Raw genomic sequence first — 62,638 nt, forward strand, 5'->3', positions numbered from 1 at the left:
GCTTTTGTTGTTTCCTTGTCTGATATACATAAGTGTGTAGCGGATTTACTTAATGTTCGAAACACAGTGAGTTGCAAAAGATATGCGACACATGGTACTTTTTGTGCAAATATTATAAAATTTATCTATTGCAAATGTATAAGTAAAATACGAAACATAAATTTATATCTAATTTGCTTGTTGGAAATAGATACCAGATATACATATGTACATATGTATGTATGTAGACTTCTCCCGCTCAGTGTAAAAGTGAGCGCTTGCCATCCCTCTGCTTGTGTCTCCCTGTCCACTTTGCTGTCTACTCTTATCTTTCTGTTCTCTTCTGCTCTGTTCAGCTTCTTCATTTCCTCCTCCATCCATCTGCCTTACATGTGTTTTATCCGCTATCTTTTTCGGCCCTTTTAGGGTTTAAGCTCCGTTTCAACTCCTCGGAGCGACATGTGCGTGAGTCGCTGATGCTGCTGGCCCTCGTCCATGGCACGGAGGAACTAAACTGTCACTCCCAAAAGTTCATTGTTGAGCAGCTAAAGCGACAGCGGCAGCGGATTGCGATAAGCAACAGCCTGCAGGGCCGCAGCTGAGAATCGACAACTAGGAAAACTTGGGAAAACTTTTCGTTTCGTTTATGGCGACAAAAAGGGAAGAGCGAAAAGCGCTGCAACTAATTGTTTGGCAAAGTAAGTTGGGGAACGTGACTAAAATGTCTGCCGGAGCGTATCAATTACAGGACCAATGAGCCGGCAAAAAGTCATCGAACCACCAACGAACAGTAACGAAATGTTGGTGGGAAGACTCCCTGACAATTGCTGACTACGTCACACATCATCAATAAAACATTTGGTTGGCGCATAAAAACGTAAACCCAAATTGTTGGCCAAAAGAGTTGAGCTCCTCCGCCCTGTGCACCCCGATCAACAGGCAGGCGGCCGGCAGGCAGGCATAAATCAATCACTTCCTGCAGTTTGAGCAATTGGCCAGGGCAACTGTGGACTGTGGAACCGTTCCTCCGCCCTGTGGGCCCTTCAATTTGGTTTTGCATGGACGATTGTCTGGCGAAATGTTATTTATGGGGCCACATCAGAAAACGCTCCCATTGTTCTGGCAACGAGTATGTTCGGATTCTCAAATTGTTATTTGTGCGTTTTTGATTTGTGACTCATAAGCGACGCGTGGCTGCCGACAATATTTTCTCTAATAAATATGATTTATGCGATATCGGAAGCGGAACCGGGAAGTGCAACAAATTCACTTTAATGAGACAGATTTTGCGCCCTCTCGTGCTCAATACCTGGGCTGGCTACCACAAAAATGCGGCCTTTGGGCTGGGTAAAAGTTGAAAATTTTTCGATTGACTTTGATCTGATTGATGCATTGCCTGCGGAAATTGATTGACATTGATTTATGGGCAACAACGGCTGGCATATTGCCCAGACATTGGTGACAATTGAACATGTTCTCTGTTTTGGGTATTTGTTTTGAAAAGTTACTGCGAGGCACCACATCAATCACTTTGCTTTGGTGTGAAACTTAAGGGGCGCACATTTGGTTGGAAATTATTTCGGGTATGACAATTTAAACAAAAAAAGGCCCATCGATTCATTTAGATAATTATAAATTAGTAGTTTGTCTACCCATGTATTGTAGAGTTGGAATATTTTGTGTGGATTCGGGTGTTTCGTTTCGATTATTTAAGACAAATGGCCCTAAAAGAAAATCATTTAGAGCACGTATATTTTGAAACCATTTGCTCCCTGACCTGACCCCACCACCTTACTACATTATGCACTCACGACACTCAGCAGCTCATTCCTTCTATTTACTCTGCACTTCAAAGCTGTGTGGGCATTTCCACTCCCAATCCATGCCACCTGTCCAAACAGCAGACACAGCTGAGCCGAGGTGAGCGAAAAGAATTTGCATAAAACACACGGCTGGCAAAAACTCGGCACTATTTTATTTCAGGGCCCAATGTTCTCCCCTCTCTTTCTGCACCACACAAGCTCTCTCTCCCTCTCTCTCTCTCGTTCCCCACCATATGTGTGTTCCGTGTGAGTGCGATTATTTGTTTCAACATCAGTTTTTCATTACGATTGTCACGCATCTGTGACGGTGTTGCGGGGAATGGAGCGATGAAACCACAGCAAAGAAGGTTTTAAATCGTGAAAATTCTCTCGGTTGCTTTAAAGTGTAAATTATCGCATAGCAAATATTATTAGCTCCGGTAGAAGTACTCCTCATTCATATAAACCTTAAAATCTCCTGCCTGATACCCTAAAAGTTGAAATCAATCAATGGTAGATACTTTCTGCACTTGATAGTGAACACAACATGTAAATGGAGTCCAGATTGGCCACCATGACGAGATATGGTTTGAGCGGAAATTTAATTGAATTTCCCGTTGCTTGTCCCTGCTATGGTGCCACTTTAGCTCCATCTCCCTCTTTGGTTCTGTGCTGCCTTCTCCAGCTCCCTGATGGCTGCACTGGGCAACTATTTTCCGATTTACCACAAAAGTGGCTCTGGCTCTGGCTCTGTCGGCTGCTTTTCGGCTATATTTCTAGTTCATTTCCGGCTAGAAATGAGCTGCTGCTCTGGGTATCCGTAGCGACGATTCACATGTGGCTCACATTGCCATTACCATGCGCCAGTCCCCAGTCCCCAGTCGCCAGTAGCAGTCTCTCCCTTATAAAGGAAATGGCAGGTTGCATTGGGCCTCTCCCTCGTTCTGGGTTTTCCGTACGCCTTTGTGCATAATTTTCCAATTACTATCAATAAATTGGCCGGTTTCGGTAGCTGGAAGTTGTATGGTTGGTTTTCGTTTCGGTTCCTTGCCTCTACAAATTAATTGAGAAATTATTACGCTGCCGTAAACTCGTTTAGTTGGAGCCTACTCCCCCTGCTCCCCCTTGCCGGCACTTTAATTACCGTTTAGCATTTGCATTTTGGCAAATTTTTCGGCAATTTGAGCTGCAGCTGCAGCTGCTTGAACACCGAAAATCGACCATTGAATCGAATCGGAGTCCAAATCTCAAAGCTGCCATTCGTGCTCGGCAAGCAAACATTGCATAAATTGTTTGGAAATGGCCAATAAAATCCCACATGGAACGGCAACACTAGTCCTTCTGCACCTCTCTCCCCTGAACAAGCTTCGCCTTAAGCCGGCGCCAAGAGTACGAACATATATGCCAATTTGTAGAGAGGAAAGTTGCCCGAAGTGAGGAGTCAGTTGATTTTCTGCAAGCTGCGAGAGTGTTCAGCGACACGAGTGCGAATATTGGAGATAGATATTATTGGCATGGAAGTAGCTGGAACTGAGTCCTAATCTGTAACGGAAGCTACTCAAGCAATAAGAAAATATGATTGGAGTGCTGGTGGGTGCTGCAATGGAGATCAAACGCAGTTCATGTGCCATGCAAATGTTTCAATTACATTAGGCACTTCTAAGTCTTAGATAGTCAATGAATACAGCTACGAGAAAGTGTAGCCTCTCATGTCACACAGCTGACTCACCTCAAATTAGTTCCCAGCTTTTGCAGTCAAAGGGAACTCCCCGGAGCATTTCAATCTGACTCTTTCTATGCATTTTTATGAGCACTGTGCCATGGCGTGCATGCATGCACATGTGTATTCTATGGTTATATGGAAAGCCAGTTGAATGTTGATGTCCCGCAATCATCAGGCAAATCACAATCAGTCCTGCTACTCGACCACTGACACACAAAGGTACAATATGCGTTCCCTTTACTCTGGTGCCTGAAATGAATGCACAATGAGTTGCACATTCGCATTGGCGGCAACACCACCTGTTGCCGTGCCGTGGCAGTCCACTAATTGCCCCCAAAAACTAGGCAGCACAAATTGTTGCAGCAGAGTGAAAAGTCAATAGAAAAACTCAGGGGGGGAAACTGCTGCACAACCAGAACTTGAAACTTAAATACAAGAAGCGTGAAAGCAATTTGAGAAACAAATTGCTGCCCACCTCTCAGTCTCTCTTTCTTTTTTTTTCTCCGAATATCTCTCTTTCTCGCAACTTTTCCCTTAAGTTGGACTATCGTGAGGAAAGTTTTCAGCTCGCCCATTCTGTAGTATTTTCTCTTCTGGTTTCTCTCCGTTGTTATGCTATTTTTTGCTGCTTGCTGCTTGTGCTTCTGTTTGAGGCATAACAATCGCATTTAGCAACTTCATTTATTGTTTTGTTAAGCTGCTAACTTTAGTTTATAGCCAGGCGACACCCACTGGAAAAGCCCGCTCTCTCTCTCTCTCTCTCTCTGTTGCGCTCTGCATATACTCGTAATTTGTCATATTTTTTAATGACTTTTCAAGTGAGTTTCCTGTGCGCTCGTCGCTGTAATCGCAAATGAAACAAAGTCAACAACAACGCAAACGACAAACAGAGAAACATTAAGAAAAACAGAACATACAGAACAAGCATGAATTGCCACTTTTGTTCGCTAATCCGTTGTCTATTTTCTCCTCTGTCTATTCCATTTCTGTCTCCTTGAGTCTGCTTCAGCTGCTACCTGTTTAGCTTTACGTGTCGTAGACGTAATTTGCGGTTACCTGATCCGTTTTCCACATAACCCTCTTGGCTTTTGTAATTTATTTCATGGTGCTTTGGACATTTAATATGCAAGCTACCGCTCGAGTGTGGCCAGCGGTTCTGGACCAAAAAAGCACAACAAGTAATGCAGCACTTAGTTAATTTCAATGAATTTCTGATCAACTTTTCAAAAGCCAACCAGAGTGACTGCTCAAAAAGTTATATCTAAACAATTTGTGTGCTGTTTGCCTTTTTTTGTTGCATTATAAATCAGATTCTTGATACAAGTTCCTCGTTTTCCACAGCATTAATGCATCAGGATGTAAACACAGACAGACAGACAGACGAGGAAGAGGCGCCTGCCCGACTCCTTGGCTAAAGGTTTGTTTGCTTTCTCATCGCTCGGAGCTGCGACTCCGGGCACGTCAGCTATGTCAACGCCAGCGATGGCCACAGAGACAACGGCAACCACTGCGATGGAGATGGAGATGGAGATGGCTATGGGGACTGCGACGCCGCCCTCCGACCGCAAAGCATTTCTCTGCGGCAGCCGCAAAGAATGCCACAACTGAGGAGTGGGAAAGAAATGGCAAACAGCAAACCCCGAAACCCAGACTGACATTTTGTTGTACCCTAGTAAAGTTATAATTTTAGTTGTTGCACCAAAGACAAACTTATTCGAACTCTTTAAGATAATATTTCCACTAAAGTCACGAAAGTTCAACAGAAAATGTATTAAAAATTAAATAAATCTGTTAAGTAAATATATTTAATCACTCAAATGTTAAAATATTTAAATTTTGGAACCCACGCAAAAATACTGTGATGAATAATCCATGAATAATCATGCATGCCACGTATTTGCCTAATTTGCATTATTTCCAGCCATAATTTTGATGAAATATCAGATCGATGTAAGGTTTTAGCCCTGCCACCAGACTCGTATCATTTCCTTTGCTGGAAAACTCATTAGGAAATTCAAGCGACCATAAAGCTGTCTACTCTTCCCTCATCGACATGAAAGCAAAGCACCCATTAGGTATACGTAATAATATGCCGAAATTGCGCTCAATTGGTTCGTTTAGAGGCCTGAGGTGTCAGACAGGACTCGTTTCGCTCCTCTTCTCTCCGCTACTCCTACTTCACTCCGTTTCATACGGATAGATATTGTCCTTGGAAGCTTTGAAAAACCTCCTAACAAGAAAATCGAACACCTATGGCAATTGCAGGCGTTCGTGTGAATGTGCGCTGTGTGTGTGTGTGTGAGTGTGAGTGAGTGAGGCCATCAACCCTTGACAACTTTGCCATTCCAGACAATTTTGAAAAGTTTTCATTCCTGCACTTCCACTCGTTCCCCTTCGCTGGAGTCCCCCACAATTTTGTCGTTCGAACTTATCGAAAGAGTTTGGCGAGCACGAAGGAAAACTTGCGTGTTGACACACACGAACACACGCAGGCATATACCATACTTTGGCAGGTTCGTAATGGCAGTTAGGATAACTATATTACAACGTATATTTACACCTCGGGGTACTTGAGTAAGATTTCATTGTACCATGGGAAACTGGTTACAAAATCGTACGATGAAATGAAGGTGAAGCTTATGGTTTCAAAAGAGAGAAGATTGATGTCTCATGGATAATAGTATAGTATCTCAAATTAACAACAAGCCCAAAATGTGTCTCCTATTTAGATGACGCGGAGTGTAAGAATGCGCTCGACATGTTTGTGTGCGTGTGTGGGTCCTCTCAGACATTTCTGCTTATCGAAATGCTCGCACATTGAGTGCCGACTTTTATTTATATTACTTTTTTTGTATACCCCATGATAATTACTAAACGTTTTTATTGCGGCGACAACTTGATAAAAAAGCGGGCGGACTACCCCGAACTCCATACCCCTTGCCAGAATTTATGCTAATGTTTTCTCCCTCTCCTTTGGTTGACCTTTTTTGGGGCATGGAATTTATTTCTTTCTTAGTTCTTTTTGCAAGGCCTTCAAATATGCACGATAATAATTTTATAGTGTTAAATGGGCCACACCAGCAGCGACCGAAAGCGAAAGCGAAAGCGAAAACCCTAAAACCCCTTTCAAAGCCGTTACAGAACATTAACTTTTTGCGAAAGGACGCAATTTAGCTCCGACAAAACGCTGAGCATATTTTCTTATCACACACTCCCACAGTCCGGAAGGAAACATATTTCATTAAAGCGAACTCGCATAAATCATAAAGCACACACCGAGCTACGGCCGAAAATGCTAATTAACCGCTCAGGTCTCTCGGGGAAAGCTTCCAGCTCCAATCAGATTCGGATTTCTTTTCACGCACTGCTCAAATGGGAATAAAATGCTGACTTACACTGTGAGAAAGGCTTTAAATCAAAGATGAGCTTTCATTTGTTCATAGAATTATTTGCAGATCAGGTTTCTCCACAGCGTAACTCTCCCTCCAAAGCCAATCCGTACCAAGAAAATGTTCAGCGTTCTGTAATTGTTTAGAAAATAATTTTCACATGCTAGAATTAGCATATTTTGTGGCATGGTGTCCTCTTCGACTTTTCGCTGTAATTTAACTTCACAACAGACAATTGGCAATTTGCATTTGAATGGCATCTGGCCAATTGCGAGGAGCAGAAAAAAGTTGAAAGTAAATCTGTAAAATCGTTTTTATGTACAAATAATGAAAATGCCATCGGGCATGGAGGCTTTCGGGGAGAGTGCAAAAATTACGCGATTCGTGCGTGACTGCAAAATATTATTGAATAAAGGAAAAAACGATACCAGAGCCCCAAATTACCGCACCGTGGTTTGGGGCTGATGAAAACTTGTTTAGAAAATGGTTTTATCGAGGTTGATTGATAGCTTAACAAATATTCAATGGAAAAGTGGATAATGTAAGAGCATAGTTGCATTTATGAATACTTGAATCTCATAAACAAAATCTTTCATTAATGTAGGAGCAAAGTTTATTTAAGTATTTATGCCACCCACTACAGATGGTGTAGTGCACTGTGCGAACAATCAACATTAGAAGCAGCTGCTCTGGTTGGCTCTTGCGCTGACCTTTTCAAATTTTGTGGCATCAGGCGGATCATTAAGAAGCCATTAGGCATCGCATTGCAAATCCCTACGGAGCAACAGTCGATGTTTTCAATCCTACTATCCCTCCGCCTCGAGGCATGCTAAAGGAGTGCATGGCTAGGAAGCCTGGCCCGGCTCCTGGGCCCCATTGAACGAGAGCCGAACTGAAGTGTGTTCATGCTGACGTTGGTCATGTGTTTTATGCAAATTCAATTGTTTCCTGTTGCATTGCAAATTGTTTGCCGCTGGCAATCGAGGCATCGATGCCGGCTCTACGTTTGGGCAGGGCTATGCCCCTCTTACTGTGAATATGCATTTCCCCTCTGATTGGGGGATATGCATTGCGCACTGTGGGCCGCAGTCGTCAGTTGGAATAAACCCGGTGCCTGAAGCTGCCACTCAAGGGATGAGCCTCTGCATTAATGAAGTCGCCATTGAATGGCAAGAGAGACAGACAGCGAAAAGTCCATGTACTCGTAGGATAGAATCACAGCCCTGACGGCGCCAGAAAGTTTTCAAATTTGAACCGCCCACCCGCTGAGGACACCCACTTTGCATGCAACCACAAAATCTGTGTGCCACCAACACAAACACGGCAAAAAACAAAAACCGAGCAAACAAATTAAGCGGCAATGACATGCAAGTTTAGACGCGCCCACAAGCCACACGAAAACACACACACAGACACACGCATAAAACCGGAATCCCCACCACCACACGTAAATATTCAACCACACAAACACATCCATACATAACTTTAATGCCACAATTTATAAATGCCAAGAGCTCTTACTCTCTCTCTCTCTCTCTCTCTGCCTCTCTTGGCGTGTGCTTGACAATTTGCATACAAATGTGTACACAAAATAATACCTGCCAATAAAAATAATTGACAACTGACAGTCAAAAATAAACAACCCCTCCGCACACACACGCACTCTTAAGCACAACACCCACACGGCCGTGCACGGGTGCGGCACCGATCCAAAGCAGAGCAAATATTAAATAAACAGCATGGAAAGGGGAGCTTTTCAGCTGTCGAAGCTTTAGATACCCTTGCAAATCCATGCTGCCGCTGAGCTAAGCCAGCTTGAAAATAATCAATAATCCAAAATAATAAAAAAAATAATTAAAATAAAGAATATTCGGGGTATGTGACTTACATATATTAAAATTGTAGGGTTTCAAAGCTTCAGTCTGAAAAGGCTAACAAAGTGTGACACAAAGTGTCCCGTTCATATTTTGTAGTGATTTGCATATATTTGTATATATTTGCATAGAATATAACGACAGACATAACCCCAGTGATTGATGCTCATTTATAACATATTCCTATGTGATCAGAAATGATTTTTCTCAGAGTTCGCAACGAAAATGTACCCACCGAAAGGGTATAAAAATGTGTAAGTACTTGCCTTGGATGCACTCAGGAAGAAAAGCTGGGAAAACTTTAAGCAGCTGTCAGACTGATTGAGGGAAAAGTGCAAGGTGTGCGGAAGTAGACTCTGGACTCAAACGGTGTGTGGCAATGACATTGGCAATGGGGGGGCTCATGTGGCTTATGCCTAATAATGTTGGCATCGTCACCTTGATTGGGGAATAGAAGACGTGATTTTCATTTTAAAACGATTAAATTTAAGCCTTCAGGGAAAATGTGCAAATCTCGAGAGAGAGAGAGAGAGAGAGAGAGAGAGAGAGAGTGGAAGGGGGAGAGGGATGGAGAGTGTGATGCCTAGCAATTTTATTTTATTCCGAAGAAAATTGTTTCTCTTCACATGCGTTTTCTTTGTTAATCCCTTTGACAACACAAAATTAAATTATAAGTTAAAGATGCAAGAAATGGCTCTTAAAGTTTAAACCCTAACCTAAAGTTGCCTTCTACCATAAATATTCCCATGAAGATAATCGCCCTGCGGCCTGTCTAATTGAATATCGCATGCCAGACAAATCTTCCCAAGTCCCAAACGCCTTTTTCCTTATACCTTGTGCCGTCCGCTCCGTCCTCTATTCCCACTCCTCGTCACACACCATCTAATCCACGCCCCGTCCCACAGTCTGGCCAGCAATTATGCCTCCATTGCCTTTTGCGGCCAGGCCAAGCGCACTTCATTTGCGGCACACAACACACAACACGATACACACACCCACAAATCCTATACAAAGATACGTACAACGTTGCCTTCTGCTTCTCCGCTTGTGTTGTCTTTCAGGAGCCAGGCCTTGGACCCTAGCAAGCTGCGAGCATTAAAGTTAACAAATAGGGCTTAAAAACTTGCTTCGTGTAGCACTCTCACGCCTCCTTCACATCCCCAGAAGAAAGTCCACAGATACACATGCAAAAAACAGTCGTTTAATTCATAAAACAAGAAGTTTTCGAATCAAGTCAGTTCAGATTAGTCTGATTTAATAACAATCAAAATCAAGACAGAAATAACAGTCGCAAACAATTACAAAATTTCGAATTTTAAAAGGTTCCTAGAACAAATAAGACAACAGTTTTGCTCAGTTTGTACACGTGAATGTAAATGGGTGGCTTATGGATTGCTTTAATTAGTTTACGCATCGTGTAATTAAAATATTATAAATCTGCTACATGAAGCATCACACACAGGAAATGGCAACAAAAAAGGACTCTTAATTAATTGTGTTAGCTTGGAATTCATTTTGGTCTCTATACAACGTGTTATTTATTCTAACCAAAACGAATGACATTCTGCGTTCGTAATTAATTAGAGTAGGAAAGAAGAATGTCGCTGCGACCAGAAAGTGACACAGTTGTCAGGCGCCGGCGTTAGTAATTGACAGGCCATTATTGTAATTAAAATAACTCATACACAGCATTGTCCCACTCGGCGATGCCTGTCGCTCTGTCATTTTCGCATAAATCAGGCCGCACTGGTGCGAGCGTCACTTGTAGCTTTGAATTTATGCATTTATCCGCTATTTGTGTGCTTCTCGTTTTGATTTTTGCGGCCAGCTCAATTGTCGCTTAGGCAATAAAATGTGATTTATTCTTTTGAAAACTCCCGCTCTCATTTTAATAGCACTTCCCCAAAAAGAAAATGGTATTTGGACAAATTGCCAAGCAGTTGAAATCCAAAATGGCCCAGAAAAGCTCCCAAGTGTCTCGTAATAAAAGTACAAGCCAACAACCCACGTAACAGGCCCAAAGTGTCAGGTGTGGCGAGTCCCGTATATTGTTGGGTGCCACATTTTTATGAAGTCTTAATTGCTATCAGAAGGTCCCTTCAGCTATGATTAATGGTGTGGTGCTGAATCCATGAAAATATTTATCTAATGCTCATCGTGTGTTAGCTGGGAATGGCTTTCAATTGATTGCAATCAGAATGTAGACATGCAATCATCTAAATGCTTACTCAAGTTTCGTTCTATTAAATTGATCACTTTGCAGATTTGAGTAGTAAAATATAATGCTCTAACCAATGGTAACTAGTTTTTCCAATTACTTCAGTAGGTATAATATTATAATGTTTAAAGCCATCCGTTGCTGGATATTCCATTTCAAATCCCACATTCTAATTATCTCCCAAGAGACCAGCTCCTCTTTAACAGACAAGTCTTATGGTTGAAATTTATCCAACTTGAGTTGGAGGTCGAACAGTTTCCAGCGTAAGTAATTTATTGCTCAATTGTGATAATTATGGTGGCCACAATGCAGTGGCCTGAACATCGTCAATATCAATAACTGTCCGGTGTGATAAATGCTCTAAGTGCGGGAAAAACATCAGCAGGAAACCAACACAGAATTCAATTAAAAAATACTTTCTGGCATTATTTAATGCGGCTACATTTGTTAGCCGCCGAAGCCGGGCAAAATCACAGCAATACCATCCGTACCTTCTGATCGGATGGTGGTGGTGGACACAGAAAAAATCGCATTAAAAGCCTGCGAAAACGAAAGCAAAAACAGAGCCTCTCCCTGTACTCTGTCCGCATTTCTGCATTACTCATTTTTATGTACTCTTGCAGCGGGTCATCGCAAATTTACAGATGCAGCTGACCGTCTGATTTATATATTAACTTTTCAGCACCACTAGAAACCAGTAAGTTCATCCCTGTATCTATTCATTGAAAGAGATTTAAGTGGAGGTTGAAGTCGTCTCCGAATTGCTAAGGAAAGTGCATTCAAAATTCGCACCTTTGAATATTCTGTAAATTTTTTGTGTTGTGTTAGCCAAAGCGCATTTTTCACTTAGCTTGCAGTTCTGCTTCCACGTCTTCCATTTCCCGTTGTTGGGCGCCTTTGTTTGTCTGTTTTCCGCGCTGGCCAATCACGCATTTGGCCCAGGCCCAGTGCCGCCCATCGAGGCGGCAGATAAGGCCAGCAGGAAAAAAGCAAAGCGGAGCGCAAAGCGCGAGAAAAACACAGCAGGGCAGAAACAACAACGAAATCGAATGCAATTTATTTTCTAGTTACTGTTAAGCTGATTGCAACAGCGATGCAGGCGATGGTGCCGCCGATGTTCTGTGTCTCTGTCCAACCTGACACACAGCTCGGGCACTCTCTCTCTCTCTCTCTCTCTCTCTCTCTTCATCGCCCCAACAAATCCTTTGAGCTGCAGGCTGTAAAGGGGGCCCTTGCCCCCATCGCTATGCCGCATCCTCTGTGATGCAGAGGCAGAAGCGAACGAAACAAAAACAAATCTTTTGTTGCCGCGAGTTTTGCTGGTTGGACGGTGGAAGCGTCACTTAAAAGCGAATCAGCGGGGCATAACTGCTCTTTGGCGTTGCAGTTTCGTGGGTTAATCCCTGAGCTAGCTCAAAAGCCAAGACTTGCAAGGGTCTCGTTAAGGGAGCGAACTATGAAGGAAATTTTGAGCCTTATATCTGATAGCGCTCCAAAAAGCAAAGTCATTGTTGAAACACCCACAAGTTCCTCCACTTTTAGATCAGTTTAGAACTAGTTCAGTTTCATGAGTAACCGACGTACATCTCTGTCAGTTCAAGCGACTTTTCCATTCCATTCACACAACAGAAAACAAAAATTCCAATTTAAGCGGCGTGTCAAAATTGCAAATCAAAGTTTAGGGCTGTGTCGGGCCACCAACTTTTGCTGGTGTTTGCATGAAAATTGCTTGATTGAATGCCTGATTGAGCGACTGACAACTGCCCGACAGCAGTAGGAAAGCACTCCGGGAGGCTGAAGGCAAGAACGGACCATTGCCAAATCGACACAATTGTCCCCACACTGCCAGCATTCGAAAGCACTTCGAAAAGGGTGCACAAAATGGTCGGTTAATTTGGGGCAATCACGAACCAAATTGAACCTACAGCAAACTACAGCTACTCCCACTCATTCAGGGCAGTGTTTGTGTTCGGGCTATCGACAGACACTGCTAAGTTCAGGATCAACCAATGGTGCATGCTGACCAGACAGTAGTAGGATTTCGCATGAGCAGTCCAAGTGAGGTTTGGAATGGTCACAGTTTATGTAAATGTATGCTGAGAAACAACAGGAAATGGAAGGGAAGACGAGAGCTAAAGAGATTGAGAATGCTTTAAGAAAAAGAAAATCTTGTCAAAGGTAAAGCTTAAGTAATCCATGACCTATCCATATCCTAAGCATTCAGCGACTTCCACGCATAAATATTCATACAGTTAAACTAGATCAGGAGTAAAGGTTTGCAAGAAAGCTTGTCAAAAGGGGCACCATAATTAGATGCATGCAATAAATGTGCTCTACGTGTGCTTCCGGTAGCCGCAATTCCGTGACATGACATCACGCAGCTGTGACTTGCGAGAGTCGAAGCGCAGTGTTGGCAGTGCATATGTGGTGTGCCCACACCTAATCCCTGCGGCTTTCATGTCTGGCTGTGAGAAAAACTTAATTTCCCCACAGATCTTGTCTTTCAATATCGAAACATATAGCCAAAAAAAAGTCCGGCAGAACAGCCAACACATATGGCTTCCTCGAAGCACTAAAACGAAGACGAGACAAGTCGGGCAAATGCCCCAGACGGGCATTCCCCTGCTCCTAGCCAATCCACACCCATTAGCACGTGCTGTACATGTCAATGGTAGCGTCCGACCTGGTAGCAGCCCAACTGCGAATAGATTGGGCAATGCGACGAAAGTCAAATGCTCTTCGAGGGGCCAGGGAAACTACCCGTAAGCGCGCGTGTAATTGTGTCGCATGGGAAAGCCAGGCCTAATCCAGGCCGGGGCCCGTAGCCCGTGGCCCGTGGCCACTTTTGTTGCTGCCACTTAAAAATCCACTTAATGCCGCCGTCTTATGAAAATAACAAAAAGGAGAAAAAGAGCAAGAGGGGGTGAGCTTATGGAACATGGGGCAGTGGAACAACTAAAAGTTTCACTCCCAGCCCCCCGCTCTGACGTATTCAAACTGCAAGTCGATTGTTATTTTTATGCCAGCGGCGGAAATAGACATCCTGCCCAGCCCTTCGTCGTGCTGTGAACGGAAAAACTTTCACACAACTTGTGTCGAAAGCGGGACGAAACATGGAGGGACATGAAAATGGGGAAGTCAATGTCGACTGAAGGAGTAAATTTTGTGAGGCAGTTGGCAAAAGTTTCGCAGTGCGCGGAGATGTTAGGACCTTGTCAGGCGGACAGGGCGGCGGAAATCCAGGGCGTAGATCCAGGTACGGCCATGGGCTGCAGAGTGGTGCCCCATTATTGAAAGTGCCCGTTGAGTAATTTAAAAGTTTGCCTCCAAGTCTTAACTTGTGGACACCCGTGGAAGGAGTGGAAGTATTGAGGTCAAATTGATTCTTTCTATAAGTAATAAGAAATCAGCATTGTTGCCTCACTACCATTCATGTATTTCATAATCCTGGACCTGGGGGAATTTGTTGTCTGGGAAATGCATGCAATGGATTGGCTCTCGAGTACAAAAAGCCTACACAATCCGGAAAAGCTTTCCCTCAACTTTGTTGTTGTAAGGGGCCTAGCTGCCAAAAATAGAATGCCTGCTCGGCCCACTCCCAATTTGATTGCCCAAAACAAGATTAGTGTTTTAGGCCAACGGAATCCGCTTTTATTACCGAACGCATTAAATATTCTCGCGTCATTGCGTTATTTCCCCAAAGAGGAAAAGGAATTTGTGCCGCAGGAAGGTCTGACTATGTGGCAGTGCCATTTGGGATTTGTTTTACAATTTAGTCACGCGCCAGGATCATTTCTTTTACATTACGCAGCATGACGCCTGCCGGGCTACCTTTTTAATTAATTTCTCCGCTTTAAAGGATGCTCCCACAGAGCTGCTAATGTCAATGCAAATCAAAATGGTAACACGCTGACTTCCTTTTTTGTCGCTCGCTCTTGTATACTTTAGTCTAAAACTTGTCCGGCTGCTCCCTTCTTCCTGCACATTTGTCGCATGCGTTAATTTATGTATTCTTAGTTTCAGTTTTCAACTTTAGTACTTTAGTACTTAATTAGCATAATGAGAAGTTGCTGCTGTCGTTGGCACTGTTGTTTTCCTTCTACACCACTCGAAACTACTACAACAGGAGTGCACGATTATTTAGTTAGTTTGTTGACTTTTCGAGTGCCCGCCAGCTTTTGCACACTTGCAGCCCAACTTTGATCAAACATTGAAAATTTCAACGTTTAAATAATAAAACTTTAACCGCAATTGCAGCCATTAAAGCCAGCTGCGTGTAGAACCTTATTTATGAAACATTTATTATTCAAACTAAATCCGTTTTCAATGGAAGGCTGACGAGAGAGCACTTACAGTCGTTTACACAAACATACAGTACTCTCTTCTGTCTCATTCCTAAGCCTGAAAACTCTAAGCTGGTGACATCAGTTCCATGCACGCTGTTTAAGGCAGCAGCGCTGTTAGCAGAGAGAGAGCAGCGAACTGTTGCAAAAAGCCGACGTGATCGTTCACGCTTTCATGACCGCTCTCTCTCTCGGGCTCTTTGTTCGCGCGCTGCGCTGCCGCGATCCAGAAGCTCTGGCGCACTGGCATGATTCTGGTTTCCACCCCCGAATTGTAACAGCAGCGACTTGCAGTGCTCTTCGAATTCAATACACATTAAACACATATGTATGTATGTACATACATATGTACATATGTATATATACTTAAACACAAGCTCGCGCTTTTTTCACTCTACTGGAAAGCACGGACTTGAAGCTTCATCTGCTCTTTGGAGCAACTGCCAGGAATCGGCCCTCCTACAAACACAGAGAAAAGTAGACTCGGCTTACTTGTTTATACTTGTGTGTATCTTAACTATTTTCCACATATTCCAAATCAAAACATATGATTGAATAGCACATTCATAGATTTTGAAATCACATTCAATACAGTTGCCCGCGTCAGTCGGAGCCAACCTCAATGCCAGATACTCGTAGACATGCACTGACGCACTGATTTAGTTTGGTCCGCAGCTTGTGTAGAGATTCTGTGATAACTTAAGCCTCTTGCAGTCGCATGATGAGGCGCATTCAAAACTTCATATCGCTCATTGAAAGTTTAGAGGAGAACTGAGCAGAGCCGAATGCACACATATTCAATTAGAGTTACAACTTGAGAAGTTCAACAGCAATTTGTGTGTGCGGGTACTGCTAGAGTCTCCTTTTTGGGGCTTTGGCAAAAGATTTCATTAATATTAAAAGAGAGTGGGAATTCCTTTGATGGCCACAAAAACTAAATGAAACGCTTGTCAGTGCTTCTAGAATATAGAAATACAAATAGGAGAGTAGGAGTCTTTACAGAGGGAAAAGGAAAAGTTGGCAAAAGTTTGTAGGTCCGCCACCAATCCTAGGCAGAACGCAGCCAGCTGTGCAATTTGCTGGCAAAACTCAACAATTTGTGTGTCTCAAAAGCATAAGGAGACCACCAAAGTTAAAGGAGCTCCTGCTGGGAAACGAGTGAAGGGTTCCTGGACCGGAAACCGGAAACTTTTGGCCAAGTGCGATGTTATTGTTGATTGACTACTAACTGTTCCTCTTTATTCGAAGCGACAATTATAACTGACAGTCTCACGTATTTCACCGTCCTCCAGGCCGCTTTCATCATCAGGATGTCCCATGCGCCGCCTTTTCGAAAATCGATTGTTTAGTGATAGAAAGAATTGCGACTGATTCCTTTTTGTCATGGGCATAGGCAACATAATTGGTTTTGGAAAAGGTTTTGGAGTTGCCTCGGATTTCACTACTGGCTGCGCCTCTTTTAACTCCTCCTCCACCCAGTCGTACGCGCCATTGCGCTTAGGCATCCAGAAAGAAACGCGTTCATTGCTGGTGACAAACATCGTGGCCGTGGGATGGACGCGCAGGCAGCGCACCGGACCCACACTTCTGTCCTTCAACTGCGCAGCCAACTTTCCGCTCGACGCGCGCCACACGTACACCTGGCCGTGATCGTCTCCGGACAGTACGAACTGCGAGTCTGGCGTAAAGGCGGCCTTCAGCGGCAGATGCTGCTCATTGCAAAGCCCGGCGTAGGCCTGATGGAAGGACCCGCTCAGGGGGCTAACACTAAAGAATCGTGAACAATTCGTGCTTAACAAAAGTGACTTTCCATCGGGCGAAAACTGCAGCTGGCTCCAATCCGCCGCATCGTTATTGTTGTACTCGAACTTTGTGCTGGGCTTTTCTCCAAGCATCCGCACATCGTGGATGTCGATGCGCATAGATTTGGAGGTTGTGGCAAAGGTCTTGCCGGTCGGATCGTAGCCACACAGCGGCTGGAGAAGCTTCTTCAAATGATATGTGTGCTCGGAGACACGGAAGTCCCACATGTACACCTCATCATCCCGGCCAGCACTGATGAAGACATTGCTGTTGCCCGGCTGAGTACTCAAGATGTGGGCACTCTTGAAATGGCCGCAAAACTTTCGCACGACACTGCGAGTGTTCAAATCCTGACAGAAGATCGAAAAGTTCGTCTGAGGGGAAACAGGGAAATAGCTTTTAGAAATATCTGCTACTATTTTCTCTCCCTCCACTTACCTTGGAAGAGCTATGCAGAACGCGGTTTGCCGGCTGCGCAAAGCAGGCCACCTCGGGATTGTAGTTATGCATGTGCACCTGGCAGAGCACGGACTGACGGCTGCTGCTGATGACAGTCAGCGCCGAGGGGTCACAGACAAGCAGGCAACGTCCATCGGCAGAGAAGTCCAGCGAGCTCTTGCGCACGTTGGTTCCCTCTTGTATTTTGGCCACCGTGAATTGGCGCATGGCCTCGTCGTTTAGCCTCATAGACATGCTTCGAATTAGAATAGATTTCTTCTCACTTTCTCAATCGAATGTGACACTAAAGGCGCAGCCAACTGACTTTAATCCTGAGTCAAATAGTCAACCAAATCAAATACTTGCTTTAAAACTGAAGTGAAAGATCTGAGCTTAATTAAATCAAATGCTCAGCCAACGGACACGCCCCGGAAAAACGCCCAGAGATGGGCACAGCTGTGAAATGCGGCTGCCAGCGGGGCTTGCATTTTAATTTCAATTTCAGCGCAACCAAGTCCCAGGACCCGTTCTTCCTCTCCATTGCGTCTCATTAGCAGACAGCTGCTGTGGAGTGGAGGGCAGGGGTGGGGCATTGATAGGGAAGGCCGGAGAATTAAACCGACTGCCGAGTTGGCAACGCAATCCCCCCACTTGTTGACCAAATGCCAGCAACTTGTTATTTACGCCGATTTGCGTCATTAGTGCAGTGACCCCCTCGACAACCCAGTCCATCCGTTCCAAATTGTGAACAAATGTTTCTTCTTCTGCCGGGGCTAAGGACCAAACTTAAACTGAGTCAGTCCGGCAACAGCTGGCTCGAGTGAGCCAACAGTTTTGATAGTAATAATTGAGCGAAATACCAGTGAACTTTCTCTCGAAGTGGGAGAGACAAGTTTGGATATTATTTTGCAGGCAAGATTTGCTGTGAAAAATTCCGGCACTTCATTATCGTATTTTCAGAAAGTTTGTACATACCGAAAATATAGAAAATGTATTTAAAATTTACTTATGTCACTGCCTGGCAATACTTTTCTGCCTGGGGGCTTACAAGTCTCCCATCGAAATGCAAGTTAAAGCGCCAGTCGAGGCTTCAACACCTGTGTTAGCATTAGCCGAGGGATTGTGCCGCTGCCTGACCCTGACCCGGGTCGGACTTAGCAAAATGTATTTGTAATGTAAGCGGAAATAAGCGCCGAGAATACTCGTGCACGTAACGCACTCTGCCACAGCTGAGGCTGACGATTCTGTTGCTGTTGCTGTTGCTGGCGTCGCATTTTAATTAAAATTTATAAGCCTTGGTCGGGGATTTGGCACCGAGCCCAGCCCGGCTTCCAGAACCGGAGCCAGGCGCAGGATCTCAGCCAGGAGCAGGAGCGGGAGTCTTACCAAGCAGTCATTGCCGGCGTGGCGTTTTAAGCTTTTAAGTTGCGGTGGATTTGTGAGGCTGTGAGTCGGATTTTATGTGAAAATCAACTGCGGTGTGCATAAATTAAAAATCAGGCCGCAGCAACAAACGGCAAGCCCCAATAGAGGCTGGGACCGGGGTGCCTGCCTGCCTTTGAGAGCATCATTTGTAATTAATTTGCCGCATTAGCTTGCTGCCTCGTGCCACAGAAATTTCGCATTGATCCCAGGTGAAAGCAGCAGCAAAAAAAAGGCGGCCAGCAATTTGCGCATTTGCGGCTTTGATTGTCGAATTGAATTATTTTGCATTTGAGCAGAAACAATTTCGAATTATTATTATTATCCATTTGAATGGATTTCGCCGGAATTGTTTTCGATCAAATAATATTAATAGTATCAATTATGATTATTGCTGTTGTTTAAAGTAGGCATCAATAAATACCTGACACATAGCCTATTGGATCAATGACATGTTTTCACAAACAAAAGATTCATTTATGAAACAACAGAAATTATTTATATTTGTGGGAATTTTTGGTGGGTTTTGGTACAAATTTCCAATTATTAAATTAGATAAGATAGATGAAGTTTTAAATATAAGACTTGGCGTAGAATTTGTACATATCTGGAAGTGATTTCAGGTCTGCTCTAGACACAACTGAATGTACAGCCCAACACTGGCAGAGTAATTATTCCCCATTTCGGTTAGCACGGATCCACCTTCCTCCCAGGCCATCCGGGCTATCTCCAGTCTGCACACACACGCTACTCGTAGCCACAAACTGTTGGGCATTAATTGCCACCAGTCGATTATCCACGTATCCTATTGCTGCTGTCTCCTTCACATTCGTCCCTGTTTGCCAGAGCTCTGTTTATTGATATTTTATGCGCCATTCTGTGCTGCAAATTGCATTAGTTGCCATTTTAGGCACGTTCCCAGGCCATTTGCATAACGAGAATTCGCTGTTCAATTCTTTAAAGCGGCAAAAACCTGACAAAATTCAAAATCAAAGTTTTGCGCACATGTTATCGAGCGATTTGACCGAATCGAAACAAAAATCGAATAATAAATTTTGCTGTCTGCAAACAAATTAATTGCAGCTTGTATGGCTCCATGGGCGAGAGGAGTGCGGGGGGCGCAATGGGTTTTTGTTGTTGAGCCAAAGTGCAGTTTGTTGTCAAGTTGCTTATGAATATCTTAAAAGAGCATTCATTTTACATTCACATGGGATGCCAGCACAGAGGATGGAGGAAATGGGAAGCTGCAGAGGTGCGTGCCCGGTGAAGTGTCAAGTTTATTACGGGCCACGGCAGTGGCAGGATAAAGTGTCAAAATGGCAGTACAGCTAAAATTGTTTGCAAATTTTTCGATAGCTTTGCGAGTGTGTGTGTGTGAGAGTGTGTGTGCCAGCATCAGCAGCAAACGGCCGCAAAACAATGGCAGTTGAGATGCCGGCCGAAGTAAGTCGAAAACCAAAGCCAGAGTTCAAACACAATTTCTCAAATATGCACAGCCATGTGCAGCACACACTCGCACAGATTTGTGTGTGTGTGTGTGTGTGCTGGATTGTCCAGACATACACCGAGCGAAAGTAAATTAATGTTTATATAAATTCTACCTTTTTTTTAACACAATTTCGACTTGAAAAACTCCGAAAAAGTCGAAAAAAAATTAAATTTAGGGAATCAGAGGAAATTGAATCTTAGCATTTGGATAGCATTTTTCGATCATATTTCTGCCAGTGGATATCATTGTATATTGTGTGTTTATATGTCCATATGTGCGTGTGTGAGTGCGTGAATGACTCCTCATACGTTGCTCAGCAGCTGCCTTGCACCTCTGGAGCTGAATGGTCTTCGGGCACGCCCTTTCAAACCGTAAAAGAAGATAAATGACAGAAGTGAGCCATATCAGGCACAGTCAGCAGCCAGCAGCCGGCAGCCGGCAGCCAGCGGCTCTAACTGCTTTGCATTTGCCGATGCAGGGCAGGGAGGCACAGGCTGAGGGATGGAAGGAAGGGCACGCTTGGCCATCTTGAGGCTGAGGACGTCAGCCGTCGCCGGGAATGTACCTGTCCCAGTCACCTCATCTCACCCCACCTCACCTCTCTCCATGTCTGCCTGCTCCTTCCGGTTCTTTGGTCAACTTTGCATTTGATTAAAAGCGGATAGCCGCCCCTGATGAATGGCACATGTGGCATCTTCTGCATTTGCCACTCTCCCGTTTCCATTATCAAGCAGAGTCGAGGCGTGTGCGTACTCTGCCATTTCAATTCCAATTCCCTGCGTCTGTGCCACCTTCAGCGTGCGCACACACACAATTTAAATGAGAAGAGAGCACCGAAATTTAATTTAATATTCATATGACTGTAAAACGCTACAAAAGTTGCACAAAATGAAACGGACAGAAAATGGTCGTAAAATAAACAAAAAAAGGAGAAGCAAATAACTGCGAATGAAATAAAAGAAAAAATGCAAAGACTTTGTCGCGAAAGCGAAGGGGAAATACGCTTTCCCACGTTAACGGTACAATTGCTGATTAAATGTACGTCAATTCCAGAGAAATGAAACTATGAACTGAAATGCAAAATGTGAGGCAATATTATAAATTAATTTAATTTAAAGTAAACAAATGAGAACTCGATCTTGTAAATTTGTTATTCATACTGTCATTACCCAGCGAAAAGACCTTCCGAAAGATGTGTCGCCCAGAAATATGACACTCAGCCCGACGGCTTTAGCTGCAGTAGGTGGAACAGGACCTGGACCTGTCCCCTCCCAGAACGTAAACACGCTCCGCGCCGCTCTCGACTCTGACAGTGGGCATGAAAATTTATTGCTTTTGGCCCACACCCTCAGCCGCCTTCGTCTGACAGGAGTTCCGAGTCCGTGGCGCATTACATTTTTTGGTGGCATTGGTAGCCATGCAGCTCTGACGAAGTTGCTCTCTGCATGCACGAAAAAGAACTGCCAACAACAATTTGAATATGTACAGGAAAATAAATGCCAGCACAAGAAGAAGCTAAGAGGGAAGACTCATTGCTACATATACGACTCTTTTAATTCGAAATATATATTTTTAATATGCGCACTTACTTTTTCTGTGAGCTTTGACATTTATCCTTTGGCTCCCTTGTAAAAAACTGCTCGAATATTTGTGTAATTATGTCTGTTCGAGTTGGAATAAAGCGACATTGTCTCGTCTCCTTTTTGCTTTTGTGGTTCGGCCTGCAGTCACAAATAAATTGCACAACAAAACAAATTTAAACAAAAACGAGAAGGGACGTGTGAGACGCTTCTTACGCGTCACAACTTTTATACCCGGCACTCAGTACTACATCTGCACTTTAGCGGTTATTTGTCCAATTTTACATTTTTTCTTCATCTGTCATCTACATCAACAACACTACTCACGCCAACACGCTCCTTTAGCTCGCCACCCTCCCCTATAGACACACACTGCAGAGTCGCGGCAGAGTCAGCGGCAGAGGAAGCGGCAGAGGCAGCGGCAGAGGCAGAGGCAGTGACGTGTCAGGGGCCAGGCCATAAACAGCGCGAAGCAGATTGTGAATGCTGCGGGACGGGGTGGGTTTGGCTACTGCAAATTAATTTCTTCATTGTGGCTATAATAATGATCCAATCGTATCCCAATTTGGTGATCTGATAGATATGGTCATTCCCTACGGAATGGCTTAGTTTTCTGCTATCTTCAAAATTGTAGATTTGGGAGGTTTTCGCCCTTTTGCGGAGGCGGAAGGGGGCGTGGCTCATTTTTGAAATACACTTGTAACAGTGTGAGCATACAGAAGTCTGGATGCAAAATTTTGTGGCTCTAGCTCTTATAGTCTCTGAGTACTAGGCGCTCATCAGGACGGACAGACGGACAGACGGACAGACGGACAGACAGACAGACAGACAGAGACTCGGCTATTGATGCTGATCAAGAATATATATACTTTATGGGGTCGGAAACGTTTCCTTCTGTGCGTTACATACAACCGTTATGTGCACAAATACAATATACCCTATTTACTCTTCGAGTACCGGGTATAAAAAGACTCACGCACATCCCATTTTATATAAACTTTTATTCTTTTCCAAGAAGGTGTTATATTTTTTTCTGATTCCCAGCTTCCAAGATGAGTGTATATATTATGGTACGTGAGATACGTTCCCAGCTCAGTCTTCTCGGAGCACTTCCCCTTTGCGGTAGCCATGCATTTCGGATTATTATTCTCAGTTGTCTTGTTATGTATTTTTTCCCGCTCAAGTGCGGAAAAAGTATGCGAAATGTCAACGATCTGTGGTAATGCTGCTTCAATAAGATCTCAGATGATTGCTGTGCGGTAAATATAAGGAAAAGATCGCTTGAGCAATCTTTATCTGTATCAATCCATTCACAGAGTGGAGCAGGAGCGCCATGGAGAATTACTGGACGACCTGGCCCAGAAACTGGACACTTGCCTGTCCAAAACAGGAGTGGAGACAAAGCTGTACGGGAAAAGTTGTGCCGAACCCTCGATCTTAACGCAGCACAGCGAGATCAATGTGATCGTGGTGCCCGAGTACAGTAAACACCCCTTTGTGGTGGCCTGTGACCAGTTGTCCCATGGTGGAGGCTGGACCATCATCCTGCGGCGTACTGACGGCAGTGAGGACTTCTACCGGGACTGGAATGACTACAAGAACGGGTTTGGCAAGCTAGAAAATGAGTTCTTCCTCGGCCTCGACAAACTGCATGCCATGAGCTCGGCTCAGGGCCAGGAACTTCTCGTTCTCTTGGAGGACAATGGGGGCGAGCGGCGATACCAGATGTACGACAACTTTAAAATCGGCTCAGAGCAAGATGGATTTACCTTGGAATCGCTAGGAAATACCTCTGGGAACGCCGGCGATGCCCTCGCCACGCATCTGGGCCAAAAGTTCACCACAAGAGATCGCGATAATGATAAGCATGCAGCGAGCAACTGCGCAGTCACCTACTCCAGTGCATGGTGGTACAATGCGTGTCATCACAGGTACAAATACTTCTATATCTATTCCAAAGTAATAGCCAAAACATTCACTGATTCGTTTTCTCTACTCTCCTAGCAATTTGGCTGGCAAGTATGGCGATAACACACACGGAAAGGGCATCAACTGGTATCAGTTCAAGGGTCATACGTACTCGCTGAAGCGTGCTCAGATGATGATAAGGCCGAGAAAGCAATGCCATTAAGATTTACGAGTAATTAAGTAGGGTCTTGCTCAAATAAAACAATGTATTAAATGTCTAATTTCATTTTATTCATTGCAGGAACATGAAAAACAATTCTTTCCATCAATTAATTCAAAGCAGGAATGACGAGAAGTCTCCCACCGTCGTCGCCTGCAGCATCTTGGCTCGTTGCCATCGCTGTGAGTTGTCCGAACGGAAATCAAGAACAGTGTGAACAAGTTTGAACTCTCAAACTACTCACAAAAATAAATATTCGAGTGTTTTAAGTATGTTGAAAAATGCCTATTGGGGTGAAAAAGCAACGCGGAAAAAGCGAAGCACTAAGCGGCTTGTACTCTGTGATGTCCTGACAGTTGTCAGTGCTCTTGACAGTCCTTAAGTGTGGGATATGCGCCTCGTGTGTGTGTGTTTGTCCATGACAGCTGATCCCGCGAAGTCGCTGACACTTGTCAATGTTGCGAGTACTTATTAGACGGAACAAACTGGGAATGCTCAAGGCCAGAAGTTGAACATTGAAACAAAATAGAAATCAAATCAAATTAACCCAAGTTAAAATCAATGTGAAATGTGAAAACTGCTTGGAAAAGGTGCCCAATTTTTCTAATTGACCAGCTCCAAGTGTATTCCATTGGTTTCCTCTTGTGTGCTTTGAGTTTGTTTCCAATTTCTTTGGCGTATGGTTGATTGGGCCCAAAGTCAAACGACTGCCTCTGCTGACCAACTAAACTTCATACATATATCCTGCCCTAAGCCCGAGCAGGCCCAGTCCATTGACTGCACACGTATTTGCTGATTGCGAAACAAATATTGACAGGGCCTGCGAGGGCATTGGAGGACATTCCCAGCCAAGTAACTTATCGGGCTGCTTCGTCCACAGAGACACTTCCCTTATTTTGTGTGTATTTTTTTTGTCCCTGGTCCGGACTGGTCTCCCCATATCGTGTTCCATGTTGACGCACTAGCACAAAAGCTGAAATTATATTTAAAACTTGCCTCTCTCTGTGGCTATTTTTTTGCAGAGTTTGCCATCCTGGCTTGTTATTTACTTTTGTGGTCGTTGTGCGCTCTCCTCGGAGACATCCAAAAGCCCCAAAGTTATAATTCTTTAAGTTTTTATCTGCCACACACCCGCAGACCGAGGCAGAGGCGGACACACACCCAGGACACACCATGGAAGAGCAACGCCAAAAGAGGGACCTGAAACTCTGTCTGGCTCGCTGGCTGCTCAAGTGGGCGTATTCGTAATATTTAAGCCATGTATATGGACCTAATAGGCGCCTCTTTACCCGTCATTTTTGCATATTAATGATTTATGAATGGCCAGCGTCTGGGCCAGCGTCTGTCTGGGGAACGAATTAACAAAAGCAGCAACAGCAGACCCGCACTTGCTGTCTATTTTCATTTAGAATTCGCTTAATTTTCATTTGCTTCGCTAATGAAAATGTTAGACACCCCTCGCTGCCCTCAAAGTGGAATTTTCGCTTGACTTTTTGGCCACTTTTAATTTTAATTAAGGCTGAACCCCACTGGGCCGAAGATGGATACAGCCACGGTCCGGGTGCTGTGTTCCGTGTTCTTGGTTCAGTTGGTTTCGCTTCGGTTTGTTGCTTACTTTTGGGCAATTGATGGGGAAACAACACATTTGTTGTGCTAATGGTGCCATTTTTCCTGCACAATTACCTGACCGTTCCCCTAAGCGGAGATCATCCGCACACACAAATAAAGTCAGCACAGGCACAAGAGGAAACCATTTGCACAAATGCCTACAGTCATGTGTGTGTTTTATTTGAACAAATTGGCTGGCGATGCTGCGCACTGATTGGAACTAGTTCTTGGGAGCTTCAAGCTTGAAGCTAAACTAAATTGAGTCCAAGATGGTGTTTAAGTAAATTTTTACGTAATTATAAAGCTCAAAGAATCGTCTTTGCCCTGCAAAAGGAACTATCAATAGAGGATTTCCCACCTCGCAAACTGTTCCTGTCATTTATTTATATTATGGCCAACATGTTGGGCCGCGTCAGCAGAAATTTGTTCTCTGACTTACCGACAAATGAGTACCTGCCATAAAAGCAGAAAATACTTAGCCTGAGCTGCTGCTCATCCACTATGGTTGGGCTTGGAGCTGGAATAGGCAGAAGATGTGGGCTATTAGAGATGAAAGTTGATGACCATTTAATTAATGGCCACGTTTGCCAGAGCACCCGTCCAATCAGTTGCATTGCGATAAAAGCAGCCAAAAGTCTATTAAGCAGGCTAAAGCCAAAAGTGGCAACGTTCTGCTCTGATTTAATTCCAATAAACCGCGTGGGGAGATAGCCAGCCAGTCACGAGAGGGGGGAGCACACTTGTAACTGAGCTAACCAGCCAGAACCGAGCAGGGAAATGGGACTCGAAACAATGCTTAATGGGGTCAGAAGTTGGGGGTAGCTTGAGCGACCAGAGGGAGACAAAGGGATGGCTGGAAGAGGGTAATCCACCAACTGAATGTGCAACATGCCAATGCACATGATGTGTTTAATGGTTAAATTGTTGCTAATTCCATTGCCCGTTTGCTGGCCTCCGCTTTTGTCTACCTCTCCATCTCGGAGTATCTGTATCTCTGCTGCCCCAGCGCTGTGTGTGTTGCGGGTTGCTGTTGGTGTTGGTGTTTGTTTCTGTGTTTGTGGCCAAAGTGTTGCAATGCCGCCAGCACCCAAGAACCCAGACACAGACCAGCACCAGCAATGGGTGCAAGGGGAGTCGCTGGCAAATGGAACGTGCACAAATTAATGTTACGTTGACGCAATGCTGGCCAGGCTCGAGTACCGTGACCCCTGCCTGAAGCGGGCTCCTATCCCCATCAGCCCCGCTTCGAATTTGGTACATTGTTTGCCAGGGTGTGGCGCAGGTTTGTCAAACGTGTTCGACGCTGGGTGTGAGGACAGCCAACTGATTGGGATTCCCACTCACAAAACGGCCAAGGGCCAGTCCTTGGCTCAGTGCGAGGAAGAAATTAGCCTGCCAAGCTTTCAACTGGAATCCTGTATCCTGCAGCTATCCTGCCTGCATGAGGTTCACGTTTCAACGTTTATCGGTGTAGATTTTCGTACCCAACTTAATCACACTTGAATTTAGCGTTTCCATTTGTTTGTTTAAACACTTTTCTGGCATCCCCCATTATTTACTAATGACCCAAAATTGATGCGGTTGCCCATAAAATCCGATTCGAGGATTTAAAACTTCTGCATCAGAGATTCTCGCACTTAGCAAACGATCCCCAGCCCGCAGGCAAAATGAAAAGCCCCCTAAAGCGGGGGGAAAGCGTATTAAATTTGTTTAGTATGTGTACTAAAGTATGCGCGACAGGGCATCAAGCTGCACAAATGGTTATGGGATCCTAAGTTGGGGCCCGACCAGCCACCGCTCCATTCAGTTAACGCTTCGCAGTGGCGTAGTTGGCACTTTTCTATTTATTTGCCCATTAACGCTCATTTGTGGTTATCAGGTAAATTGGATAAAAGCCAACGTAGCATGAAGCACGGCAGCTCCTAGCTCCCAGGCCTGGGCCTCTCTGCCTGTGCCTGTGCCTGTGCCTCTGCCTGTGCCCGGGGCATGTCCTGCTCTGTCTCCTCCTGCTCGCTCTGTGCCACTGTCGCTGCTTATCTTCGAGTGTTGTTGCAACATGAAATGAAGGCTTTGCCTTTCCCATTGCCTTTTAGCTGCGGAAAGTGGAAATGTTTCCCTCCCCAGTTCTGCATTTATTCCGCTTTCGCGTTAACTGCGCCAGTCATTAACTTTTTACGACTGTTTGTCTGTTTGATCGTGGCTTACCCATCCGCGGCGCACAAATATATCAGCATTCAAATTGAATTCAAATATTTGTTGCCCAAACTTCATTTTTGCGTATTTAATTCGCAATTTGTTTAGCCCCATAAATAAAGCGTTGGCCCCCTTGGCTTAGGGTCGTCATAAAGTTTCATTTGCATGCAGGGAAAATGCTTTTTCGCTTTCCTCTTCGACAGCCCAGCAACCTTTGTGCATTCTGGTGTCGGGGCAGATGGAACAAATTTAAATGCGCCATGTTGCAAGCTCAAATGAAATTTTGTGGCTTGCTGCAAAACAAAAAGAAGCGAAAAAAAATGTAAATAAAAAAATACAAATAAATGCAAATCCAATTTTTGACACAACGAATTTTGTATGCCTTTGCCGCACAGGAAACATACAAATTGGGCACAAAGAGCGGAAAACATTCGTTCTGCAAAAAGTAATAGCTACTCCCTGTGGCAGTGTAGTGGCAGAGAAAGAGAAAGAGAAAGCCAGCGAATGCCACACAATACTCATACACACGCGGTGGCATTGTGGCTGGGGATCGGTGTCGTCCTTCGTTTTGGCGCCCGTTGTCCGTTGTCCTTCGTCGACGTCCACTGCATGCGGTCGCTCAATATGAAAGGGAAATATAGCATAAAGGCTCAGTTCTGAATAGGAGAGAGAGAGTGAGAGGGAGTGTCAGTAGGTCTGTGGTCGGTTTGCGCTAAATTAAATTTCGACGCGGCTGGGCCCCCAAAGGCCAAACACACACACACTTGCATACACACATATACATTTGTATACGTATATGTAAATATATATAAAACTGAGCGCCCATGCACTTGCTGGCATGCAAATTATAGAAAAAACTATAGAAATATATTTGTAGCAACATCTGCACGGCGTCTCCTTTTTGTTTTTATTTTGGCAATTTTGTATATTTCAGCTGAACATCGCCATTGAGGAATATTCCTAAGCCGCTGTCTGCATCCATGGGCACCTTCTTGGTCTGCTCAACCCGGTACTGTGTGAGGATGTGCAGAATGGCCGTTTTAACGCTCAGTTGCCCAACGCGCATACCTGGAGAAAAGGAGAGTGGAAGTGTTTCAAATATGCAGAATATAGCGGGTAAAAGATTGATGGAAAATTCAACAATTAAATCAATCTGTTATAAATAAACAAAAGTAGCTTAACGTTTGTTGACTTATTTCAGTTTCAAGCGATTGTTCCATCTAATTTACAAAATCTTTTAGCTGCAGCGTGAGTCAAAGCAACATTTTAGATTTGATTTTAGTGTATTACGCACCTATGCAAACGCGTGGACCATCGCCAAAGGGCAGGAAGCAGCCCCGCTTGGTCAGCACAGGCGCCGCACCATTGTCAAAGCGCTCCGGCTGGAATCGACTTGCCTCCGTATACAAGGCATCATCGTGATGGAATTGATAGGCGGGAATCATAACACTTGTGCCTGGCTCTAGATCCGCCACTTTGCCATTGCCCAAATCGAGTTGTGTGGCCTTCGTGCAGATTCGCATGAAGAAGCCAATAGGTGAGGTGAGGCGTAGGGACTCTGGAAGAGAGAAGGTGAATATAAACAGGTTGCTCAGAGACTATTATGTCAGACGTACCATTTAGGCACTGATCCAGATAGGGCAAAGCGTTCAACTTCTCGTAGCTGATATGCTCCTCCGAATGGAGCGCCTCTGTAAGTTCCGAGCGTAGTTTTTCCTGCTCTTCATGATTCTCGCTCAGCTGATAAGATTGGTCAACTTCGAGTACAGGTTGGATAGAATATTTGGAAATGAATTACCGTGTAGAGCAAGTGATAGAGAACGGCGGCGGAGGTCTCGTAGCCATCCAGCAGAACGGACAGCGCATAACCCACCGAGTCCGAGATGGAGTTGCCCCGCTGCTGCAGCTGTATGAGATGAGACAGGTAGTCCGTGCGGTCCGAGCCACTGCCGCTCTGGCGCAGCTTAATGGCATCCCGGGTGAGCTGCAGATAGAACTCGTCCGAGGCCTTGGTGAAGAAACGCATCTGCAGCAGCTTGCGCAGGAAAGGCGCCACCAAGGACTTGTTGAACTTGATGATGGACTGGAAGGTAGTGACGGTAAAGTCCGTGGAGGACTTCTGAAAGGGACTTATCTCTCCAACGGCGCTGGTCAGGGAGCCCGCGTCAATGCCCCAAATAAAGTCGGCCATCGTGTTGGCCGTGAAGCGATAGGCGAGCTGCAAGCAGGGGAGATCAGTTTTTGGAGCTTCTACTACAAACTACAACTCACATCTCTGGTCTCGATGATGTCGCCTTGCTCTTGCCTCGCCCGCTCGATGTACTCGAGCAGTTTCTTGCCACTCTGCTCCCAGATCGTGAAGGCCATCTTCAGTTTGCTCGGCGTGAGTCCGCCGCCGTTCTCTGTGCGCCTTCGCTTCCAGTCATCGCCGGCACTGAAGAACGGAGATATGTGCACGAACTTATCGTCGGGATTGTGTCCCACATAGCTGCTGGTTATGGTGTCCCGAAAGTTGCTGAATTTATCCACCAGCACTTCGTGGGCCAGCGCCGGATCCAGCACTAGCAGCTGGGGCTGTCGTGTGAGGAAGGTGCCCACAGCTCGGTGCTGTGTCTTATACTTGCTGTGGGTGAATTTGTGTGCCTCATGAATTTCACAAACGGATAGTGGAGGATTCTCCTACACTTACTCGTACACCTCCTGCACGTCGAGTATGAGGCTGCGGCTCTTGTCGGCTAGAATGCCTGGATAAGTGCCCAGAATGGTCAGTGGCTCCGCAGTCACCACGCCCCGCTTCTGCCAGTACTTGTGGTGCCAGGTCAAGTAGAAGTAAACCCCGGCAAAGGCAATGTGAACAGCGCCCAAGAGCAGACCGACGAATGTCCACATGCTGGCCAACTAATCAAACAGATCCGCACGAGCATCGAATGGAGACTGTTTGTTTAGTTCACAAATAACAACGGAAAAAACTGGGAATAATCGAGCATCTGATAGCATGAAAGTTTATTGCTGTTTCTGCCAAAATTTATATTAAAAGTTTTATGTTCTATTCGTTCAGCCTGCAGGCTGATAGCACTATCGCGGGTACCCTAGCGATAAGTACAAGTACGAGTTGCTACGTAAAAGCAGACCAAGAGACAGTTGCAGGTACGGAAAGATTACAAGTCGAAGATCACTATCTCATCACACAACTTTGTATTACAAAGTGTGAACATTATCAGCTTCAACGGCAAATAATAAAAAAAGCTTTGCAACAATGTGGTTCAAGTTGTGACTTAAAAATATATTCGAGCACTGTGAGAACGCTCCACACTATCGCGAGAAGCGTCGATACTCAAGATGAACATTACCCTGGAGTACCATGCCGAAGCCAGCGTCGCCATGGGGTCTGAGTTTCTCCCTGCCGCGCACCACTTGAAATTCGCTGAGAACATGGATCAGAGCGGACTTGAGAGTCAACAGAGCCAGACGCATGCCTAAAGGAGATATTTGGGATGCTTATAAGAAGTTGAAGTTGTGTCCCCTGCGACTTACCCATGCAAATGCGAGGTCCGTCACTGAAGGGCAGGAAGATGCCTTTGCGCATGAGTTCGAGATGGGCGGCAGCATCAAAACGTTCCGGCTTGAACATCTCCGGATCGGGAAAATATCTTTTGTCGTGATGGAACTGATAGTTGGGTATCATAATGGTCATGCCTGCCTCCACTTCTAGTGTTTTGGATTCATTTAGCTGAATGTTTGTGGCATTCGTGCAGACTTTTGTGTACTGCGGAATGAGGCTGCTCAGCCGCAGAGATTCTACCAAAGAAACTATTAAATTGTTGCTTCATTAAAGTGGATAGAGAACATACCGTAGACCACCTGCTCCAGATAGGGCAAGCCACACAAGTGCTCAAAGCTGAGACTCCTGTCGGTGTTGAGGTTGCTCAGGATTTCCGTGCGCAGTTTCTGCTGGCTTGCAGGATTCTCCGCCAGCTGCAAGGAAGATGTCAGTGGAATAGGTTACAGATCAAGCTGTTGCCTCACCCACATAATACAGAGCATGAAGCAGAGCAGTTCCCGTGGTGTCGTAGCCATCCAACATCACGGTCAGCGCATGTCCCACCAGGTCATCGTGAGTGGCCTGTTTCTGTTCGCGCAGCTGCAGCAGATGGGAGAGATAATCTGTGCGGGAGCCAGCACTGCCCGCACTGAGCCGCATGGCAATGGACTCCTCTGTTAGCTTGGAGAAGAATTCGTCCGTTTCTTTGGGGTAGAAGCGCAGGCGCAGCAGCAGTCGGCTGAAGGGAGCCACAATCGTGGCCATGAATACGGAGATCATGTAGAAGGCATAGCTCGTCCACTTGCTGGCCATCTGCTGCACCTTGTTGGGCTGCTCCTCAGGCCGGGTCAGAGTCCCAGCATCGATGCCCCAAATAAAGTCAGCCATGACATGGGCCGTGTAGCGAAAGCAAAGCTGAGAAAGGAGAGACTTAGAATGGAATCTCACGTGGGGATTCCAGCTGTACTCACATCTCTGGTCTCCAGCACATTTTTGTGCTCCGTAACCTGTGCCTCCATGTAGTTTGTTAGCATCCTGCCGCCCTCCTCCCATATGGCATAGGCCTGCTTCAGTCGATGACTCGAAATCCCAGCCTGGGCATCTGTGCGCAGGCTGCGCCAGGACTTGCCGGAGGCCCAGAAGGGATTGCGGCGCGCGTACTTGTCCCACTTGGCATGCCGTATGTACGAGCTGGTCAGCGAGTCCTTGTAGCAGCGGAAATTGGTCACCAGAATCTCGTGGGCCAGCGCAGGGTCGAGCACCAAGATCTGCGGTTGACGCGTCACAAACACGCCCACGGCCCGATGCTTACCCTTGTATTTACTTCAAAAGAAACTCTCAGATGAGCTGAACACCAATCTCAGTCGCCAACTCACTCGTAGACCTTCTGCAGATCCTCCACCAGATTGCGCTGCCTTGTCAGCAGTCCCGGATAGGTGCCCAACAGAGTGAGCGGTCGGGCCGTCACCAAGCCCCTCTTGCGCCAGTATTTGTGGTGCCAGGTGAGGTACACGTCGATGGGCAGCAACAACAAGTGCACCACGATCAGTCCCAGCGTCACAATTATGTACATGTTGCCGCGATCCGTGTATTTGCAGTCTCCTCTGACTCTCGGCTGGTACTGATTGACTCGATGCAGGCCCTCCGATTGCATCGATCGCCGACCGTTCAGGTTGTCTTTGCTGGGTTCCATGTAGATACTTTTCCTGCGTCTCTCTCTGTGTGTGTGACTGTGTTGGGTCCGTATGTTATATATACAAATAATATGTTGACATTCATTTAAACGCGTCGTAGATGTTTTTAAAATGATATTTATAGATGAGCTATCAGCACAGCGAACTTTTGTGGGAGATTAACTAAGCGCCAATGACCGTGTTCTATGCAAAGGGAACGGGCTCTAAAATATGTATTGAAGTTACATTTGTTGGTTTTCTCAGCCCCATTTTTAGTCTAAATATGCTTAAGTTACAGCATAGACAAAATTATCACTAATGTTCGCTATTCCAATACTCATTGTACATACATATGTATGTATATATGTACATATACATACATACATATGTATGTGGTTCTTTCTATGCAGCCGTTCTTTCGTCTATGCTTCCCACCTTCTTCGTTTCTGCACTTTCGCGCTCTCTCTTTTCTTCGCCTCGGCTCAGCAGCAGCCCCAAGCTGCTCTAACGCCCGCCTGCCATCTCCTGCTATCCCTCTCTAGCTCTCGTCTAAGATGTTCTGCGTAATGCACGAGCACTTCGGCGCGTCAGCCCTGCATCAGTCTTGAGCTGAGCTATCAATTAACAGTTAACTTGCATGGCCAGCGGCACGCAGGTAAATAAAAATGTAAATAATGTGGTAGGGATTTAAATATGGATTTAGTGCATAGTTTATAAAAACGAGCTCACGAGACATTAACTAAAGTAAATGTACGAAAATACAAGACGAGGGCCCCGATTTTTTTATTCTATGCATAATTTATAAAATGAATCATGGAAATATACATATGTAATATAACTTTGCTGACTCTGCTGTGGCAATTGAAAGCTACTTAAGGATTGAATAGTGTCAATATATTTCGTATAGAAACACAAGCTGTACAAGAAGCAAGCCAAAAAATACTCGAAAAAGACATCTTAAAGTATGAATCAATAAGAAAAGATGCCAAGTTATAAATGAAATTATAGCTGAACATTTTCACATCTGAAACTGCTCTATGGCTTGGTTAACTTAAACCACGTTTCATGAATGGTTTGGGCATTAGCAGGCCCAAGAAGATTTTACGTCTATACGCGATTTTTAATAGATAGAATCTAATCGACACTATTTAGCAATGGAATCACATAAAACTGAACAAAGATTTCTTCCTGACCCTCTCCTTGTATCACGAGATGCAGCTCCAGTAGCCCGATGGAATTTGTTTTGATGGCCACCTTGGTGGCCGCCTGCATGGCTTTATTTGTGAGCCGTATTTGCTGGCTCTTATATCTGGCCGTCACAGTCTGGCGGCAGTTGAACATCATCATCATGGAGCTGGTTTTGGCCACCTCGACGCTAAACACCGCCTGCAGCACGCCAACGGTGGTAATTTTGAAGTACGGACTATCGGGCGAAGTGATGAACTCGAACTCCTCCGCTGACTTATCCAGTTCATGGAAGATCTTGTACAAGTTTGGGCCGCGGGCGAAAATAACGTTCAGATCTGTGCCTTTCAGGTTCATGTCGTGGTCGATGGGCTCCTCGCAGTCCATTGTCTTGATGGCGCACTCTGTGCTCACATCCTCGTCGTCGTACGGGTACAGAATAAGATACAGGCATTCGCCCTGGTCCTTGTACATCATCCGGATGCTGCAGTCGGCCGAGCCAAATAGATTCAGACATTCCGAGAGGTCGTTCAATTTCAAGCCAAAGCTTTGAAAGTCCTGCACATGGAACTCCGTAAAGGCACCCGGAGGCATAAAGAGAGTGGCTTGGAGCGACCTGCCCTGCTCCACGGTGATGCGCAGTCCCTCGTCGGAGATATGAAGAACGGCATACTGTGGGAACAGACACAATGAAATGCACAAACTATGTGGAGAAGCACCGAACTTACATCATTGAAGCAAATCGATTTGATGGCCGTGTTAAAGGTCTTCACGTGATCCACGCGACCCACAAATTTGTAGTCGCTGTACGACGGCGAGTCCATTCTAGTCTTGGTAGATGGAGCTGCGCAAGAGCCTAAACTCCGCTGCAGCTACTGTCTGCTCAAATGACTTACGTCCCGCAGGATTCTGCAGCAATTGATGCAGTTTCAGGGCCAAAACGTGCGGGCATGTGTATGAGCATTTGCTGGCCTCGCTCCAACCGACCGGTGTGGTGGTTATTCCACTTGGAAGGTCGTGGTATAGAATTCCACTGGGCAGCTGCAGCACGCAGCTTTGGAAGAAGTCGCACTTGCAGTAGTTATTGCCGGGAATCACTCGAAAGTAAGTCGTTCCTTTGTGGATTTCCACAAGGCACTGCTTGCGATTGTTTTTGGAATAGTAGTAGGTGAAGTTATATTCGTCCAGCAAACGCAAGGATCGCTCCACCAGCTCTTTGCCCAGCAATTCGGATAGGTCGCAAAACAACTGCTCTCGGTCCTCTGCAAAAAACAAGTTTAATTTAAAGATTTTTCAAATTTCTTGTGTAGGAAATTTACTTTACCTTTCGTGAGGCTGCAAATGTTGGTGATGTCGTGGTAATGCTCAAAGATTTGGTCAACCAATTGGGGCAAAAAACAGTTGGTAATGCTTTCTAATTCGACCGCCATTCAATCGTCAAACATTTCATTTTCATTCCGTAATTTGTTGTAAATCAAAACAGAGGAAGCCGCAAAACGAAGCGCGAAATACATGAGGGCAAACAGCTGACTGTCCGTAAACAGTATGGCAACGCCATAAAATACTAAACTGCGATGGAAATATGTACTGAAAAATGTGACAGTTTGGCGCCATTCAAATGAGTTTTTTCGCACTGTCTTTCTGCCACGAAAGTTGGTCCCCCAGAGGAAAATAAAATAGCTAACGACTTGGTTCAGATTTGAATAATATCTTCGAGATCTGTGAAATAGCCTACATGTCTTATATAGTAGTAGTGTATAATCAAATAATTAATAAACATAATCGATGGTGGATGAATTTGTGTAAATATTTTTCGTCTTGGTGCTCCGTTTGCGGCATAAACTAAACCATATTCTCCTTGCCGTTGACACCGCTACTTCGACGCTTTCCGTTCTGGATCTTCAGCATTTTGTTCTCGTCCGCGCACTTTGTGGTGATGGCATTCCGGACCTCCTTCTCGCTGGCATTGCATTTGCGGGTGACGGCGAAGATAATGTCTTGGATCTTGGCGGGGTCCAGCATTTGCTTCAGCGGCTTCGGCTGGTCCTTGAAGGCGGGCGAGGGCTTCCCCGTCATGGAGTGGGTGGCCAAGGTCTCGCGGTCGAAGATTGTGACGAGCAGCTTCCGTGTGGCCAGGGAGCAGGCCGCCCAGTTGATGTTCTCAAACACGCTGGCCGGCACACAGGTGTTGTTCGGCCCGAGGGAGATCATCACATTTTCATTGGACTGTCCGCTGCCCGTGTCGCTGATTCTGAGCTTCTGCTTGGCGGGCAACTTGCCTTTCGTCTTCGGAGACGGTGTCTCCTGCACCTGGATCTCCTGCAGCTTGCGCCGCTTGATGAACTGCAAGGGCACAGACTCCTGCTGTCTGGATAAATCCCGCTTTATGTCTCTGTTCAGTATTTGGGGCGGTTGCTGGTTTTCCGTTCCAATGCACATTTCCAGGCGATCAGAGTCAGACGAGGTGCTCAGGCTGTTCAGGCTTTCGGCTGCCAGGCGAATCTCAATGGCGTCGGCGTCGTCCGATGCCGAAATGATCTTGTAGTCCAGCACCTCGGCCCGCTGCTGCTGGGAGCTCTTAACGGGTGCACAGATCACAGAGCTGGGCGGCGTCAGTACCTGATGGGATTGATAGACGGGCGGCGTTGGGGACGCAGCATCCGCTCCACCCAGCGTCTGTTGCATGCGCGCCGATGTGGCATGGATCTGTGACAGCAGATCCGTGTGCTCCTTCAGCTTGCTCTCCAGATAGCGCACCTTTTCGCGCAGTACGCGGTTCTCGGCATCCATATTGGAGTCGATGTTAACGCTGCGCAGCACCTCAAAGTCGTCGCCGGTGGTCTGCGACCAGGCATTCAGCAGCATTGGCTCCTGCTGTCCCTGATACTTTGCCCCATCGCGCACGCTGACAAAGTGGGAGCCGTTGGCGCTCACGATGCGTTTGTATTCCTGCAAGGTATCGTCAGAGTGAGCACTTTGCATGCGCTGGCAGCCAAAAGATGCACTTACGCTGGAATCCATGACTGCTTCTGGTCGTATTCTAGTGATCTCCTTGCCGGATCAGCGTCAAATGAGCCACACAATTCGGGAAATTGGCGGCAGAATGTTAGAGAACGCTACGCAAAAAGCAGACTGCAGGCACTCTCGGGGTAGGTTTTTAATAAACAATGGATTCCAACTACAGTAAGCTACCTGGAGCGCCGAAGGTACGCACACACACACGCAAACGACGGCAAAACTGCATACATGTGTACATGTGCAGGGGCTGCGACTGCCCGTGCTGGAATCTCTCCCTTGTTGCGGCACTTCTTCACTTTCTATTCTCCATTTACGAGTATTGTTTTGTATTCTATTTCCCAACTAGCCGGCCCAGCTGTCGCTCTGTCCCTCTCATTCGTGTTGTATTTCATATGTTTCGCGCGGGAACATAGAGTTGTCGGGCAGACGGAATATTTTGCTATACCAGGGATGGAATGAAAAATATTCAGCTCAGCATACAAAATGTATATAAATTGTACCTTCATTTTATGTTATGTATATATTGAAAGAAATTTTCGCTATGCATTCTAACAATACATATTATTTTACAAGTGTAGATTCCAACGAGTTTGCCTTAGCTAAACAGCCAAATATACAATTGAATTTGGGTTTGTAATAAACCGGTTTCCAAGGCCCATTGAAATTCATTGGAATCCGAGTGCAATGAGACCACTACCAATAAACAACATCCTTTAAGAATGTGCGTACACACACATGCACTTATATGATCCTCTCTCTGATAGGAAACACACCCTTAAACACGACTATTCTGGCAATGGAACTGCTATTAATATCCATAGGACCATCAATAATTCGCTCAGGTAGGTGGTATCAAAACTTATGTGAAAAAGATTTGAATATTTGGATACCCTGTTTTACAACATAAATTCCCGATTTTGGATTAAATTGGTTTTTTGTAGTATCTGGAGTACATATGCACATATGTATATTGGAAATATCTTGAAATATGCATTTGTACCTCTGATCCTTAGACTCTTAATTTTCGCAAATGGACCACAGAGCAGCCAGCCCTAAACACCGACAGGTAGAGCTGCCATCTGCCGAAATGAATGCCGTTAATCCAAGATCATAAAAACATTTCGGAGCTTACAAATATTCGCAAATAAATCTGGAAATCCGCTGCAGCTGCACATTTGCAAAATCGAAAGATTCTGTCTACCTGTTGGCAACATTTTAGGGAATGGCGGCCTGGACCAACTCGAGCGATCAGAGATCTAACCCTACAAATGGCGAGGAAAACTCCATTTGCATGTCAGTGGTCAAAAAGACAGCGTCACAAGCACTTGCCGCAACGCACTTGCCGCACCCGCAGACACCCACATCTCTTCGGTTTCCTAATATACAGTATTCGCATCCGTATCACCAGTATCTGAGCCAGTTTGCGCCCACGTTTGTGCCCTACTACCACCGACTGCTCACGCGTCCGATTGTGAAGCTAGAGGAAATGGACATTGAGAATTACATCAACTGCGAGTTGTCCTCGCAGCGCACTACATTTATGCGCCAAACAGTGGTGAGGCCTTTGGGCCAGCACCAGCCAAGGCTGGAGCCCAAAACGGACCATAACACACCTCAGAAAGTGCTTGTGAAACAGAAAAATGTGAACACAGGGAGCCCACAGGCAGCTCCCAGCCGTCGCATTATTAATGCCAAACTGATGGCCATAGCCACAGCAAGCGGGAGCATACGCAACATGGAGACCGCCATCGAGCCGCTGCCTCCCGTCGAGGACTCGTTCAGGCAGCAGGTGGCCAAAATCCAGAAGAGCCAGCACCACTATGAGCAGCTATTTGGCAGGCTCACAACTATGCTGCAGACACTGAACCAGCGCTACGACAAGGATTGCGAAGAAGTGCCAGCTCCACCCTCAAAGCGACCGCGCCACATATCCATCAGCTCGGCCGAGTCCCACCTGCAGGACACTTCCGAGCACGAGCGCGAGAACCTGGCTCCATACCCGCAGCGAGTCCAGAATGTCGACGGCAGCTATGTGTACGTCCTGGGGCCAAACGGCACGAAGATCAGTGCCCATCAGTACGGGGAAGTCTTCTGGACAAGCGCTCCTGTGGCCACCCGCTCGCTGTTGAGTACTGTCTTCAGCAGCGACGAGTTGGCCACGCACACGCTGACGGGCAAGCCCTCGCCCGCGTTTTATGGGCGCGAGAGACCGCCCAAACTGCAGCTGGACCAGCAAAAGGTGGACGACATTGTGATGTGCGTCGTGAACCGCACGGGTGGCAAGGAGCGCGTCATACGAGCCACCATCACCACAAAGTGTGCCGACACGGCCAAGAAGTACAAGCGACGGGCCAAGAAGGCGCTTAAAATCAAAGAGGAATCCTTCTAGAGTGCCCATGGGGCACGCCTACAATAAGCAACGAGTGGCTAGATGTAATCCAGTCATAATTCTAAGACAACACTTTCATTGTGAGCAAATAAAATTATCCATTCATCAGCAGAATCATTTGCACTCGAATTTTAATGTTAGGGTAAAGCTACTGAACTTCTATTGCTTCTTCGCTGAGGGATCCCATGCCTCCACCTTGGGGGGAGTGGTCGTGTAGGGCATGTAGGCCTCTGCAAGAGACAAATTTCAGACGCAAGTTAGGCGGAGCCGAGCCTGCACTTACCCTTGGTGCCGGAGAGGTTCTCGCTGTGGTCCGCAAGCCACTTGTATTTGGGCCGGCTGCCGTCGCGAATTGGGGGAAGATCCGTCTGCAGGTGGAGTCAAGAGTTAGCTATGCCATGCGAACAACAAACAGAGGCTTTACCTTGTAGTGCATCCAGCCGTACCAATCGGCGGGAATCTGGGAGCCATCGTAGTCCATGTTCACATGGGGCGTGAACTCCACCCAGCGGTTGCGGCCGTAAAAGTAGAACGGGTTCTCGAAGTACTTGTTGCCATACTTGTCGATGCCCACCAGGGTGCCGATCTTCAGGTCATCGTTTCTGCAAAATATTCCGTGCTATGTTTTGGGCTTTGCTGCAATCTTATATAAGAACTGGGCTCACCTATAGAGCTTCAGGTAGGTCTGCTTCAGACCTCCGCACTCCTGGATGATCTGGAAGAGCTTTGTCAGCCGGTTGAGGCCCAGGAACTTTGCCATGCTGTGGGAAAAACTATTGCTTTTACAATTTTATTAATTTTGACTTTACGAAAACTCACACGAAACAACAACAAAGTCAATATGCAGTGTGGCCAGAGACGGAAACCCAATAAAAATACCACTTTTTGGTGGCATGTGGCAGCCCTGTCCGCACATCTGTTCGCCGCTTGTCTTCTTCGTGATTCATTTTCTCGGGAAGGAAAAGTAAAGAATAAGCGTATAAAATGGCAAAAAACACCTCAAGCAGTGCGTTCCGTAAGATCGATGTGGATCAGTACAACGAGGACAACTTCAGGGAGGACGACGGCGTGGACAGCGCCGCAGTCGGGCCAGATGAGACCGAAATCACAACGCTATTGACGCAGGGCAAAGTGGTCGAGGCGTTGCTCAGTGCTCTCCAGAACGCTCCGTTGCGCTGTAAAAACCAGATTGTGAAGGTAAGCACCTGCCAAATCGGCTCAAGCGAATCGTAATCAGTGTCTTCGCTTCCAGGACCACGCCCTGAACATTACGCTGCGGGTGCTCTTATCAATCAAGTCCACACAAATCGACCAGGCCATCGATACGGTTGACCAGAACGATCTGATTGATGTGCTGATGAAGTACATTTATCGCGGCTTCGAAATACCCTCGGAGGGCTCCAGCGGGCATCTGTTGCAGTGGCACGAAAAGGCCTTCGCCAAGGGCGGCGTGGGCTGCATAGTCCGTGTTCTGTCCGACACGAACCGCGCCTAAGGGCGCCGCCCCGCAGCAGTAGCAGGAAAACCAAAGGCTGGCGCTGGCTTCATTACCCCCTATTTATACGAGACCCCAGAGACACACACACGGAACACATCGCGGAGCATTTAATCAACGCAACGTTTAGTCATGACCGGAACGCACCAGCGGATCGCACCGTGGACACCCCCACTGTAGGTGGTCGTCGAGATGATGCCACACCTGAGAGCCCCACTTTCATTTTGCCGCAATACAAATGACGTTTTCCAAATTAGATTTTAACTGGTATTCAAGTATTAAAGATTTTATTACAAAACATGAAAATGCAGAGTAATTTTTGCCACACCTTCTGCGCATCCCATGTAAACGCGTGCACCTTGTGGCATAGTTTGAATCAACCTTTTTCTTCTTTTTATTAGACTATTCAAAATGTAATAAGTGCCTTGCCAATCACGGCTGCTACATTGCGGGTTTTCTCTACTGCTCTCTGAAGCGGGGACAAAGTGTCGTCGACAAATGCTTGGCTGCCCAGGCGTTCGCGTCTTCAGTGACGACTCAAAATGCGCGAATAAGAAATGAAAATGTCTGCATGCAATTTGATGATTTTTTTAAGTGCCTGGGGGAAACATTCAACAAAGTGGGAAACGTTCTCTGCAAACGTTGTCTTCAATAAATAGTTTGTATGCTGCATATATGTATTGTTTGTGGATTATTAAGTCGTATCAGCGTCCACTTGGTGGCCTACCACATGTGGGTCTCGCGTATCTCGCTGATGATGTGATTTGCCCTGGTCAGAGCCTGCAAACAACAAGAGTGTCAATAACAGATCATTTCATGTGTCCTATAAAGACCCACCTTTAACATATCTGCCGCCTCTTTTCGGCGCACTGCAATGTGATCGGACTCGTTGAGCAGCGTTTCAGCCCTGTCCGACTTGTACAGATGTGTGACCAGCTCGCTCTGCAGGTTGTCCTTGACGTGATTAACCAGAAAATGCATAATTGCCTTTGGCACAGAGTCCTGTATGGACTTGCGCACAATGTAGAAATACGATTTGATCAGGCGCTCTGCAAAGCAAACCAAAACAATGAGGCTCCAGTGCGCATTCGGACTGATTAGACCTACCAATAACGTCGCAATCCTTCTGCTCCTTGTCGGTCAGACGACGTGGATTGTGGTTGGCCGGCACATCGGGCAGCAGGTTAACCGGCTTCACGGGGCTAACGAGGTTGTTGTGAACTGGCGTATTGCTGGCCGAGTTCTCAATGCTGTCCGGACGCGTCGGTGCCGGTGGTAAGATGTTGGAGAGCCAAGAGCCGGCCAACGATTGAGACGAGTTCTCGCCAACGTGGTTCTAGCGGTGGGAAAGCCAAAAAGCGCATAACAAACATGCAAACTAATTAAATATAAAGACTAGCACTGCACCTGCTCATGGCCATCATGTTGCTGCTGCTGATGTTGATTATTTTGCTGCTGCTGCTGTTGCTGCTGCTGCGAGGCTGTGGTGTGCGACGAGACCTGTGGCGACATGTGATTGCGCGGAGTGTTCGCGCGACGCTGCCCCATGTTCATCTGTGAGTATGGATCGTTGTCTGTCTTGAGCAGACTGGGCACCAGGGCAGCATCCTTGTGGAAATCTGGATGCTTGGTGTTGATGTACGCCAGCTCGATGGCCACAATGTTCTCCACCATGACGTTGGTGGCTGGCAGACGGCGACGCAGCAGCTGCGTGACCACATCCACAATCTTCTCGTGCAGCTTGGGGAAGCTGTGGGGAACGGGCATCAAGAGTCAAGCATGGATCACAGTCTCTATTCGATGGTTTCTCTTACCGCAACATCTCCTGCTGCACCTCGTTGCCGCAGTGCTGCACAATGCGCTGCATCTCCTCGTGTATCAGCTCAACGCAGCGCAGCGAAGGCTCCTCCAGGCGACGAATCTGCCGCTTCACCAGCAGCTCGAACGAGACCTCCGGCACGAACAGAGCTGGCCGTGGTCCTGTTGCATTGCGTATGGCCGTGAGTATGTCCATTTTGCTCAAACCCGCCAGCGGGTGTATGGAGTCGAGGACGCGGCCGAAAGTTTCGTGGAAAATGTAACAGATCCGCGCACCACCGCACAGCTCGGTGGTCTCAATGTTGCGCGCCGTGCCCTCGATCGTGGCGTTGTAGGCGCTGGCAAACTTCGTGATTATCTGCAGCAAAGTCTGGCTCTTGTCGGACACATCCTCGCCGTAGGAGTTAAGCAGCGATTGGAATTGCGTGGACATGATGTTGACGCGTGTCTGTGGAGCATCGTGGAGAGCATTAAAAGAAACGGCAGGGATCAGTGTCTTACCTTCAGATCGGGCAGGCAGTCTCTGATGTGATGCATCAGCAATCGGTTGAGAGTCTTGGCCAGATACGGAGTGCCATTGCGGGTGGCCAGAGTCGGGTATTTGCGCTGCAGAAAGGCTGCCTCGTCCTTCATCTGCTCATCGATGTGCTTCTGGTCATTGATGTCTTTCTGCGAGCGATTCATCACGCCAATGATGCCCAGCTTGACGGGAATCACACGGCCACAGAGTATGTCAATGGCATCGGTGCCGGCGTCCATCAGATCCAGCTTGGTGACCACGGCCAGGGTGCGTCGACCGTCGGGGTCCACATCTTTGCCCAGCTTCAGGGCCTCGCTGGTGGCCATGTCCGTGTTGGCCGCCGTCACAGCCAGAATAATGGAGTTGGGGTTCTCAATGTACTTGAGGACCAAGTCTTTGATTTGCGCCTCAATGTCCTCCGGCTGGTCGCCCACTGGCACCTTGGTGATGCCCGGCAGATCCACCAGCGTCAGGTTGACCACGCGCGTCGAGAAGATCTTCAGGTTTATGGGCTCGGGGCAGATGCCCTTGTTGTTGCCCGCCGCCCGCTCCGTCTCATTCTCGATCTCGCGTCGAATCTCATCGAAGTCCGTGAAGCACTTTTTCGTGTGAAGAAAGCGGCCCCACTCCTCGGCATTGGAGGTGCCTGCAAAGGTTAAACTTTAGAGGAGGTTCTCTTATAATTAAAGTCCACTTTAATGCTCACCATTCTCCGGCGAGCGATTCTCGCGATCGTCCAGGGGGCAATAAATCAGCTGCAGCACTAGGGGCCGGCGGGTGACGATGCCCGTTCCGCGAGGCAAAAACGAGCGTCCCACCACGCTCTCGATAACCGAACTCTTGCCGGAGCTCTGCAATCAGTGGAGTAGAGTTAAGAGGATCGATTAATGGAGCGTGCATCACGGAAGTGTTCCCGACAGATTAGCAGCGTTATCTTGCAGCCCCCAATTCAATGACCAGCTCTGGGCTCTCAAATATCGTCATCGGCGATGAATCAAAGTGCAATTAAAATTAAAGCTGCGATCAACACACATACATGCATACACATGCACACACACTCATATGTTTACCGCAATGCATGTGCCGGAATGTGTCGCAGCGACAGCTGCTTTTGAGGCATGCTGCGGCTGCGGAATATTGATTTTTCATAGCCGACCCAAAACGTTGCCAAAAATAACGGGGAATTATATAAACGGTAAATATATTCGCAGGCTGCAGAAACCATAGGGAAGGGCAGGGCGAAGGAAAACACCGTTTGCCGGCAAAACATTCCGTTATCCCGTTATATAATCCTGGGGTGGCAATTCCGTCTGCAAATCTGGGGGAGGGGCCGCAAAGGAAAAAACTGCAAGTGAGCGCCCGCCGCGGTAATCTCCCGGGAGGCGATAATTTTGGAACCTGGCAATGTTTCGGGGCCGTCGCTGCTGCCGTCACTGCTGTCGCACTGCTTACCTGACTGCCGAGTACAACAATTTGCGGCAATTGTATTGAGTCAGAGCCGACTGTATTGAAGACATCTTGCAACTTGTTGATAACTGGAATTAGAGCTTCCATTCTGTTTGCTAAGTGCTGACTGTGAGTTTGATCGCTTTCGACTCAAATTCCTTTTTATTTCACACACATTAAAATGGTTTTCCTGTTGGCTTTTTTTTGGTCGACGCTGTTTCTTTTTTTTGCAAATTGCGTGCAAGTGGGACCGCGGATTTTTCGAGCAAATATACCGCATGACCCTTAAAAATATACCGTCAACGGTGACGGGCGGTGCTGCCACATTAGTGAAATTAGGTGATCTATGTCATGTATGGTTAGTATGCGTGTATGTGACAAAAGAAAATATACGCAGTTTTCGCGATCAAACCTTATTTATTATTGAAGTGAGAATTTAAGACTTTTCAATCCTTTAAGAAGTTGATTAATTGTCAAAAAGTATGTGATCAGTGTTGAGTGTGCTAGCTTGCTAGTAATTTGAAGCCGAATGCTAAAATCGAGGAAGATCAACGCCATCAACGCCCCGGGCAGCTGTTCATCTTGCCCGCGAGCACATTTTTGCATCGTAAAACACTCGCAAGCGCACTTGGAGCTTACGTACAATTACTGAGGTACTAAGGGTGCCACGAAAAAATGCATGCCAACCAAACTTCGACCACTGCGTGAGTCTTCACTTCGTATAGAGCCCATTACTCAGAAACACCAACGCATTGCAATGTTCCGCTTTGCGTGCTGTTCTCGCACACAAACACTTAACGGTAAAAAGTATGCTTGAATGTATGGGTGCGTGCCGAGCACTGTTAATGCTGCAAGCTGATGTGGATTCACCAAAGCAAATTAAGCAATGCCTTGAGCTAGCATGAGACGCAAAATCGAAATGAAGCAGGTTAAGGTAAATATTTTTTTGATACCTTATATTCCTAATTTCACAATATCTGCTCCAAAATATGCATAAAATGCACTTAAATTGAACATATTTTGCTCTTATCTTTTGTCGTTTTTTTTCTTCCCAACTTCATTGAAAATTCAATTGGCAAAAGCCACAACGAGAATGCTCGATTGAAAAATTTAACAAAGTGCCAGGCAACAATAGATGACTCCACTCCCCTCCATTCCGCTCCCTGCACTCCCGCAATAGTTCGTTTTTAAGGATTTTATTTTTTGGCCATTGCTTGACAAACAAAATGCACATGTGTGTGCTCCATTGTGCAAGCTTAATGATATGGGCCGAAACTGCTGCCCCCAGCCCCCAACTGTCGAGCAGTACACCACAATGGATTGTCGAAGCAATCCCAATATATTGGTCCTGGGTAATAGATAAAAACTCTGAGGCAGGCAGAAGCAGCAGCCAAGTGGTCAGGCTTCGCAGAGAAGCCATCTCCGAGCACAAATAGAATATAGAATGAGAGCAAAAGGGACATGTGGCTAGGGGGCCAAGGCACGGGCGTGGCTTTAGCCCGTTTCGGTTGCCACAACCACAGACGAAGCAGCGGCTGGGAGGATGGGCTCAACTGTCGATTTTATCGTTTTATATCAGTGTTCGAGGATACTTGTCGCCCGGTACACTTAGCATTCAAATTCGATAGTGCCTTCGAACGGACGAGAATATTAGATGTGCAGGCATGGGCGTCCACTCACATTTGCATGTGAATTATTCGATAACAATTGGCATTGTTGTTTGCGAGTGTCGAATTGTTGAAGACACTTTTTTGTCACTTTAATTGAACAGAAAATGGGACTTTTGTCGCTGGTCATATTTCCACAATGATATTGAATCGAAATCTAGCATTTTATTTTATTTTGAAACATTTGCAATCCGGTTCGACAATAAAAGGTAACATTTGTTGAATGATGAAGCTGATTCGCTGTAAAACTTTTACATAAAATAATTCATGATTTTTTACTGTTAAATTTCTGTGTGTGCCACCCAGCTGATGAGCCTAAAAAAGCAAAATGAAGTCTTTCGTAGCCCGCCGTATCGTGCTCTCCAAATGCTAAATAATCAAATTTCTTGCTCCATTGTTAGACAGTTTTGTGGGGGTATTTTGACAAACTTTTGGATTCCAATTAACGCATTTGGACAGTTGTGACCCCAACCCGAGTTCGACACCGAACAGCAACACCTCTCTGCAGGGACTGGCTTATAAATGCGAGTATATTTCAAAATTTCGCTCATCAAATTACCATTGTTGAGCCGGACAAGTTTCGTATTTGGGCTGACAACTTGCCGAAATGTGCGCATTGTAGATGGTGGAAGCAAAGTTCTTGACAGCCACAGCAGACTCCGGAGGGATTCTCTTGGGCGGAATATTAATTTGATAATTTTGCGGTTGAATGCAAATTCGGTGTCAGAGTCCTTCGCTCTCTAATTGACTGACGAATATTTAAAATATGAATTTCAAATGAAGTTCAACAATTGTCTGCGCATTTTTTATTCGCTGCGGTGCGAACAGCCACAATGGATTAATTACGGAAGACGAAGACGCTCGAAGGGGGGGGAGCCTAGATGGGATACATATGTAGAGCCTGAAGCCATTTTCTGTGGCTGCCAGTGAACACTTTTGCCCCGGTGGAGCATTAATCATGTGAAAGTAATTTTGCGCATTTGCATGCGATGCAGAAAACGATAATTTTCATCCATCATTTTCAAGTGTTTCCGCAGGATTATAGTGCTGCCAGCCGCCAGCCGTTGCATACACTTGATGATGCGTTGCCTTGTCATGTGCTCCACTCCACTCAATTCCTTGCAGATGAGCTGTGTGTGTGTGTGTGTGTGTGTGCTCCCCTCATTATCGTGTCGTCGTCAATTATTCTTGTTCTACAGCCGGCACTCTTGCCGAGCCCCAAAGCCCGTCCGTGGAGGAACTTTGCATTTAGTTGATGAGCTTCCCCTGCCCTGCTCCCATCCAATGGCTCATTTTCTTGGTCCTTTGTGGCACATCTTTCTGCTGGCTGCAAGTTGATCAATGGCTCTGTCCGCTCCCTGCCAGAACTGCCACGAGTGGATGGTGTCTCATGCAATTACGAATTTATATTGCGTATACGCCATGCGGAGACACAGAGACGAGGACGTCTCCTCGAATGTACTTGCCACAACTGCAGCAATAATGAACTTTGATTTGGCCCTCTCCCTCACACCCCACTCTAGACCAGAAATGTTTCACAGTCTGCCGCACAGAACCCGCCTGGAGATGGGAACAAGAGAAATTGTATATAGTTGCTGATTGATGCTGTTGTGGTGCCACATACAGACAGCCATTTATTGGTAAATATGTATGCAAGAAGAGGCATTAACAACAGGGAAAAGAGCGCTTACGAAAAGTGCAATTGTTGAAAACTTTTAAGCGAGTTTGAGGCAGTTTTCCAAGGATCATTGCTGCCCATTCTTCACGTTTTCATACCCATGCAGAAACAATTTTAAATGAAATTTGTTGCTCTGAATTCTGAATTCTAGGTGGAGTAATTTTCGGTTGCTGATCAGTTTTTCCATCTAAGACTACAGTCGATTGGTTAAAATTCTGTATTAAATATTCCCATTATTCGAGCCGGAACTCATTATTTGGCTAAAAATGCCATCGCTTTTGTGCATTTTAATGTCTTTGCAAAGTGCTTTGAATTATGAGCACCATCTGTTTGGCCTTCTTTAGAGCTTGGCGGCGACTAGAGGAAACCAGTCAGCATATGTTGCCACTTCCTTGGCACACATCCCGTTGGCCATTAATCTATTGGGAACGCCTTTTGCCAGCTGCTCGTGGGAGTGCGAAAGTATCGCGCACATGTCTCGCTTCGGGGTTTTTTTTGGCCGTATTCACTCTATGTTTAATTGGATTTGGGGCTTAGCTGAGGAGGGACAGAATTATATTTGCATATTCGAGCAGTGGAGCCTTGCATGGAGGACCGCAGTCGTGGCCGCAGGCAGCTGCCAGGCGACAACAGCCAAGTGTAAATTTCACTTGAACTGATAATTTCACTCAATTTGTGTGCGCTGATGAGCAAAGTTTTCCCATTTGCATGGGGCTACGTGGGGCAGCTCCTCCTTTTCCTCCTCAAGGGCCAATGGGTGGGAAGTTTCCATCTTTGGCTGCTCCTTCATCTACGGCTGGCGCGATTTCTTTTTGTCGTACTACTCCTGGTCCCGCTTCTCGTCGTCGTCGAGGCTGACTTGAAGGTGCCAATTAGGGATTTCCGCCTCAATTACTTTCGCGAGCACACGAAAACCAAGTTTGTATGATTTTCGCATGACAAACTTAGGACTGGCTCTACTCCAAGCCCCAAGCTCAACGTGTGCCTGAACCTGCTTCCTTTCCCAGAGTATTTGCTTCCTTTAAAGTGTAATTGCACGAGCAGCGCCCCCCAAATGTTGTGTGTGCGTGATAAAAAACTCGTTTGCATTTTACATGTTTCATCCAAAAGGTGGAGAGAGCTAGAATACTCGAAGTAGTTCATGTGGCTTTCCATCGAAATGGAAATGGAAATGGAAATGAAAAAGGCAGAACTCTCTGATAGTGGGACAGGGACAGGGACAAGGCAAAGTAATTTGAATTTCTTGTGAACGCGTTTCTAGTTCATTGATTGGTTTTTCGAATATGTTAATACGTTGGCAAGTCTCTGAAGATGATGTAGTGTGCAAAAACACACACACACACACACACACACACACACACACACACACACACACACACACACACACACACACACACACACACACACACACACACACACACACACACACACACACACACACACACACACACACACACACACACACACACACACATTTACATATGTACATACTAAAGCAGAGAGATTTTTGATTTGGTTTAAATACAAATGTCTGTAAATAAATCGGACTGAGGAATATATGTATACCTGTACGTAAAAGAAGTATCTTAGATCTGATTGTAAAGAATTTTGTCATTCTGAAAAGCTAATTTAAGTAGCTAAAAGTTGTACTGAAACACTTTTTGGTTTTAGCTTACGGATGGGAAATATTAAGCTTTCAAATGCAAAAATTATGATTTTTGTGCAGTATTTTTCACGAAATTTCGACTTTAAAAACTCAGAAAAGTCGAAAAAAAATTATATCCTGTTCTCTTTATTGTTTTGTGTATAGACGCAATAATTCTGCGCCGTATATAATATTGCTCATTAAAATCTATGAAGAGTCAGATGATAGAAATGGGCACAAATTTAACAAAGTGTTTGCCAACCCAAACCCTTGGTAATGGACATGACAAAGATGTGACATTGGATGTGTAACCGAATCTGTAAATTTGTAATGCCTCAACTAACGTATATGAATGCGTACATCAGCAGGGCCTTTCGAATCAGAATCAATATCGGACTAACGAGAAAGACAAACTTCCAGCTCTTGTGTTGTGTGCCTACCTTTTGTCAAGTCATTCGAAGACTCTGGCTCGTGTCCCTGGCAAACTGACTCTCGGCCCGAGTCGAGCCTGTGCTTGAGCACTTAGCAATATTGAATTGAAAACGGAATCGAATCGAAGGGGTTGGAGCGGTAGGGAATTATTTGCCAGCCCCCAAATGCCTTTCCAAATCCTGTGGCTTCGCAGGGGGGTGGTGGGAGTGTGTGACGATTTCGGGTTGAGTCCTGCTGCTTAAATGTAATTAAATTCGTTCTGCCACTCGTACGTACGTACACCCACCCCCTGCTGTTTCTTATCAAATGGATTGATTTATGATGATGTGAGTCTCCATTCTCTCTCTCTCTCTGGCTGACGAGGCATGACATAATAAATCGTTGGGTGCCGGGAAGGTGCTTCCACGATGACACCACTCACACGGGCTGATGGGAGCTGGAACTGTGCCCAGATTTGAGAATTTGAAAATTAATTTGGGAAAAACTTTTGCCAGCTCAAATCTGGCATTCCCTCCCCCGACTGCTGACTGCTCTATGTGCCATATTATATTTATTATTTAATTTTGCCTCGTTGTGCCCGTTGTGTACTTTGGCGTATTTTTCCGCCTGGCTGCTGATGCCGCCTCGCTCTTTTCTTGTGTTGACGGCAAAGTTTAATTTTTATTGTTGTTTGACTTTGTTAAATGATTTTTATTGCCTTTCTTTGGCGCAGCAGGAGCAGAAGAGGCGCCAGAGGGCAGCCAAAGAGTAGCGAAACCTTTGTAGGAATTTAATAAAACTGCTGTGACCATATTGCCGAGCAAACAATGCACAATGGTCCACTCTTTCGTCAGCAGGGAAACCCCCACTCTCTCTCTCTCTCTCTTTCTCTCTCTCTCCCTTGCTCTGACAGAGTGCCAGAGTGCTCTAGAAGCTATTGAAACGCTCTGCCGACGCTCTGTTTAACGTGAGATATGAGATCCATTCGGCTGCCAAATTGTGAGATATTTCATCCAGCCAAAAACCTGAATTACTCCCGCATAACTTATGAGCATCTTTCAGGCTGACTACACGCAAAATCAAAGTACAAAGCATAAATAACAAACTTGATGGAAAACCGCAGCAAAGTATCCTAGAAATATATAAATATAAAATGCTTACATGTGCACATTTCCCTCCCTCGGCAGAGAGCATCAAAGTCACCACAATAAAGGCTTCTTCGGAGTGCCTCACGTTGTTCAGTTAGTTAAGTTTTGCTGTCGGTTAAGTGAAAATTAAATTTAATTACAGATTTCAGACCTGCCCACATACACGTTGTACCTCAGCTCATATTTTTTGTTTAAACTCTTAAGTCAGGCAGCAGGCACAGACCGCAGGAGCTCCAAATCTTAATAAAAATTGTTCCCAGAGGAGTCCACTCAGTTCAGCAAAAGTTCCTGTCATAAAGTGTTTAGGGTTCTATGTACTGCATTCAAATACAAGGCTGCATCTAATGAATTGAACATTCTATTGTCGTTGGGAAGGAGCATCGGGAGACGAGCGTATCTCGTAAAGAAATTAAATAAATTGCATGGGAAACTATTGGCAGAATTGCATGAATCGCTGGCAAGCGAACAAAGAAAGCCGATTTGCCATTCACTCAACCTTCCAGGGTCCCCTGCCCACTGCCGCTGCATTTGTGTCAACTGGTTTTGTTATGGATGTTTGCATTAGTGAGCAATATATCTTTTTCAATGGATGGTACTCGCACTCCGGCCTGCCTGCCCCTCCAGTTGTCCGGCAGGGAACAATGTACGCATTGCGTCACAGCGAGAGATACGCCCATTGTTTGGGCTGAAACAAAGCCAAAGCTCTGCGACATTGTGCCCCTTGTGAGCATTTCGCTTTGGTCATAGTTTTAATCTCACTAATGGCAGCCAGCAACAGCAGCGGTAGGGAACGGAAAGTGCCGGGGTCGCCAGGGCTTCTATCTGTGGGCACAATAGACCAGATTCTCGAGCTCATGTCAAAAGGTCGCTCGCTTGCTGCAGACGACAATTCCATTTTCCCGCTCTCAAAAGACCCACTACACAAAGCCATCAAAAGCTGAATAACCTACATACGAGAATGGTTCACTATACATTTTTTTCGAGTGGAAGAGTCTATTTTTTAGGCTGCAGTAGAGGCTTTTATTTATATTTTCCAACCTTTAAATCCCTTGCAAATATATATTTTGCCATGCTTAATGGTATCGGTACAGCTACTGATAAAAGCCGAAGCGATGCATATTGTATGGTTCCATTTTTGGATCAGGCAAATAACCCATAAATCCCATAATTTTTTCCGCAACTTCCTTTTTACAATTATCTGAACTAGACCGTTCCTGCCGGCCTCATTTTTGGGAGTATTAAGGGATTTCTGTCTATTTGAGGATCTGCGATTTAATGAAATCATTTCGCAAATACCTGACATAGAATACAGGGGACATGGGCTTCGTTTTGCTGTCCTGGCGACAGGTGAAAGTGCAGTACATAAATGCAATTAAGTATTGTTCAACGTCGCATCGCATTTTGGGATGTTTTGGGTTCATGGTTTTTGTATTAACTAGGCTGGGAGCCACACTATCCACCCACTGCGTAGTTGTTGTCGAGCTGGTGTACCCCCCTTTTGTACACAGCCACAATGGGGCGGGGGGCTGTTGACGGAGCAACGGAGGAAAGGCTTTACAATTTACACATTAATTATGAGCAGACATGTGTTGTAGGCGTCTGGGCAGGCTCCTCGAGTCGTGCAGCGCGGTAACAGGTGCCTCTCCCCGGAAAGTATGCAAATTCCGAGGCAGGGCGAAATATGCCCCTGGTCGGGTTTTATGGCAGCGAATTAATGAACGCAGCCAACGAGCAAACCAGCGCCAGCAACAGGAACAGCAACGGCAACGGCAAACGGCAGCGATGCACCCACGAAGGGTCATTATTTTGCCCGTGTCCCGGCTCCTGCTCCTGCAACACATTGTGGCATGGTCAGCTAGGGGTTTGTGTTTGTGTGTGCCGTGCGGTTCGGTGCTGTGCGGTGTGGCGCCTCCTCCTCCGTGTGCAATAATAGCAATAATTTATCACCCAGACCAAAATTATGCATGGACTCAATTGTGCGTGAAATTAAATTTTAAGCGCAAACAAGCCGACTTGTCGGCTCTGCCCCTGTTTGCTCCCATAATTTGGCTAATTTCACTTGGGAGCCGAAGCTTTGTCGTCCCAGTCGCTCAGCCTGCTAATAATTGAAAATACTTCAAATTGCTCATCTCCGCCACAAATGACATCTCGCAGGACAGCTCTTCAATTCGTCTTCGCTCATGCATGAATTGATCTCAATTTAATTTAAAGTCTCCTTTAATTGAATGAGTGGAAGCTTAAGCTATATTGTGAGAATATTTCGATTAGACTATTATTAGACTGAATGATATGAATCTTTGCTTTAATGCAAACGGCAGACAATAAGTATTTAAAGCTGAATGAAGGCGTAGTCGTTGTACCAGATGGTTGGTGGGGTTTCACAGCCTAACATTCACCCTCAAAGTCTCGAAATATCATGGGATAGAAAATCGTGTTAATCACGATCATAGTGGCGCAGCCTAACGTAGGGCCACAATAACTGTTTGTTGTTTACAAATAAATATATGCACATGTGTATATGCATTCGTTCTTTCGTCTCTTTATCTCGCGCCATTCGTTCTTTCCTCTGCTGTCTGTATCGATCTCTCGTTCTCTCAATCTCTCTCTTGCGCTCTAGTCGCAGCCATGGTAGAATTACTACTAGGTAACGTCGTCAGCTGAGTGCAGGCCGATAAGCTTATTCACCACGCTCTCTCAGCTCTCAGAGAGGCAAGCTATCTCTCTCTAGCAGATAGCAAACGTTTTACGTTCTGCACTCTTCGTTTTTATTGTTTCTGCTGACTGCAAAGAAAATATGTTCGATAATAAATGAAACGAAATAGTTCAAAACAAATAATAAAATTTTAATAGGTATGTTATAATAAAAATGTAGATATTTTTTTTGACCAATTAGTCTTTGTTTCGTAATTAGTAAAATACTTCCATGCAAAGTTTTGGATCGGCATAGAAAACAATATTTTGCAGACATGTTCATTTCTAATAATAAAAAATAAAAAAATACACATCCAAAATAAAAAAGTACTTGCATGTACAGTACTTAATTTCATTGTCTTCCGCTTACGCCTTCATTCGTAAGCAATGAAGAAAAAGAAGAAGAAGACAATGAAAAAATTCGTGCGCTACACAACCTCTTTCGTCGACGTTTGGCAAACGACTGACAAGATTTACCGGCCTCGAATGAGAAGCACTGTGGTGAATCCGTTACCTAGTAGTAATTCTACCATGGTCGCAGCAGTGCAAAGTCCACGGGTAATTCGGCCCGCCTGCCTCTCTTTCACCTTCCTTATCGCTTTTTCGATCTGTCGCTCTCGCTTGCATTAGGGCACGGGCAATGCCGGCCGTCCACCCTCTTCCATCGCCGCATATGTATGTACATATGTATGTACTTATGTACATACATACATATGTACGTGCGCATATTTATATTCGGACAATTGCTGACATACGTATCTCGCGGTCTATGTATGAATCTCGTATCTCTTTCACCTTCCTTATCGCTTTCTCGATCTGTCGCTTTTAGGGGACGGGCAAATACGGCCGCCTGCCCTTAGTCTTTTACTTGTTTTCTTGAATAAAAATAAATATGACACACCTGCCAGTAAATAAATTTCTAAGAGAAGTGCTTTGAGCTAATCTTTGTTCTGTGTTCTCCCGTTCTGGATAGGCATCCTCCGCCTAAGAAACTTTTACAATTCCAAGATGAATGACCCACATATAAGTATGTGCATATAGAGTCAGCTGAAGTAAATTTGTACCTCAATGCCAACAAGTCGTAGGAAAATTCTCCAAAGACATAAAATAGGAAAGTTTTCGATTGCATTTTTGTCGCAGAAATAGCTTTGATTGCTTTAAAAATAATTTATTGAGTCAATTGACTTTTGAAGTGGAGTCTCCGCAAATAAACGCAGTGCAATCGAACTTACAATCACCAGAGAGACCGAGAGACTCCGGACCACAGAGGAAAAACACACACACACAAAGCCGGGCACACTGATTTGATTGTGTTGACTCTATAAGGGGAGAACTAAAGTTAAGTGCAGGAGCGCCATTTCTTAGTTTCGGTTCAATTTGAAATTTATTGCGGCCGGAGTTCATTCACTTGGCAAGTTAAGGCTCCGAGTACATGACTCATTCACAGGGACACATACACGCCCTCCATTTGCCATTTTCCATTCTCCATTTGCTCATTTTGGCCTAGGGACTAGCCAGACATTTTCCAAATTCTGAAATGCAAACCGAGTCACACATGTCAATTCAATTTGATCAGAGGACCGTGACGGGTGGAGGCCTAGCCTGAGCTCAAGCTGAGCCGTTGTATCCACTGGGGACAACACAACTCCGTACGATACTCGACAGAAGCAGCAGCGGGAGGCTGAGTTGGGAAAAATAAAAATGTCTCGCTTTCATTCATGTTGATTGACAGACAGACAGACGGAGCTGAAATATTGAAATGTCTAGCTTCATATGCGGTCTGCCACTTAAAAATCAGCAATAATTGGCTTATCCAAGAGTATTCTATATTCATGTGCACCCAGAGAAAAAATAACTTCGATTTAAACATATTTACTAATATATTTAAAGAATAATTAATTTAAATATGGATATTTTATTTATGTCATGATATTTTTCTGCAAGGATTAAGATAAGAAATATTAATTTAAAGCTAACGAAAAAGTTCGGATAGGCATTGGAAGAAATTAAATAAATGATATCAAAATTAAGTTTTTCAAGGCGAACGTTAGGAATTTGGCAATCCATGATCCAGAAAGAACACACAAGAAACAAAACCACAGAGTAGCTAACAGAAACTGCCATCCACCAGATTACAGATTTACAAACTCTCCACTCACATTCAGCGCCTCTCAATCCACCACCAATTCAGAAGGAATGAGAATGACAGCCACAAAGCTACGAGAACTGTGCTCCAGCCGAAGCAAAGCTACAAAATGTTGTTGCCTTTGTGGTCGTGTGGATTGCGAGTTTGTATGTCGCTTGTGTTTTGGTTGTTCGTCGTATAAGAGTAGTAGACTGCCGATAATTCGACAACTACTCGTGCATATATTTACCTTTCATTTATGGGTGTTAAGGGTCTAGTTACAAACTCAACAATTTCAGTAATTATGTAAATTAAAATCATATTTTCAACTAATTTACAACTAAGAAAGAAAAAATGAAAAAAAAAGAAAAAAATGAGATTATAGTTTCACATTTCGTTGCAAATGATGGACGAAACAATTAGAATTTAGAATGATATATTTTTCAGCTTTTTTGGTTCAATTAAGAATGGAATTTCCAGCTGGTTACTGTATGCCTATCTGGATCTACATATTTTTAAAGTTAGGAAAACAACTACAGAGTGAAAAATGAATCTTCCTAAATTTATTTCCACTTTCGAAAAACTCTGTTAGTTTAATTGAATCTATGCCAGCCAAGTCCAAGCGGAAATTTATATCTACACAAAGGAACAATCCCATAAGAGTTTTATTTATTTATTTGAATACTCCAAAAATGACACAAATATATTTATTGCTTTTCGGAGTGCGAAAAGAATATAAATGTGTATCAAATCCTTTGGCAAGGACGCTGCAGCAGTGTAAATATTTATTGGACTCGGTGTCGCAAGTTGTTGTTATGGAAGTGACACCCTGCAGCCCATCCCCCAAAACATACTTTTGAAGTATAAACAATGTATGCAAGTGCCGTAAATAATGCGAAATAGAATATCATAAATAAGAATATTGAAATTTTGCCATTTGGCAATGTTTTGGTGTACAACAAGCAGAATATCGTATTTCATTTTGCACTCTCTGCTAAAAATATATCGCAAACTATAATTCAATGTATTTATGTATGTACATATTTATGTATGTATTTACATATGTATATGTATGTCTGTATGTAATACCCACACATATTTCAGCATTTGGTTCTGGTTGCTTGAAGTATTGCTCTTTCCCTTCAGGCAATTGGTACTTCCAAATATTCTCTTTGAATAAAGACAACAATTTTTTGTGTCTGAGCTTCGTTTGTCTTGCCGTCTGGCCGCTTAATTAATTTATTTAATTACATACGCATTTGCATTCATTTTGAAACAGTTGGTAATGCCGCCATTATGGTGAACTTGGATTGTTTTTATTTCCCAGAACGAAATGAATAATAAATCGAATAAAAATATCAGTCAATTGTAGTCGATGCATTTGTGTCTGCCAACAGTTTTTCCAATCGGCCCGCAACAAATGGGAGAATCAATTACGATAGTTAATTGTGTGGAAATAATCATAAATTGAGTTGAAATTAATCGCAACAATTTCAAAGCTAAACCCAAACATTTTCGGCTGAAATAAAATGCATTAAATATTACAAATCCCCAGATTGAAAGGTTTTTGAGTGGGGCTTAAAATTAAATTGCATAAAAAGTCATTTAACGTTTTAATTACGATAATTATGCATGGCCCAACAGTGAAACCCTTTTAGCGGAAATAAGTTTAAAGCCCCAAAAAATAAAAAGGTTACCGAAAACCTTTAAGCCGCCGCCCAATAAACTGGAACCCAAAGTCGTAACTGAAGGGAAACTGGGAAATACTATGAGATTTTATTTTTCTGCCAGGTGGGTTCATGGGAAAAATATTTAGACTCTTTTATTAGTGCCTTTATTTTAGGTGGTTTATTACCACAGATTTTTCTGTTTAGCCAGCAATTACTTGAATAAATTAGCAAATGGCTTCCTCTCTGGCTTTTGCTTAATTGATTAAAAACTCTATTATATTTTGGTCATGCCACAGGGAGGTTGGCTGGCAATTAGTTTAATTAAAATTTTAATTAAAAATTCGACATGCCCCGCAAAAGAAGTCAGCCACCAAAGCCGCAATTTTGATTTTGAAATGCATTCGAAATTGTTTTTGGTCCTTGAAAACACGGAGAGAGTGGTCAAAATAATTATTAAAATTTATATGAGAGTGGTCTGAATAAATGGCCATGTGCATTCCGCCCCGAATCTGTTTAATTTGTTTCAAATTCATCAGTTGATCATTCGTATCTAAAGAGAGAACAGATACGAGAATTTCTACTCAGTATTCCCCTCAGTTTCGAATTCATATGACTAAAGCCAATTTTGTGTGATTTTGTGGTGTGATTTTAAGAGCTGAAAGCTCTGCGTCTCTGATGTGCATTGGAATTCGAGCAAAAGAATGGGCATAGACACTGGCACATACATATTCAGAAAGATTTCGCATGCGGCGCACATTTTTGAATACATTTGACAATTTTCGTAAGAGAAATGAGAAATATTTGCATTTACTTGAGTAGCAGCGACGACAACGGCAATGCAAAAATGTAATTTCCATGAAAGCAGCCACCAGACGGACCGACCGGCAGTCGCAGGGAAACGGGCGTGGGACGCGTGACGTGGGAGTAGGAGTCAGCCGGAGTGGCTGCAAGTGCGCAGGCATGCGGGATATGCCATGAGCATCCCCCTGATCCCATCGCAAACTAGTAAGTCCAGGTCCTGAATGTACTCGTGGAATACCCAGCAGTCAGAGGGGAAAAAAAGAGTTCAAGTGTTTCCATCGTTTTTCTTCAATGTGATTTATCTAGGGTTTCTAGTTGTTTTTGTTTATGTGTGTACTCAAGTGCAAATATTCTCTGTTATCATGCGATTGCAGGGTATTCAAGTTTGTAGGCGGGGAAAGTTTTTGCCCAGAGCCTGGAGACAGCGACGGGCGGGGGTGCTGACGGCGGTTTCTATTGTGCGGGTTAGCAGCGGCTGCATTTGCATCCCGCCAGCAGATGCTGCTCTTGCTGGTAGACACCCACATTTGTCAGAGAGGCTGGCCGGTCCTCATTCCGACGCCTGGCATGAAATATTTGACTTTTGATTAAAGCACCAAGTCAAGTACTCTGCGCTGTTGCTGAGGCTAAGGCTGAGGCTCTGGGTGCTGGAAGCTGGAAGCTGCACCAACCCTGCACGCCACTTGACAAGATTCACTTGTCTTTCAAATGCATTTCATATTGGGCTGCATAATTTTCTGGGGTTTTGCTCTAATGTGAAATGTGCGCGAGGAAATAAAACAGCTCCACCCCCCCCAGACACCCGACACTGTGGAAACTTTTCTAAGAACTTGCTGGGAACTAGTTGAGTCGTTGTTACTGTTGCAGCATTGCGGTGTTGCCGAATGTGCATTGTTTGCTGTGGTGCAAATAACCGTCTCTGGATGGGAGAGTGTACGCCAAGCTGCTGCACGGCTGCTCCGCCATCCACCATTCCCAGTGCCAAAAACTAAACAGACCGAGAAGTTTAATGCTAGAACATGGTTCTTTCTCGCGGGAAGTTCTTTCTCTGTGGCATGTGATTCCATCACAGTTGTGAAATGTTGATAGCGCTTACTTCGGAGAAGGATTCAAGTCAGAATTCAGCATTGCATATATTTATATTTCACGCAGCATGGAATGGTGCCCACATGCTTCACATAAAAAGGAAGCAAGCAGAGGATGCAGGTGCAGGGTAATAATCGTAGCAAGTTTTTGCAGATCGGAAAACTATGCTATTATGGGAATTGTCCAATGATGATGCTTTCCAGGATTCCTTCCTGCCCTCTACCAAATCTGCAGCACAGTTGGGCGAACAATTTTCAGGGGCTACGACAAAAAATTAATCTCACGCTCCGGTTGCCAGCCGCGTCAAGGGGAACTCGCGCGGATAAAGGGGAATATTATTGCGGTACAAAGAGCAAATTAATTTTTCATAAAAGGCAACCAAACGGCCGCGCCTGGCACCGCTGCTGCGGTTGCCACACACGCACGTACCTGCACAAACACGCGCAGACATAAGTATTCGTACACCCACACACGGATGAGGCAGGGGCGCAATTAATTTTCAATGTGCGCTTTATGCAGCTCCTTCCCGAGCTGGCTGTGGGGCTGCGGCGGGAATGCGGCTGCCAAGGTCCCCCCACGGCGGAGAGTGCGGCGGCGCGTGCTAATTGCCACACAAAAAAGGCAAGGAAAGAAATGCATTCAGCCCTTCGCGAGCCAGGGCCAGGGAGCCCGAGCCCGAGCCCACTCGAACGGTTCTTCATCGCATCGCTGGCTAATGCGATGTGTGTTTAATTTCCGTATTCCAGCTAATTGGCCTCGTTCGCCTGCATTTTGCTAATTACTTAATCATCAACAGCCCAGAGAGCCCAAAGGTTTTTTCTAATGCGGTGACAAAAGCCAAAAGAGTCCCCAACAATTGTTGGGACTTTGGTTGGAGACCATCTCTTGATCATTGCTGAATGATCTGTAAGCTTTTCAGAGTGCACTCTGATCCATCAAATACATTCGACTGACAGCATTTTGAGTCCATCTGGGTTACCGTGTCGCACTGATGTCTCAGTTTCGAACTTAGTTACGGGCTCATCCGCAAAGATTGCATTGCCCCAACCGAAGCCCCCTCCCACGGCTGTCTGTCAAATTGAGCGCAAAAGCCCTGGCAGCCCGCTCACGTGACATCAGTTCCGTCTCGTTACAGTTTGAGGTTTACAGTGTGTGACAGACGGGCGGGTGGGTGTGGCCAACCCCCAAAAAAGATGAGCAGAAACTTTTGGCCGAGACCGGTGGGCTGGTTGGGGTTGTGTTTGTACGTTGGATTTGTTTTGACGGCACTGAGTGGAGCTGGAAGGCAGATCTCCATCGGATCAACTCTTGGCCAAAGGTTTTATTCACGGCCTCGAGTATTGTTGTGAATTGTAGCTCCCCCTCTATCCTCCATCCCCACGCCACTGCTGATTTTAGGGGTATAAATCGAAATATTATCAAGATGCCAGCTCGTCGCGTCGCAACCAAATTGTTTCTCTCAGAGCGTCGCAGCGGCGCCTTCTGGACAACGACAACAGTGGCAGAAATGTGGAAATGTGTGCAAAACAACTTCTACCCACCTATGGAGCGGCCGAAATTTATACTCGTAACCCAACCCAATCGAAGCATGTTCCTGGGTTTTTTGAGTTTTTGTGGGATGTATTTCAACACCCAGGCAGAGGCAAGAACACACTCGCAGTCGTGCCTGGGGGCCAACTTTGGGCATAATAAATAACATAAAAATGAAGCGAATTCAACCTCAAAGTTCAATTCAAATAACCACTCAATAGATCTAGACTCCAAGCAACTCCTGGGAACCTTCCCTCGCATCCCTCGCATCCCTCCATCTCTCCATCCTGTGTGCATACGAAATGGCTGCCGGCTGGCTTGAATAGACGATGAATTTAAATACGGCCAAATTGAGTATTGGGCACGTAATAAAAAAAGGGCTAAGGCCCGGAGTCTCCGAGCAGGCAGGCAGCCAGCGGACAGCCCGAACTGCCCGGACGGCCGTTATGTATGGCATCGTAAATAAACCCTTTTTTTACTTAATCCAAATTCGTCCCCGGGGAACAATTTGTTACACAATTTAAAAGGAGTGGAAGGAGCAAGATGCCAAATGGGAATCTTGCTGAACGGAGAACAGGCCACGGGCTTAGATTTGCCGTGTCCTTGCCGGAGCTCCGACTCGTTCTCGTGCTCGGACTCGGGTCAGTTGTGCATACATTGTCCCTTTGCTAGCTGCCATATTTTCGCCATAAAATATTTACATTTTTCTCTGTGCCCCCGTCCAAGTTATAAGGTTTTAAATTTCCATTTGAAATGCATATTTGATATGCTCAGACACAGCGAATGTGCGTGGGCAATAAAATGATTCAGCGCAAGATATGACTGTAGAGGACTTCTTTTGCCAATGCTTAGAGTGCAGAAATTCTTAAGAATGTTTCAGCTGTTTATGGGGATCAAGAATGTGTATAGAGGGTATATAAAATCCAAAGTGGCACCCACAGATCTCAGGAACATCTTGTAAGAATTCAAACAACTATTGTTTAGAGAAGAAAACCTTCTGATTAGTTTTGTTATTCTACTGAGAGCACACAGAATCCTCTCTGATATGGGTAGCAAAGGGCAATCAGTTAGATTCAATGATCAGCATCGCAAGGCTAACGGCCAAGAGCTGT

At 45.3% G+C, this 62,638-nt stretch overlaps 11 protein-coding genes across 12 annotated transcripts; 3 read left to right on the plus strand and 8 right to left on the minus strand.

The window, feature by feature from the left end:
* Positions 1-16,566: 16,566 nt before the first annotated feature.
* On the minus strand, positions 16,567-17,866 carry LOC117901251 (WD repeat-containing protein 82). Its single transcript, XM_034811931.1, has 2 exons — positions 17,570-17,866; positions 16,567-17,505 (listed from the first exon to the last, which is right to left on the minus strand). The coding sequence occupies exons 1-2, from the start codon at positions 17,822-17,824 to the stop codon at positions 16,567-16,569; spliced, it is 1,194 nt and encodes a 397-aa protein (XP_034667822.1). The 5' UTR covers positions 17,825-17,866.
* A 5,295-nt stretch (positions 17,867-23,161) lies between these two features.
* Positions 23,162-24,244, plus strand: LOC117900215 (ryncolin-2-like). Its single transcript, XM_034810499.1, has 3 exons — positions 23,162-23,319; positions 23,377-23,991; positions 24,065-24,244. The coding sequence occupies exons 1-3, from the start codon at positions 23,189-23,191 to the stop codon at positions 24,189-24,191; spliced, it is 873 nt and encodes a 290-aa protein (XP_034666390.1). The 5' UTR covers positions 23,162-23,188; the 3' UTR covers positions 24,192-24,244.
* A 4,622-nt stretch (positions 24,245-28,866) lies between these two features.
* Positions 28,867-30,918, minus strand: LOC117900789 (probable cytochrome P450 309a1). The gene is made up of 6 exons (XM_034811268.1): positions 30,679-30,918; positions 30,261-30,612; positions 29,788-30,207; positions 29,606-29,729; positions 29,284-29,547; positions 28,867-29,057 (listed from the first exon to the last, which is right to left on the minus strand). The coding sequence occupies exons 1-6, from the start codon at positions 30,876-30,878 to the stop codon at positions 28,897-28,899; spliced, it is 1,521 nt and encodes a 506-aa protein (XP_034667159.1). The 5' UTR covers positions 30,879-30,918; the 3' UTR covers positions 28,867-28,896.
* A 57-nt stretch (positions 30,919-30,975) lies between these two features.
* On the minus strand, positions 30,976-33,238 carry LOC117900788 (probable cytochrome P450 309a2). Its single transcript, XM_034811267.1, has 6 exons — positions 32,907-33,238; positions 32,502-32,853; positions 32,020-32,445; positions 31,841-31,964; positions 31,524-31,787; positions 30,976-31,465 (listed from the first exon to the last, which is right to left on the minus strand). The coding sequence occupies exons 1-6, from the start codon at positions 33,221-33,223 to the stop codon at positions 31,302-31,304; spliced, it is 1,647 nt and encodes a 548-aa protein (XP_034667158.1). The 5' UTR covers positions 33,224-33,238; the 3' UTR covers positions 30,976-31,301.
* A 1,064-nt stretch (positions 33,239-34,302) lies between these two features.
* Positions 34,303-35,250, minus strand: LOC117900790 (cell cycle checkpoint protein RAD1). Its single transcript, XM_034811270.1, has 2 exons — positions 35,117-35,250; positions 34,303-35,060 (listed from the first exon to the last, which is right to left on the minus strand). Exons 1-2 carry the CDS (start codon positions 35,210-35,212, stop codon positions 34,338-34,340), a joined length of 819 nt encoding a protein of 272 aa, XP_034667161.1. The 5' UTR covers positions 35,213-35,250; the 3' UTR covers positions 34,303-34,337.
* On the minus strand, positions 35,176-35,914 carry LOC117900791. Its single transcript, XM_034811271.1, has 2 exons — positions 35,713-35,914; positions 35,176-35,650 (listed from the first exon to the last, which is right to left on the minus strand). The coding sequence occupies exons 1-2, from the start codon at positions 35,816-35,818 to the stop codon at positions 35,214-35,216; spliced, it is 543 nt and encodes a 180-aa protein (XP_034667162.1). The 5' UTR covers positions 35,819-35,914; the 3' UTR covers positions 35,176-35,213.
* A 162-nt stretch (positions 35,915-36,076) lies between these two features.
* Positions 36,077-37,788, minus strand: LOC117901783 (protein insensitive). Its single transcript, XM_034812692.1, has 2 exons — positions 37,398-37,788; positions 36,077-37,337 (listed from the first exon to the last, which is right to left on the minus strand). Exons 1-2 carry the CDS (start codon positions 37,407-37,409, stop codon positions 36,231-36,233), a joined length of 1,119 nt encoding a protein of 372 aa, XP_034668583.1. The 5' UTR covers positions 37,410-37,788; the 3' UTR covers positions 36,077-36,230.
* Positions 37,789-38,470: 682 nt separating this feature from the next.
* Positions 38,471-39,909, plus strand: LOC117900152 (early boundary activity protein 2). Its single transcript, XM_034810387.1, has one exon. The coding sequence runs from the start codon at positions 38,629-38,631 to the stop codon at positions 39,793-39,795; it is 1,167 nt and encodes a 388-aa protein (XP_034666278.1). The 5' UTR covers positions 38,471-38,628; the 3' UTR covers positions 39,796-39,909.
* LOC117900155 (probable NADH dehydrogenase [ubiquinone] 1 alpha subcomplex subunit 12) lies at positions 39,869-40,633 on the minus strand. 2 transcript variants are annotated; one of them, XM_034810393.1, is made up of 5 exons: positions 40,615-40,633; positions 40,461-40,556; positions 40,220-40,397; positions 40,079-40,163; positions 39,869-40,025 (listed from the first exon to the last, which is right to left on the minus strand). In XM_034810393.1, exons 2-5 carry the CDS (start codon positions 40,553-40,555, stop codon positions 39,955-39,957), a joined length of 429 nt encoding a protein of 142 aa, XP_034666284.1. In that variant the 5' UTR covers position 40,556; positions 40,615-40,633; the 3' UTR covers positions 39,869-39,954. The 2 variants fall into 2 exon arrangements, with proteins under 2 accessions (XP_034666284.1, XP_034666283.1); XM_034810392.1 differs by lacking the exon at positions 40,615-40,633 and having other exon boundaries at positions 40,461-40,600.
* Positions 40,634-40,698: 65 nt separating this feature from the next.
* Positions 40,699-41,588, plus strand: LOC117900154 (actin-related protein 2/3 complex subunit 5-B). Its single transcript, XM_034810391.1, has 2 exons — positions 40,699-40,992; positions 41,048-41,588. Exons 1-2 carry the CDS (start codon positions 40,780-40,782, stop codon positions 41,288-41,290), a joined length of 456 nt encoding a protein of 151 aa, XP_034666282.1. The 5' UTR covers positions 40,699-40,779; the 3' UTR covers positions 41,291-41,588.
* Positions 41,589-41,660: 72 nt separating this feature from the next.
* Positions 41,661-45,317, minus strand: LOC117900151 (dynamin-1-like protein). The gene is made up of 8 exons (XM_034810386.1): positions 45,081-45,317; positions 44,335-44,479; positions 43,610-44,274; positions 43,105-43,556; positions 42,698-43,040; positions 42,398-42,626; positions 42,128-42,339; positions 41,661-42,070 (listed from the first exon to the last, which is right to left on the minus strand). The coding sequence occupies exons 1-8, from the start codon at positions 45,180-45,182 to the stop codon at positions 42,014-42,016; spliced, it is 2,205 nt and encodes a 734-aa protein (XP_034666277.1). The 5' UTR covers positions 45,183-45,317; the 3' UTR covers positions 41,661-42,013.
* Positions 45,318-62,638: the final 17,321 nt, after the last annotated feature.

The sequence above is a fragment of the Drosophila subobscura genome, chromosome U (assembly GCF_008121235.1).
Source record: "Drosophila subobscura isolate 14011-0131.10 chromosome U, UCBerk_Dsub_1.0, whole genome shotgun sequence".
Taxonomy (NCBI): Eukaryota; Metazoa; Arthropoda; class Insecta; order Diptera; family Drosophilidae; genus Drosophila; species Drosophila subobscura.

Coding starts and splice junctions, on each gene's coding strand:
- LOC117901251 (XM_034811931.1), bottom strand. CDS start 17,824: ATGTCTATGAGGCTAAACGACGAGGCCATGCGCCAATTCACGGTGGCC. Junction 17,506..17,569: donor TTCTGCATAGCTCTTCCAAG/GTAAGTGGAGGG, acceptor GTTTCCCCTCAG/ACGAACTTTTCGATCTTCTG.
- LOC117900215 (XM_034810499.1), top strand. CDS start 23,189: ATGCATTTCGGATTATTATTCTCAGTTGTCTTGTTATGTATTTTTTCC. Junction 23,320..23,376: donor TCTCAGATGATTGCTGTGCG/GTAAATATAAGG, acceptor ATCCATTCACAG/AGTGGAGCAGGAGCGCCATG. Junction 23,992..24,064: donor TACAATGCGTGTCATCACAG/GTACAAATACTT, acceptor CTACTCTCCTAG/CAATTTGGCTGGCAAGTATG.
- LOC117900789 (XM_034811268.1), bottom strand. CDS start 30,878: ATGTGGACATTCGTCGGTCTGCTCTTGGGCGCTGTTCACATTGCCTTT. Junction 29,730..29,787: donor TCTATCACTTGCTCTACACG/GTAATTCATTTC, acceptor CAATCTTATCAG/CTGAGCGAGAATCATGAAGA. Junction 29,058..29,283: donor TGGTCCACGCGTTTGCATAG/GTGCGTAATACA, acceptor CCTTTTCTCCAG/GTATGCGCGTTGGGCAACTG.
- LOC117900788 (XM_034811267.1), bottom strand. CDS start 33,223: ATGGAACCCAGCAAAGACAACCTGAACGGTCGGCGATCGATGCAATCG. Junction 32,854..32,906: donor GATCTGCAGAAGGTCTACGA/GTGAGTTGGCGA, acceptor TTTCTTTTGAAG/TAAATACAAGGGTAAGCATC. Junction 31,788..31,840: donor TCTGGAGCAGGTGGTCTACG/GTATGTTCTCTA, acceptor TTTCTTTGGTAG/AATCTCTGCGGCTGAGCAGC.
- LOC117900790 (XM_034811270.1), bottom strand. CDS start 35,212: ATGGACTCGCCGTCGTACAGCGACTACAAATTTGTGGGTCGCGTGGAT. Junction 35,061..35,116: donor AATCGATTTGCTTCAATGAT/GTAAGTTCGGTG, acceptor CTGTTCCCACAG/TATGCCGTTCTTCATATCTC.
- LOC117900791 (XM_034811271.1), bottom strand. CDS start 35,818: ATGGCGGTCGAATTAGAAAGCATTACCAACTGTTTTTTGCCCCAATTG. Junction 35,651..35,712: donor CATTTGCAGCCTCACGAAAG/GTAAAGTAAATT, acceptor TGTTTTTTGCAG/AGGACCGAGAGCAGTTGTTT.
- LOC117900152 (XM_034810387.1), top strand. CDS start 38,629: ATGGCGGCCTGGACCAACTCGAGCGATCAGAGATCTAACCCTACAAAT.
- LOC117900155 (XM_034810393.1), bottom strand. CDS start 40,555: ATGGCAAAGTTCCTGGGCCTCAACCGGCTGACAAAGCTCTTCCAGATC. Junction 40,164..40,219: donor ACGGCTGGATGCACTACAAG/GTAAAGCCTCTG, acceptor CTCCACCTGCAG/ACGGATCTTCCCCCAATTCG. Junction 40,026..40,078: donor GAACCTCTCCGGCACCAAGG/GTAAGTGCAGGC, acceptor TGTCTCTTGCAG/AGGCCTACATGCCCTACACG.
- LOC117900154 (XM_034810391.1), top strand. CDS start 40,780: ATGGCAAAAAACACCTCAAGCAGTGCGTTCCGTAAGATCGATGTGGAT. Junction 40,993..41,047: donor GTAAAAACCAGATTGTGAAG/GTAAGCACCTGC, acceptor CTTCGCTTCCAG/GACCACGCCCTGAACATTAC.
- LOC117900151 (XM_034810386.1), bottom strand. CDS start 45,182: ATGGAAGCTCTAATTCCAGTTATCAACAAGTTGCAAGATGTCTTCAAT. Junction 44,480..45,080: donor TTGTTGTACTCGGCAGTCAG/GTAAGCAGTGCG, acceptor CACTGATTGCAG/AGCTCCGGCAAGAGTTCGGT. Junction 44,275..44,334: donor GAATCGCTCGCCGGAGAATG/GTGAGCATTAAA, acceptor TAACCTTTGCAG/GCACCTCCAATGCCGAGGAG.